Source organism: Manacus vitellinus, unplaced genomic scaffold (genome assembly GCF_001715985.3).
Source record: "Manacus vitellinus isolate BGI_N305 unplaced genomic scaffold, ASM171598v3 scaffold_19_pilon, whole genome shotgun sequence".
Classification (NCBI taxonomy): Eukaryota; Metazoa; Chordata; class Aves; order Passeriformes; family Pipridae; genus Manacus; species Manacus vitellinus.
This window is the reverse complement of record NW_021939395.1, coordinates 5,612,348-5,684,436: the sequence shown is the minus strand read 5'-3', so window position 1 is coordinate 5,684,436 and position 72,089 is coordinate 5,612,348. Positions and strand designations below refer to the sequence as shown.

The window sequence follows — 72,089 nt, the reverse complement described above, 5'->3', positions numbered from 1 at the left end:
CTGCACCATGATGAGGATTGAGTATGGCATGGTCCCATCGTTCTGTTTTGAAGTTGCAGCTGAGCAGGACAACTTCAGATGAATTAAGTGCATGCATCAGTTTATAGGCCCATTTCCAGAGTTAAAGTATTTCCCTAAATACAACACAAAAATAAAGGAGGCTTAAAAATCTCACGAGGCTCACATAAATGCCTCTTCTTATGCATGAAATATTGATAGAACATGAATAATTGAGCTTCTGATTTCTCTTAGAAGTCTAGTCCTACCAAATGTTACAGGACACATAATTTATATTATTTGGATACTAGAGGAATAACAAATGGTTTCACCTCTTAACCCTGTCTCATAGGGAGTCTTAAGAACAGCAAAGTACAGTAATTGCTATAGTGGCAGTTTGCCCAAGTCAAGTCTTAATAATGTTATAATAAAAAGAGTCTTTTTGGCTCTTCTTTTTAAGATTGATTCACCCTGAAAAGTAATCAATAAATGCATTTTTTCACCTCATCACTGCAAATACCTGCTTGGTATTTCTTAGCTTTTCTTGCACTCAGCTTTGCTGGAGTCCTACAACAGTGAGCCACCTGGTCACTGATGCTCTAGCCATCCTCTCAGTTTGGAACTGGCCAAGCACAGTCAGTGAAGTGAGGACAGAAGTGGAAACAAGGAAAGACAGGAGCAGTAATCCTGGTATCTTTCAGTGTTTCCTCCAGACTCATTAGTCCCCATTTCCTATCACTAGACTCCCAAGCATATTTTATGCTGACAAGAAAACACAAACATTGAATGAGGACTGACCAGGGCTTGGCTGGCTACCAAAGCCCCTTCCACAGACTTTCCCAAGCAGTACTGTGCACTGTGAAGGACTCTGGCAGAATTGCACCCCAAAGGCCAAGCCACTAGAGATGGTATTATTGGCACAAGTGACTGCAGAGCTCTGGTCTGACTGAGCACGTAGATCCCACGACCAGGGAATCCCCTCAGAGTAACCACTGTTCATCTTCCTCTTTGCCCACCTTATTGGTGTTCCTTTTCCCTTTTGACTCATACCCTCCACTGTTAACAGAACAGAAGGCCCAAAACAGAACACCTTCATTTAATAGCAGATTTAACCAGCTTATCGGAAGTAAGTCAAAGGAAGAAGTGATTGCACTTCCCTTCACAGAAAGAAATACCATCATGGTAATTATTCTTTACTAGAATAACAATAATATTATGATCTCATCTAGAGCCAAAAGCAGTCCAGAGGGAGCCAGACTGGTGTTCAAAGATCTCCATTGGCCAGCTGAGTCCAGTGCTGAGGTGGTCTCCTAACTCAGGCCCACATTTCTCAGGATTCCTGCCTAACTCCATTGTAGTACATCATTTTAGGACTGTATTTGAGCACTGAAATCACCCAAGCCCCAGTAGCAGGGAAATGGAGAGAAACAGGTATCTAAGGCACATGGCATAGAGCCAGTATGTCACTGCACAAGCTGCTTGCATGAAGTTGGCCCGGGGACAAGCATTTAGGTGGAATTTCACACAGCTGACAACAGTCCTAAAATCAGTTAAATAATTTAGAAAAGGATGTTACAAAAGCCTTAGATATCTTTCTGAATAATGAAACCCAGCAGACAATATAATTGAATATCTAATTTCACAGCAGCTGTGAAATTGTCTGCAAAACATTTACCCCTCACGATTCTTGTCCCATCTAAAAAAAAAATTCATCCCAAGTGAATTAGTAGCAGTAAGGCCTCAATGCAGCTGACAATCTGAAGCAGTGGATGCAATTTTACAGCTAATTGTGACAGTTTCTGTTGGGGCCAGTGCTGTTTATTATCTTTATCAATTATCTGGATGAGGGGATCGAGGGCACCCTCAGTCAGTTTGCATATGGCACCAAGATGGGCAGGAGTGTTGATCTGGGGGGTGTAGGAAGATTCTGCAGCAGGATCTGGATGGGCTGGACTGATGGGGCAAGGCCAAATGTATGAGGTTCAACAAAACAAAAGCTTTGCAGGGCTCCAGGCTGGGGGTAGAGTGGCTGGAAAGCGGCTCAGTGGGAAAGGACCTGGGGGGTGGTTGACAGCAGCTGGCCAAGGAAGGCCAATGGCACCTGGCCTGTACCAGCAGTAGGGTGGTCAGCAGGACCAGGGCAGTGACCATCCCCCTGTGCTGGGCACTGGTGAGGCCACACCTTGAGTCCTGTGTTCAGTTTTGGGCCCCTCATGACAAGGAGCATGTCTAGAGAAGGGCAGTGCAGCTGGGGAAGGGTCTAGAGCACAAGTCTGATGAGTGGCTGAGGGTGTTTATTCTGGGAAAAAGGAGGCTCAGAAGGGACCTTATCACTCTCTACAACTACCTGAAAGGAGGTTGTGGCCAGGTGGGGATCAGTCTCTTCTCCCAGGCAACAAGTGACAGGACAAGGAGAAATGACCTCAAGTTGCTCCAGGGGATGTTCAGAATGGATATTAGGAAAAATTTCTTCTCTGAAAGGGTGATCAAGCACTGGAACAGGCTGTCCAGGGAAGTGGTGGAGTCACCATCCCTGAAGGGATTTAAAAAACACAGACATGGCACTTGGGGACATGGATTAGTGCTGGACTTGGCAGTGCTGGGTTGGACTTTGTGTTCTTAAAGGTCTTTTCCAAGCTAAACGATTCTAATCTAAGTGATAAGATATTCTTGTTGAGAGCACGAGCTATTATGCTTCAGTTTTGACAGGCCTTCACTGTAGCTTAAAATATACATTTTCTACATGAATGTATCTCTCACGAGTTCACACGGCCACCACTACTTTTCCTCAACTTGAGAGACTCTAGCAGTAACAATATTACCTGTGTGTGCTCATATATATGTTAATGCAGTATCTCCAATTTCTCTCTCCAAATACAATCTTCCTTTGGATTTAAGAAAATTCAATTCAGACACGATGTAGCTTTGTAAAGTACAGAAATGATTTTTTAATACCAAAAGGAATCAATATAGTGAGACAGATTGACCCCCAGCCTCACACACAGACAGTAATTCCTGCATTGCCTTCTTAGAAGGGCTGCTGCTTTTGCCTACCAACTCCAGTTAAATCCCTAGCCCCATGTCAGCTGAACATGGTACTTTTCCCCCACAGACAAAAATGCTGCTAATTTTGTCTACACGTGAACTCCTGTAGCAATCTTCAATTTATTTTTTTAATCTATTTATACTTATACCAATAAATCACTTTTCAATTTCATTTTTTGTTGCCACTTAAACCTCCAACAGTCCTAATTTCTAACTGATGAAACCAAATCATACTGGATTGAGCCCAGTTCTCCTCCTACACTAGTTTTACATTAGCATAACCACAGCTTTCAGTGAAATTAGTCTTGTTCATTTTCCTGGGAAACAAAGGAAAAAGGTCAGTCTTACTGTTTACTCCCTACTACATCACAGGAGGAGGAGTTGAGTCCACAAGTACATATGCATGACCCAATACTGGAGGAAGAATTACTCAGTAGGGCCAAAGAGTATTGCAGCAAATCGATGTTTCATTTTCATTAGTCATTTTTCACCACAAAAACTGGCTAATTTAAGTTATCACAACCCCTGCATACAGTAGAATTAGACAGTACACATTAGTATGAACACCAAATAAACCAAAATAAAATCAGTCTTATGTCTGCATTAAAACAACTCAATAAATATCACAAGGGAAATGATGAATTGGCTTGACTGGACTCTAATGTGTTACTGATAATGACACATTTAATCAAATCAAACATGGCCTGCAGATCTGGTTTTTCCTCCACTGCTCTGTTCCCACAACACTTGCTCTGCTACAGAAAAAAAAGATCCCACCCCTTCCAAGGCTGAGCAGATCACAACTCCATTTTGGTACCTGGGAATGTTTCTGGCCACAGTGTTTGACATCCAAGTGTCCTGCTTAGATAACTTCCCCCACTGACAAGTTATTATCCTTACAAGTAAACCCACATCCAACCTGCACAAGAAGCATCAATAGCAAAGTGAACATATTCCTGCCTTTCACACATCACGTTTGGGGTGGTGGGGGGATCATGAGCTAGAAGACCAGATCAAAACTCAGATGGCTGTGCTTCTTTGTTGTCAGTGTTTTTCTGCCACATGGTATTTGGGTTTTGCGGGCTTTTTTCTTCCCTCCCCCCACATCAGCTCCCACACAGCAGCACATCAGTTAAAAAAAAAATAAAGTACCAGGGGACTGCAGCAATGTGATAAACTGTTACCCAGGACCAAGACCCAGGCCAATATAAAACAAAAGGCTATGCAAACCCCCTTGTCACAGCTGACTCATTTAGTCCTCTACACTTTTAAAAAGTATGTTCACCTTAGATTTTCATTTCAGAGGTCCTGCTTCAGCAGAGGTAATGAGAAAGAAAGAAACCACATAGCAAATTAAGGCTTAATCATTATGCAATTCCCTTAGATAACATAATTGTCTCATCCTCAGTGCTTTGCAGTGTAATTAACCATACCTCTGAACCAAAGGTAAACCACGCTTCATTTCAAGGTCACAAAACAAGCAAAAAGAGGCAAGAACAGAAGCAAGATGTCCTGACTTGTCACCTCTACTCAGTCCTCTGCTTCAGCCACTAGGTAGCACCCACTCTTCAAGCTGATGCAAAATCTAGAAAACCAAGTCAATACCAGCTGCTAACCAAAAAGCTATGAGAACAGAGGCTGGGAAAAGGGAGCCTTTCCACATTGATCATATAAAGGAACACAGCTTAAATCAGTGTTTGATACACAGTAAGTCTGACAAATAGACTTGTATACAAAGTTATCGAGCTCTTTTTACACACCCTTTTAATAACTTAGAGCAACTATGGACTCAAAGATTCAAGCACCTCCTCTGAGCTCAGCTGTAACTTACTCTTCCTTGACAAGCCATTTATCATCCTAATGGTCCTGCCAAAACAAAAAATAAATTCTACAAGACATATCATTAAAGTATTTAGTAATCCATACAAGACAGTGACATAATTCACTAGAACCAAAATACCCCAAAATGCTGCTGCTGTCCCTTCACAGTTACTGAAGTGCCTTAATGAAATTCTATTTGCCTGCAATGTGAAGATATGGATGGATTTACACATAACATAGAAATAGTCCATTTAATTAGCAGCTGAGAGGTTTAATGGCTAATATTAATTTCTGTTAAATACTAAGACATAACTCTCATCTGAAAGTTCTGAATTCAGTTAGTTGTTCAGGATTCATTTTACTTCAAAGGCTCAAAAGTGAATTTCAGATGTGACTGCACAGTGAAGAAGTCGGAGTTACCAGCAAATTCAGAATTGAGAAGACCTACAGAAATTGCTACAAGGTGGCCATCCCACATCCATCCCAGGCTGTAATAAGTACTCTCTGCTGCAGCCCCTGGGGACAGTGCAGTTCAGGAGGTGCAATTTGTTACTTACCCAAAGGCCTGATTACCATACTCCACAAAGCACCAAGATGGAGAGATTGTGCAATTACCACCCCAGCTATTATCACCAGCTGGGCTGTTCCAACCCAGCTCAGTGCCCTGCGAAGAGGTCACTTATATGTAACAGCAATTCCTCAAACAACACCACCCAGGAACGCACTCCAAGGCGAGCAACCAGCTACAAGCACTTGCAAGATGCCACCTATTAGGGTGGGAGAAGTAAAAACTATTCATTGTTTTTCAAAATTTCAGCATCAGAGAAGAAAGCAAGGGAAAGGTCTGGCATCCGAAACATCAGTCTGCCAGCCCAAGGACCCCCAGTTACAAACAAACTCTTTATTTTCTTCTTGGAATAAAGCCTGGCCAAATCTCTCCACTCCTCAGATGGGATCAGCAGGGGAGAAGCATCCCCAGTTTTGAGCTCTTACAAAGGCACTGAGCTCTTACAAAGGCACTGCTGCAGAGCAGGACTCATGCAGACCAGCCAGCAGGACTGGCCTTGCTTTTCATCTTCTATAAACTTCACTTTTTAAACATGCTGGGCACAAAACCCCTTCAATGTCTGTATTACCAGTCTCCTAATTCTACTTCTGTGCAGTCCTGAGAACATGGTAAAAATAAACAGAGGCTTCCATCACCTACTGAAAAAGCAAAGGAAAAAGCACATGCATGGCAGCTAAAGCAAAGCTCATTTTACACTTTCCAGTCACTAATACACAAAATGCAAACCCCTGGATTCCCTGATGAGAATACATGGTCTCCAGGGAGACCTTTCAGCACCTTCCAGTACCTGAAGGGGCTACAAGAGAGCTGGAGAGAGATTTTTACAAGGGCATAGAATGACAGGACTAGGAGTAATGGCTTCAATCTGATCGAGGGCTGGTTTAGATTAGATATAAGGAAGAAGTTGTTCCCTGTGAGGGTGGTGAGTCACTGGCAAAGATTTCCCAGAGAAGCTGTGAACGCCCCATCCCCAGAAGGGTTCAAAGCCAGGTTGGATGGGGCTCTGAGCAACATGGTCTAGTGGAATGTGTGTCTGCCCATGGCAGGGAGGTTGGGCCTATATGAGCATTTGTGGTCCCTTCCAACCCAAATCATTCTGTGATTCCATGGTATTTCCTCAGTAAAAATAAAAATACCAACCTTCCTCTACATACACAGAAAAAGATATTTTTTTTACTTGCTTGTAGCTTATTGATTTTCAGTTGTTCAAGTGAATCTGTAAGATTTCACCTCTAACCGCCCTGCATGTGCTTTTATGTTACAGAGCAGTTTCAGGCAATAAAATGTCAAAATAAGATAAACAGGTAACTGTGACAAGTCTTCCTAAGGGTAGAAAAACATTAGCAGCACCTGCTGCATTTTCCATCTGCTCTGAAGTACCCAGGAGAAAAAAAACCAGAACTTTTATGCAGTCAATACTTTGTAAGATATGACTGGTCTTGATTGCTTTAGGAAAACCCAGGATGTGTAAATATAAATACACACACACACATATACATTTCTATACAATGAGGAAAGTAGCATAAGATCTACTCTAGAATCCAAAGGGCTTCAGGTCTAAGTGCAGCTCTTTTCCTTCACCTGTCTATTCCTCTGTTTCAATGCTGGCCTGCAGGCAAGGGGTGAGCCCTGAGCAGGAGGGGAAGGAGAGAAATTTCTGGTATAGGACATATCAGGAGAGAGTCTCATGTGGAAGCAATTGCCCTCAAGGTTTGCAGACAAGGGCTGCTTTCATGCCAGCGTGGTTATGACTAACCCAAAGAGGGTTTAGCCTGTCTCATTGCCTACGTCTTTCTCATTTCTCACATCCCCCAGGCTGGGCTGGGTGCACTGGGGCTCAGTGTCACCAGCTCCATCACAAACACAGCAGCTCTGCAGGGACAGGTACTGTGGGGCAGGGGTGGGCTGTGCAGCAGAACTGCCAGTGTAGGGCAACAACAGGGACAGGTTCTGCATTTCAAAAAAAAACCCCTTGTTGTCACCTTAATTCCTGCATCACCATCAGCAGGTAAAAAAGCTTCCAGGATAGAGCACCTCTGTTTTTTCACAGGAGACATCTGCTTTCCAGAACATCTTTTGACTTCCCCACAAAAAGAGCACTGTGCCAAGGAAGCAAGCCTCAGTCTCTCAGCACCCCCACTCTTGGGGCAAAACAAGCCCCTCCTACCTCAGCGAGGCACCTCTCATGGTTTTAGTCTCACCAGTCCCCCTTGCAACTGGACATGGTCCTGGTTTCACTGGATGCTGGAGCCCTGTAATGCCCCCAGGGCCCCTCTGGCAGCCACAGCACAGCAGCTTCAACCTTTTCTTGCCATACATTGCCCAGGAAAACACGTCCTTTCCCCAGGGGAATTTAATCCCATGGAGGTGGGTGTGACACCTCCTGCACAGGGGTAGCTCATCAGCCCATCAGCCCCATCCCAGGCCTGCCTGGCCCAGCTGTGCTTGAGGCTCTCAAAAGCCACCACCAAACCAAAACAAAATGGTCCTTCATTTTATTTACAACTAAATCGCAGCTGGGGAGGGAAAAGAGAAAGCAGACCAAAAAGGAAAATCTTGCTAAACTTTTATATTAACTACCAGTGCATGCATGCATCTAATATTTTCCGAAGTATGCTCTGGTCTTCTCTAGGTTTCTTTAGTTGTCCTTTCTGTATTTCCTGTTTCTCTGCTCATGTCACAGGGGATCCTGCAGCCAGACATCCGGCTTTGTGCCAGCTGTGTGTCCCTGTGTCATAAAAATCCCATTTTTTATATTAAGGGGTTCATTAACTTCATTGTCCTGGCCAGGTCCCAGTTTGAGCATGTACAATCCCTCCAAATATTCCTCTCTTACTTCAACCAGAAATGTCTATTTAAATTACTTCCTGCAAACTATTTTGGACTTTTTTCCATGCCTATTTTTTTTTTTTGATTGCAAAACAGCTGTCACTTTTCACCCAGGAGATGGTCGTATTTTGATGTCACATTAGTATCTCTATCCTACACAGTTATCAAAACCAGTGGAAACCTACCTCCAGGCAAAGCAACCTGCTTACAGTTGAGGAAAAAAATTTGCATCTTATTTACAGGGAAATTCAAAAATTTTGCACACAGAAGGAGTACAATGTAGAAGGAAAAACATAACAGTTTATTAAACGTGCTGTGATAAAATATCTAGATACAAAATAAATTATGTGCTCCAACTGGACAGACTTATAAAATGGTTTGATGACTCAAGTCTATTTAAAAGGTAATCTAAGCAAGCTGTGACTGCACAGACATTGCAACTAATCTAAAAGACATTAAAGTTTCCCTGACCTCTTAGAAGCAATCAGTTGAGCTAAAAACCTTATCAGGAGACCATGCTTGGCAGAAAACATAGAAACATATTTCAGTTAATGGTTCAGACCCACCTTGGTTGCTCTGGAAACTGACCATGGACTCTAAATTCTATCTCTGCTGTACAGTGCATTACTTATAGTACATGAATAATGGATACTATAAACAAGAATTACAAAGTGAAAATTCAGTTAACAATATTATGGAGCTTCCCTTCACAACTGTAGTTCATGAGAGATACAAATTTTATGGTTCTTATCACCAGCAAAAAAAATTTGCATATCCCATCACAGAGTTCTTGCAAGAACCCATTCTGCATTTCTTATCTCAGGGTTTTTATGCTAAGAAATACTGCATTAGGTCCAGTAATTTACATTTTTCCAATAAAATTCTAAACACATATGCAGTAGCTCTTTATTGAGTGACTTCATGTTATAAATTATAAGCTTGGAAGGAAATACATTAGGACAAATATTGACTTCCAAATAGTCACCATGAGTGAGATTTTATCCTGGTATTGAATTATCACACCTCTTGCCTTTTATAGCTCTATCTTATCTCCCAGTTACTATTACTTTGTGGCAAGTAAGTAAATAAATAACACTGCCTCACTTCTGACAGTTTGATTCATTCGGTTCCATGCGGCAGAAACAGCAGGTACAAGTCTGTGCAAGGGTTTTCTAGCAGCTCTGCTCAGAGAGACATTTTGGCATCTGCAACTATAATTAACAGTGCTTTCAGTGTGTCCCATCACTGAGCATTGCAGGCTTTACTGTGGAAGCAGCAGGTGAAGTCCAGTGCCTGTTGGAAAAGATTAGCAAAAAAAAGTAGCAGTACTGCTCTGGGATGTCACTGAATGAACACTGCCTGTTCATTCAACACGTCTGCTCCATGGTTTTTCAGCAACTCTTTAGGGGATAATCTCAGCCTTTACTACCTTAACACCACAGTTACATGTGACATCTGGTTAGGAAACAGGAGCTCAGGTTGCAGTTACAACGGGATGACTCCATACTCCCATCTCCCCCGCTTCGGAAGCAGCACTGAGACTCCCCAAAAACCAGCTTAAGTCAGCATGGAAATATAATTGGTGCAGCCTATGGACAGAACCTGTTGGCTGAAGAACTGCAGGAATACAGCAAAATCTGCCCAAAAACAGAGGTGGGGAAAGAACACAGATAGAACATCTTGGATACAGCAGTCTTCATGCTCACAAAGCTCCTGAATGGAGAAAGTGCGTGTCAGCCCTCACTGTGCCTCCAGCCCAGGGTGACTCTCTGTCTCCACCCCTTGCCTACAACCCAATGCCACCTTGTGCCCCGACTTGTGACCACCCTGGCTCTCACACCCTCCTGTTCACAGCTTGGCCGTGCTTTCCTTCCCAGGAAAGGGCAAGGAAATGGCTGTGACAAACTCTGCTTCCACAGCACCCAGTGGATACACATGGGCACAAGAAAGGCAAAGGGCCTTGGAGGGACACACAGTGAGGAGACCAACAGCAGCACAGAGAAAGTTTCTTCCCTGATGAGGAAGGCCAGGGTGCAGCAGGCAGCTGGCTCACAGCAGGTGGAAGAAAACACATGAATCCAAGGATGTGTCTCAGATGTTCTGGGTCATTCACTTCCAGGTCTAAGCTGGACAGCTGAGTTATACCTGAACTCATTTGTCAATTCAATCTGCTTTGTGGGAGTCAACAAAACCCAAGCTGTTGTTCCAAATATTTATTAAAAAATAACTGCAAGTGGAAAAGAAATATCAATAAGCAGTCCAATGGCAGATTTATTACAGTTTTAACAAGTAAAGGGAATGAATCTACTTTATGAACAAAAATAGCAATAGGAAAGTATACTGAACGATTCTTAATTAAACAATAAAATGGAAACAGCATATGCAATACACATTTATATATAAATATATTGGTTACATTCTTCTTAAATAGATTAAACAACATTCATTAGCAATATCCAAAAATATTTCTTCATGGCAAGAGAATCATCTTCTTTCACAGCACTACTGACTCTCCACAAGTTTCCACTACAACAACCTTAGAGTTTGGGGCTAGAATAGGTATTCAACACCACCAGGTCAAATCTAGAGCAAGTGATATGAAATCACTTTATGTGAGATCTCAGAGAGAGTTAAGGCCAGGTATGCAGCAGGTGGAATTGTCAGAGCATGATTTAAGCAGTGGGATCCCCTTGAAATCTCAAATTTGGATTAAAGCTAGATTCCCACAGGTAAACTGTGACACTGCTCAGGATTCCCTGTTATAACACACTTCCCTTTTTCTGTAAACAACTGTTAACAAAAATAAATTCTCTGTACCCTGTTAACCATTTCTTAACATAAAAATAAGGAGCTGCTTGGGTAGTTTTTAAATAAGTCAATATAAAACTCTATCCTATCCTAAGTGCTGCCTCTATCAAAGTGCTAGCAAATGGCACAGTGTTCGAGGCCATGTTCCCTGCTTTTCATGGTTCATATTGCAAACCTCAGCTCCAGCAAGACTGAGCTCAGGACTCCAACCATGGTGGCTGCATCAGCCCAGCTCTGGGCACCTTCACTGGGCCACCCAGAGCCCTTCTGAACAGGTCATGCCAGGGCTCTTTGTGCTGTCAGATGGACAGTGCCCATCACAGACTCATCCCCACCCTGCAGTGGTAGCAGGGCCTGCACGTTCAGGGAGCTGCTCAGATCCACCCCAGCACAGCAGGGACTGAGCCTGTGCCCTGTGGAGACCTGGGCAGGAGTTAGGCTCAGACCCAACAGCAGAAGATGAGCAGATTCCACTACCATTTTGCATAGTTTGGTTCAGTGACTCTCTGTGAGTCCTGGAGAGATGACCTACCACCCTCCTGCTGCTCCCCTTCCTACCAGGTGTAGCAGGGACTCTCACAGCTTGCCTGTTTGGGACCTCTTTGGACTTGGTTTGGTTCAAATACTTGCTGGCTGTTACTTCGGAGCCTGAATAAGAAATAGTGCAAATACAAGCTTAAATTAAAAAAAAAAAACAAACCACATTGCCTTCACTGAACATTCAGTTAAAAAGACAAGGATCCATAAAGATGAAACCCCAGTTTTGGGGTATCTGAGATATTTGGCAAACATGCACAAGATTCTTCATGATTGTCTTAAAGGAGTACGTTTCCCTTGGCGCTAGATGCCTCAAATTATTTGCTAATGTGAGTCTAACTAACACTGTCGTGGCTAATTGCAAATGACTTTGAAGACTAGTCATGGAACACAGGACATCTCCCTGGCGAAACAGGACAAACACTCCCTGCAGTTATGGATTCCTCAGTGCTTTTCTTATCCTAGTTTAACTCCAAATGATTTTGCTTGCATGGAATGGTGTGAATTCACCCAGGGTGGTTTTTCTGGAAGGCGAACGGACCATGTTTTTTTCTGAGGGTCAAAATACCTTTATTTGGCCATGCTCAGGCATATTAAGAGGCCAAAACAGAACTCTGTTTGATTCCTATTATGGGAGGCTGGCTGCAGTGCATTTTAAAACAACAATCATCTGAAGTGGCTGAGATGTTCAAGTTTGAAACTTCATAAAGTGCCAGGGCGCTCTACAAATGCAGGGACCCCCCTGGTACTGCAGAGACCCCACATGGCAGCAGGCACACTGTAGAACTCATGCAGAGTTTCTTGGCCCACTTACTGAAGGGGCTTAACTTCTCTCAACTCCTCTTCCCCCCAAAAATCAGCAGAACAAACATTCAGCAGCAAGTTGCTTTAAGCAAGCAACGCACAAATGGCTCGCTATCTTCACTGTGGATTAGGCACACAGCCCGGCCAGGGGTTTGGGAAATCCTACGTGCCTCCATCTCCAGGTGCCTACATGATACTGCAAAGTCTGGTCTCAAGTGTTTCAGGGTTCAGCCCTGGGAACTAGTCCTGCTTTGACTAGAACCAAAGAGAAAAGACCACTGTCTTCAACCAGGGGCAGGGCTGCCTGCTGTCCTCGCCGGGGGCTCAGACCTGCTCCTCTCCCCACTGTGCCACTCGGTGCACCTGCACTAAGTCAGGTGTGCTAGCCTGAAGGCACAGTTACACCAGGGGGAGTTTTACCTGTTGATCTTATGGGACAGTTTCAAAGCAAGATCCACATATTTAAAAGCATAAAGAGATGAATTCACAATGAAACTAAGAAAACAAAGAAGTCATCATATTTACAGAGAGCTGCCATCACACACGCTCCATTAAAGAAATAGCCTTATCTTTGCCCATGTGTTTGTTTCTAACATGATAGTGGACTCCCCAGCACTTCAGGACATTGTTTCCAATCATACAGATAGCACACTTCAGGCTTTAACAGAATTGATGCATAATTATGCTTAAGTAGCTTTTGTCTCCCAGTTCCATGCGTTAATTACAGTTTTATACATGAATAAAATAAAAAAAAAGTCCACTTTTTCTCCCCACAGCAAATTCATGTTCTGTGGTGGGCAAAAGCAAGGATTTTTGGAACATTGCCTTCCCCTTCTCCCTTTTCCTCCAAGTGTAAATGGTACTGGAACCTAAAAGCCAGCATCTGCATTACACAGATGGGACTCTGCTATGTTCTTTTTTTTTTTTTTATGATGTTCATGTAGCAGTGACTTGTAAGAGACATTTGGAATGAATGCTGGCTATGACAGGATACTGCCTAAATTAGAATCAGGCTCCAAGTATCTTCCTGCAATTAGATTATGTCATACGTTGTATTCTTACTCATGGCCTGGGAAGGAGAGTGCAAGGGTACTTAATATTTGTAGATATTCAATTAAAATGAGTGCATCAGACACTCACTGGTCTGGATTCTGCCTGCCTCACATCTAGTCCAGGCTTGCTTCTAAATCTTAAGAGGAAAGAAAAAGGGAAGTGAACGCGCACACACAGTGGAAGTCACCAGGCCCATACGTATGCCTGCTGGCTAATACAGCCTTTACCTAACTAAAAGGTAAAAAGCCATGCAGTTTAAACTTCAGTTTATATAGTATGGGTTAAGCTAATGCTAGAAAAATAGAATTCAGAGGGAGGGGAGAAAGGTTTACGTGTAATAAATGGCAATTTTGCTGTCTCCTGAAGGTTGCATTTCAAGCATAACTGCATTTCTCCATGCACTCTGAACGCTTCCCTTTTGGGGTATTGGCATGCTTGTGGCAAAAGCAACCAAACCTATTAATGAGGCACACAGTGAAAGACGGCACATGAAAAAAAAATCAGTCCTTTCCATTCTGACATTCCTCACTCGAAGCCTTGATGCTGCAGCAGGAAGCTAAGCATGAAAGGTAGCAGACTCCTTCCTTGCACGAGGGGCCAGGCAACACCAGCTGTGCAATGCACACAGCTAGAAAGGCTCTTATATACTATATATACAATTGTAATCCAGAATAAATAGTATGTCCTGACTCATAAGTGTATTTCAGCGTGGTTGTTGTTGGTTGTTATGGCTGGAGAATGCTTGCTTTTCATCCCTTCTGTCCCGCCCTTGGACACGTCGATGAACAGCAACCTGGGAGTCCACAGTGTCAGCAATATCCTTTTGTACTCCTTCCTAAAATTCTGGTTAAGAAGCCCATAGATCACAGCATTGAGGCAGCTGTTGAAATAGGCCATAAAATAGCTCAGGACAAAAAGCCATTCTGGAATGTGTGGCTGCACTTTTGAAGGATTAATGGAAACGGCAAGGCCAATAAAGTTTAATGGTCCCCAGCACACAGCAAAAAGGACAAAAACCACAAACATAGTCAAGAAGTTCCGGATGTCAGCTGCTCTGAGCTTCTGCTTGCAGTCTTGTCTCACCCGGTGTTTGACCTGAATCACTAAAATCCAGATCCGTAGGTAGCAAAACGTCACGACGGACAGCGGGACGATGAAGTGAACGACCACCACTGTGATGGTGTAGGACGTACTCACCGTCTGGGCAAAGGTGCAGGAGTAAATCCGGGGGTCATACTGCAAGGAACCAACAAAGAAGTTTGGCACAATGGCCACCACCGTGAGTATCCAGGTCAGGCAGAGATAGCAGCAGGTGTTCTTCAGGTTGAAGAGCTTGTCGTACCGAAGGCTGTGGCAGATGTAGCAATAGCGGTTGATTGCGATCGCCGTGATGTTGAAAATGGACCCGATGACACTTAAGCCCATCAGGAACCCGCTTATCTGGCAGTGGACATTTCCCATGGTCCATCCATTATGGAAGATGGCACTCAAGATCAGAGGGTATGGATAAACTGCAACCACAAGGTCTGCGACGGACAAACTGACGACAAAGATGTTGCCTACAGAAAAGAAAAAGAGACCACGAGAGGTTAACATACGTCCAGATAGACAACTTGCAACTCAGAACTCCTCTTTAGGCCTAACTCTTCTCATGGGCTTCACTCTAGTCTCCTTTTGGAACTTGAAACCCTAGGGCAGCACACTAGAAAAAGTAGTGGTTTACCAAACTCTGCTACTTTGAGGTGTATCCGCAGTGGTGTAAAGGAAAACATTACTAGATAGTAGATCTATATAAATATATATAGAGAGAGTGTATATATACAGTAGAGGCTATGTGTAACACATTTAAGGTGTTAACACCTCTGCCCTTATGTGATACAGGCAACATCCCAGACAACTGTTCACACCTGCACTTCCTCTTCAAACCCTCCTATCCTGCTGTCTACTAGAATACATATATTTTTTAAAAAATCACTAAAAAGAGGTATTTTTCTGTAGTATCCATGAAAGGACTCTCAAATCTCAGTTCAGCCAGGTCAGTGGCTTTAGGACTTGGAAAACACACCCAAGGGCTGTCGGAAAGCACGGTCCCATTGCCATTGCAGTTGGCTCATTGCTATGTTTGTGCCAACAAAAACCATCAGGACAAGTCAACAGTTCATATCAGGCCACTGCATGCTGACCGGAAAACAGTCCAGACTTGGGAACAGCCCCCGGCACTGTGGAGCTGAGGCAGCTGACACAGTGTCACTTAAAAATAAGTATTAGTGGAGGTCATGTGGAGTGCTGAAATCTTTTCAGAGAGAAATTTTACATAGAGAGGTTTACCAGAGCACACAGCTTCTTTGGTTGCTGGGCCTCAGTGCTGCTTTCTTGCTGATTTAATAACTTACTGAGAGCTCTATAAAATGCGGTCACCAAAGCTGGTCCCTATGTAAATAACTCCATTTGTGCCACTCTCAAGGGCAGAACCACTGGTTCTAAGCTGTGATGGTGCAGGCGCCACAGAGATGGAACGCTCTTCTGAACCAATTTTATTCATTCTATCAAAAATATGCACTTCAACAAAATGCGTCCCCAGCACCAGGATTTCATTTTGGAAAGTTTTTCCAAAACCATTTTCAAGGCAGAGAAACAGAGAGGTATCAGCAACCCAATTTAGGAGACTTCCAGAGGACGCCTGGAGACAGACTCAACTGATAGGACCACAACTCTTCACTGGGATACACGTTTAAATACACACGCAGCTGGAGAGCACGTCTCTGCCTTTGCTGGGGATGAGAGTCACATTCAGCACCCAGTTCTGAATCAGGCAAAACAGAACAAAGCTGAGTATTTCCTAGTTAAGACAGCACATCAGTGGATTTAATCCAAAGCTTAGTAAAATCATAGGGAAAATTATTAGTCTCACATCACTGCCAGCTGCTGGGATAAATAAGCAGTCTCCACCAGTCTTTCTTCACTAACTTGAATAGTTGTGTGGAAGTAAAAAATATAAAGGAAAAAATCTATAAAAATAATATTCACAGGATGCTCTTCACAGTTTGGATTCAATCCAAGAGCACAGTATTATGTGTACTGTTTTGACACGACTTCATTGCATGTTGCTCCAGCGGGGAGAAAATGAGATGGTTTTATCAAGAGAAGAATAATCTCTTCCATGTGGGGAGCAAACTTGCCCTCCTCTGCCCCAGGCTTTCACCTTGCAGCCTCAGCTCCCCTGTCAGCTGGCACATCTATGGCACAGGCAGGGTGCTAGGTGCCTGAAAATATGGTCAGAAAGGTTCACTCAGTACTATTTCACAGAAAGAAAACCATCTTCCATTTTATTTGGGAAGCGCTCAACTTCATAATTTTCTTCTGGTGAGATGAATGGGAAGGTCAGACCCATATAACAGACACTGGAAGGTCAGTCCTGAAAATCAGTGCATTCTTAATGACTGAGTACTGAAAAGAGGTGGCACACTGCATGCCACCAAAGCAGAATATGCAAGAGGAGGCTCCAGCTGAGGGACAGGGTCAGGTTCACTGGCACTGTGACAAGGCTGCCACCTCCATTCCACACCTCCCACAGCTCCTTCTCCTTTTCCCTGCACATGGACCAGCAGCAGCCTCAGGGCAGCCAGGGTCAGGCTTCAGCCCTCCGTGGGGACAGGCCATCGTGGCATTCCTGCACACAGAACTGGAGAAGCACTGGCAGCCATCCCAGCTAGGACAAGGGGGCCCAGGGACAGAGGCCGTGGTGGCACAAGTCCTGTCCTGGTCATGTCCTGCTGCCAGGCAGCACCACAGCCAGTGCAGGCAGCTGAGCTGCTGGGCCTGCCATGGGCTGGAGCCCCAAAAGCAGGAAAAGGAGACAGTGAGAGCCAAGAATGGCAGGGAACAGGAGGATGAGGCTCTCTGTGCACCCCACCTCTGCAGCCCCATCATCTCCCGCATCCTTGTCCCAGCAGGTGTTGGCTGGTGGGAGCCAGGCAGCCTCTACAAATCCCTCTCTCTCCTTTCAGGTTGACAAGAGGAGATCATTTCCTGGCCCACAGCGAGCACATGAGCAGCACCATAGACCCCATAGGCCCCATAAACCTCATGGGCCACAAAGGCCCCTTAATCTTAAGACATTTAATCTTAATTAAAAAATAATGAAATAATAATAATTAAAAATAATTAAAATTCTAATCAAATCTTAACAAAAGATTTCAGTTTTCTAATGGTGCTCGTCTGTGACCGGTCCACTGGGAGAAAGATGGGCCCTGGCCTGCACCCCATGTCCCCAGGGGCTGGCTTTGCCCATAACAAAGGGCTTGGAGTGCCTGGTGGGAAAGCTGTTGCCATGGGCATCCTTCACAGCAACCCTGTCAAATACCCCTGGGGTGTCCCTCCTGCTTGGGGATCAGCCCAGTATGGCCAAGGTGGCACCACCAGCCACCATGCACAGGTTCCCAGGCCATGCACTGATGCTCTGTGCTATTGGCTAATTATTAAAATAGGAGTAACTTGGGTTAAACATTGCTTCAGCCTCACAATCCCTGGTTTGCTGTGAGACCACTGTGTGCCGAGCTCTGTGGCAAATAGCTCATGTCTTTCCCTCCAGAGGATGAGATGAGACCCTCATTCCCAAAGACACTGCAGAATATTAAGCCATCTAATGTGTCTTTTAGGGAAGGTAAAGACCAGTATCCTACTGGATACATGATCTTCATCACTGCTTTTTTTACATTTTTCCATGATAAAACAAAAGAGTCTTGCCCATAAATAATACCATCAGGACTTTATCTCCAACTTAAATTTATCTGCTTCTGTGACACTATTTTCAGATGTATCTTTTTATCTTTATTGGCATGTGACTGTATTTCCTTATTAGCTTTCACATTTTCCGTTCCTTTTTTAACTTCTACTTAGTATAAACTGGTTTGTGTGCCACTGTGCTCCATCCCCCAGTTATGGAGTAACACATAAAGAGGGAGGGATGGTGGAGAAAAGCATGTCTAACACATGGATACTGGTAATACAGACTTGGCTACATTTTCAGAGAAACTATAAATCCTTTTATATTACAGAAGTCCAACTCACAGCTTAGGTTATAGAGGTACAATACACTGTTCACAGTGTAATCCACAATTGTTTGGAAAAAAACCCCCACCCCAAAACAACCTGAAGCCTAGTTGCTTGAGCAGATTATAGACATGTGCAAATAATACAAGTGGGAATTTATCCCAGAACATCTTCTACCCTAGTATTCCTGTCTTTGAGCTCCCCCTCTCCCTCCCATAAATCTATTTCTGTTCATTCTAACTCTGCTCCTGTACTCCAGCAGTTCCCTGGCCCTGCCTCTCATTTTGCCTGGATTATCCAATGACACAGTTTATATGAGGACTTATTGTCAAGCCCTGGTTCTAAGAAATGTGGAAATACCTCAATGAATTCTGCAAATCAATAAACCACATACGTAAAGCTCTTCACTGGCAGGCTGCCCCAACAGCACCTGACTTTCATTCTGTGGTACTGTTCCACAGAGATTAACTGAGCACCGCTGTAGAAACAGCAGGGTCACTGGCCCTGCCTGCCTCAAGAGGTTGTTGGAAATCCCCTGGTGCTCAAATTCCAGTCCTAGAGATCCAGCCTCTCCCTACTGTTCCCACACAGCAGCTGTGGGCTGTCCTTTACAGGCTGTGGTTTAGGTATCCTGAACCTACAGGAGAGGGTAAAAGGCAAGGAGGGAGGAGGAGGGAGGTAAAATATTTTTACGAAAATTGTATCTTTTTCTACATCTCAAAACGTCCAAAGCAAGCACCCAAACCTCTTTTTTCTCTGTTATCCATATAAAGCTCTCTCACATTCACATTCTTTGCTGAAGTATTACACAGCTACAGAACTGCTTCCTTCAGGTGAACAAGACAGAGATGCTCAATGCAACCTGAAGTCAGTACTGTTATTTTGTAAAGCCAACGCTGAAACTGAATTGTCCTGAATGACAGTATTTGCACCAGAAATACAGTTGTGTGGATCAACTTCTGCTAGCTGGCACAGTCCAGCTCCAACTGAGCCTGCTGTCCAGGCTGCCCCTTCCTCCCAGCCACTGTGCAGGGATTTGAGTCCAAATAGACAGTGCCCAGCACGGCATTTTGAGGCAAACAAAACCACATACAACAGCCTCAAAGGTGGCAAGTGAGAAGCTGACCCATGAGCACAATGGACATGAGTGCCAGGGGACTCACTGCATGACCAGTCACCTTGCTGCTCCAACCTCTTCCCAGCAGTGACATCAGACCCTGGCATCTGTCCAGCTGCTGCCAGAATAACTGACAGCTGCAGAAAAGCAAGTCTAAAAACCTACATTGAGGAAAAGGTGCTAAGATACACAATGACATAATGCTAAAAGTTTATTGGTGTGACTGGTATGTTTGCAGTGACTTTTTACTATCATAATGACAAGCCACAGCTTACAATAAATAGAATCTTAAACTTTATGTTTGTTCATTCAGGTTTTATGAAAAAGTCAACAGACGCATGTGTCCCAGATAAACTGGAAGTAAGACACACGTCAACCTCACAGAGATATATATATAATGAGGTTCAGTAAACAATTTAACAGGCAATGACTGTAAAGCAAGCCTCTGATGACCACTTATCATAATCTAATACTCTCCGTTTAACCCTCCAAAGCTTATGCTCACTGCAAAGCAGAAACAAAATGTACTGTTTGCCCCAAGCGAAAAGATAAAAGTCATAAAGAGCTTTATTCAGCATGCAACAAGACTCTTTATTACCTCTGATAGTCTCCTTTTCCTGTTTGTTTTTACCTGCCACTTTGCTGTGTGATTGCTTGTGTGTCACTAACCTCCAGCCTACAGATCTGAAGTGTGTTCTGCAAACTAAGTGGCAGTTCATAGAAAACACTTTCCGATCAATTTTCTTCCTTTTATAACATAAAGATACCATTGACCACGTGCAATCATATTGATCATGTACTGCTGCAGTTTAAATGGGTAACAACGCCCTGGTGTTGGGGGATGCTGATCCTGCAGCCCTTGCTCTGACAAGCATTTCTTAGATCACCAACTCTAAAGGGTCATTTCTGGGGTAGACAATATTTACCCCACCAAAGCACATTAAGAACCATCCTTCTGTTGGGGACCATGACCTATGGCACTGCTCCATGCAAGCTCCCGGATTCCAGGGCACTGTGAACACCACAGACAATGGCACAGGAGGAATCCCAGACTGTTAACTGCCATCTCTTTCCACCGTTCTGATAAGCACTAATACATCTGACATGCCCACATGACAGCCCAGCATGTACTTACTCATTTTGACAACTGAAAATGTTTGACAGGGGAGCACAAGTGAAAACTGGAGAAACTCTCCCTGAGATACAGGCAATAGGGGGGAAAAAAAAATATTTGTTGTTCAATTCATTAATCCATAAATTTTAATTGAGGATTTTATTTGTGTATTTAGGGAGTCCTTTCAAAGAGAGGAATAAACAAAAGAAAGGAAAAGGCATTCAATTAATTATCTGTTATCATTACTCCATTAGGATTCAGAGGGGGATAAAGCGTGGTTTCCTGCAGTTAAACAGACAGTGCAGTTGGGCTGCCAGCTGCTCTCAAATCCTGACAGTGCTGCACAAAATGATACAGAGGGTAATAACACAAAGGACAGGAGGTATCGCCAACCCATAGTACTCTTAGGACATAAGGTTAGAGAACACAGAAATATCCAATTTAAGGACATCATCAAGGTCCTAAAAAATGCGTAAAACTCCAGAATAATTTAACTTTTTCCTGAAAATAGTCCTTTGAGATCTCTTGGCACAACCGTGAAGACAAAGAACAGCAGCATGTGCTGGGCTACCATTACCTTGTTTGTTGGCATCATTCCCCATGGGAAAACTGTGGGCACTTAGAGTTGCTCCCTGCCTTGTGCCAGCCCTGTAGATGCACAGGAGCATGGCCAAGGCAGTGCAGGAGGCAGTCTGCAGAAGGAACTCTCCTCCTCCTCCTCTATCTTCCTTGACCAGGTGCTTTGGCATCATTTTGGAGCCACGACCATCAGTTACATGAGCCTTCTCATCAGTACCTCGCTCCAGCTGTGAAAGCTGCCTTTCCCTCTGGACCTGCGAGAGAGACTTGCTTCCAGGAGGAGGAGAAAAACCTCCCAGTATTTACCAGAGAAGAAAGGACCAGCCCTCCCCCCTGTTTCAATTACATTTATTTTGTTATGCACCACATATTCTTTCGGCTGATGGCTAAAGAATTGCTTACATTGCCAGGTGAAGGACTGGATTACTGAATTTTACACTTACTTTAGGTCATGACCTTTTAATTGTATTGCTGCCAAAACCATATTTGAGCCATGCCTTCAGCTGCTCTGATTGAATGCAGCGAAGGGCATGAGTTGGCAGTGCTCACACCCCAGAGATTCATAACTTTCCTCTGGCTAAGGCCAATGAGATTCACAGTCCTGGCTGAGCTCAGAGGTCTGGGGAAATGGGTTGGAAATTAGAGACCAGCCCTGTTCACATGATTTCATATCTTTCCTTATATCAGTTACCCTTACAGTGAAAACAATGTAAAGGGGAGGATTTTTCTCTGGCTGTGACGCAGATGGTAGCTGGACATTCACTCTTGAATGAATAAAAAGTATTTTAATTACATCTTCTTCTGAACCCTTAAAAAGTGGTCAGCCCTCTTCTGTACCAGTGCAGAGCAACTTCCCCATTTTCAGAGTTCCAGATATTTTATAAACAAAAAGAAGTTCTTAGACCATCCCAGAGAAACACTGTTTGGCAAGTTTCCCCATTATTCCCCATTAATCCTAACATGTCCTGCTCAGCTTAGGCAAACCTTCCTGAAAAGATGATCTGAACACAGTATAAAGAAAGGGGAAACAATGTAAAGTTGACATTTTACCTACCTCCAAAAATTTTCAAATTTCTAAAAATACTGTTTTCTGTTCAGTTAAGTGCCTTTTAATGACTTCTTCCTGTGTTTTCCTGGAAATTCTGACCCTTTTCATGAGGGAAAACCACAATGCTGCAATTCTTCTGGATTTCTAAACTTAGCTCTTGTTAGTGTGATGTTTTTCCTGGATGCAACTATGACCACTGAATCTGCTAGTAATGGAGGAGGAATAAGTGGTGGTCTTGATCCAGCTCTTAATAAATACAAAAAAAGTGCTAAAAAGTGCCCCTTCTGGTTATGGGTTCCAGACTCCTGACATTTCACTGTTTTATCCACCGAACTCATCGCCTGCACTAAAGCTGTGAGATAGAGAGCCAATCCACTTAAAATCTTGGTTCTTCCCTGTATCACTTCCAAATTCTTGGACTAAAGATGGGCCTGGAAACACCTCCTGCCTTCACAGCAAATCGCAGCAAGGCTGATGGAGAGCAAGTGTCGGAGGCAGGAGGCCCTTGGGACAACCCTCCAATTTGCACCGAGCAAGAGGAAGCCTCAGCACCTCTGTCAGCACCAGCTGAGCCTGCATGGCACTGGCTGCAGTGTCTGACTCTGCAAGGACACCATGGCTGATGGACACCTACTCCTTAAGGCAGCTTCTCTTGGGAGACAGTGGTCTCTGGGAAGAGTCTAAACAAAACCCCATGCAGCCAAAGGAGAGTGAGTCCAGGTACCTAAACTCACACTTGACACCTCAGATACCAGTGTCACCCTCTGAATTCCAGCTGTCTCCTTCTGCCTGAAATCCCTGCTGAGTGGCTCTATGTGATTTTAAGAAATCACCTAATTCACATCCAGGCTGTGTAGGGAGTGCAGGCCAATGCCCCTATGTTTACCCTCCCATACTGGCCACATGGGCACAGGGGCAAGCTTTACCAGCCCACATTAATTCCAAGCCCATTATTTCTCACCTGGTTTGTAAAGTGCCCTGAAAGAGGAAAGGCCCTGTATAAACACAAAACATTATTATTGCCAGCATCCATTGAAATGACAAACCAACATCCATCCTCTCCAGGTCCCAGCAGCTGTACTGCCACCATTTGCCATCTGTTACTATTCTAGAAAAAAATCTGTGAACTCAGGCTTAATAGACTTAATAATGCTCTTTTGCAATTGTTGCTGGTCAAAGTGTGTTCCTGGCCTGGAAAGGGGCTGTGTGCAAGCAACCGATTCCTAGGCAGCTGTCAGGCAGAGTGTACAGTCGGATGTGAACACACAGCTGATTTTATTGATAAAAATCCTGTCTGACTGCCCTGGAGAGCCCTGCTGAGCCACCACAGCTGAGCCCAGGAGCTGCTCCTTCTCCTCCCTGTGCCTCACCAGCATGGTTTGTTGACTAAACCTTGGTGACGGGCACCAGCCACTACACCCACGGACATCCACTCAAAAGGAGCAGATGTTACCCTGCCACAATTAACAGCTTGACATCCCAGCCTTGCCATCCCAGGGATCAGTCTCCCTAGTCCCAGCCTTTTCTGCTTAGTTGGTGGGAACAGGAGGTGGGTTTTTTCCTTGTAACTCTTTTTAATTGTATATAGAAATGATGAACCTACTAAAAAAAAAGTTACCAGACAAAAATGTTTCTATCAGTGAAGGCCATTTAGCCTTTAATTCATTCTCGACCAAATCTTGTTCAAGTCTGTTAGAGGCAGGCTGTGGTAAGTCTGTTGATTAAGCCTTAGGATGGACTGAAGGAGTTGTGTGAGGTGAGGACTGTCCAAGGCAAAGAGGGGGAGACTCCAAGCAGCCGGCTTTCCCAGGAGGTGTTAAAGGCCGCTTTATGAGGGTTGTTTGTGTACACACACAGGTTCCATGATACCAAACTCAGATGCCATTTTCAAGGTAGACCTTAATAACCTTTTCAAAAATTCAGACTTGAAACAAAGTAGCGTTGTACAGAACCCAACTTCAGAGGAGAGCAAGTCGAGCCTAGTGCATAAGGAAAAAGCTCAGTCTGGACACAGACCAGCACAACACAGTATGCTGCCCCAAATCCAGCCTCTAACAGACTGATCTAACTGACCTCTAACACGTACTGATCCTGGCATCAGTATCTCCTCTAGCACTCTGTCCAACAAGAGCAAGAGACTAACATACAAAGTCACTTGCTGTACAAAGATAGAGGTAATTTTTAGACCAAAAAGGTAATCAAAATATGAAATAACTAAGCCTAAATCAATAATTAGAGGAATAGTAACAGAAGAGCTTGAGCTAAGAACAGTTACTCTGGGTACAGATACTAAGACAGAGCAGCTGTGCTCTGAGCATCCTCACCTCGGGGAGGCAGAGATGGGCTCACATGCCAGAGAAGGTGATCTGCCTTCCCCACTCTGGGTTGTTCTGGAGGCTGTTTCCCTGCCTAGCTGATCTTGCCTCCTCAGGAACTTAATGAATTTCAGTTCTCCATTGCCAAGACAGATTAGTCCATACCATACAGATTATTTGGCTGAAATTCTTTTCTCATCTGTTCTGAAGAGGGTAAACAAATGCCATTCCTTGAACCAGAATCTGATCTCACATAGGTAGGGCCAGTCTGAAATGAATGCAGCACAAGTGGGCTTGTCAATCTGCTACCCCTGCAAGCTGTCTAGAAAGACATGAAATTTAAGTTGTACCAGTCTGCACTTTTCTTAAGAGTATTACAGGGCAAATATTAGGTTTATTAATGAAGAAAAGCTGTCTTGAAAGCAGGTGTCAAAGAAAGGGGAATGCAGGGATGTAAGGAAGAGAGCCATCATGCAGAGAGCTGTGGGATGCACAGCCTACAGCAGGAAGCTGCCTTGCTCATAGCCAAATGAACACTGCAGTGTGCCCTGACAGAGCTGCCTTTCATGTGCCTTAGCAGTCCTTTTTTGTACAGCTTAGATTTGCCTTAAATCTGTCCTCAATGTAACGGCACAGCATCCTTTTCCTCTTGCTATAAACAATGTGTTGAGTAAACAGGCTGAAAATAGGGTTGGCAGGGAATGGAGGAAAGCAGACCAGCTTCTCTCCATCCTCACTCCTTGGATATTCCCCAGACTTAACCTACTTGGGTCTTCCTGTCTCATGCACCAAGTTTGCACCCTATGATCTGATCAGTCAATGGCTGGATGCCTCCCTAAATCATAGCTGGTCCCTCCTTGATTTGGGCTTGGGGTGAGGAATTCACTGGCCAAGCAAAGACATCCCTGACCATGACTCATGGGCAGGGCCCAACACACTCTGGTGTCAATGGAGACATGCTGAGCATGTACCAGATTGCTCATAAATGGCCTTGGTAACAAACCAGCCCCACTCTGCTCAACTTTTGTTAAGTACTGCTAGTTAAGTACTGAACTGATTAGAGGTTACCTAAATGAAGGCTTGGGTGTTAGAGCAGTAGCAGGGTGATAATCATGGTAAGATATTTATTCTACTTCTGCACAGCAGAGTTTCCTAACTACAGTTAGGAAAAGAAAGGTAATTTGGACCCAAATTATCTCCAAGGTGATAATCTCGTTGTAGGCTACAGCACAGTCCTGGTATGCCTTACAGTGCTGTGCTGCAATTGTGAGGCTTTTCTTCTGATGGCCTTAACGTGCTTTTTTTAAAAAATTGGTGGCCAGTGTTACAAAAGCAGGTTATACAAAAAAACTCCCATGGGGTAGATTTAGATCACAGAATTCCATACAGCCCACATGTGTTTCTCCTGTGTTCTCACACTAAAATTGGTAATGAGGCAGGTACAGCCACAGTATGCACATGCAGCGAGGATGAGGCTGGAAGAGAAACACTGCCATGAGGGACAGGAAATGACTGGGAACTACTTACATTCCTGTCCATAGTTAGTCCTCCAAACCCAGCATCCAGCCCTATAGCAAGGAAAAAGTTTGAGCTACCTGAGGTTGAGCTTCACAATTTGCTAGGAAGAGGAGTAATACTCCTTACATTATGGATGAGCAAAGAAAGAGACCCCAAGGTTTGATGGCTTCGTCAAGACTATGTGAACTGTGAGAGAAGTACTTCATGCAAATAGAAGCATAGAAAGTAAAAGAAAATCTGTTCTGGAACTCCTGGTCAATTCATAACTATTTACTAATCCCATTGGACTACTAATCCCGTGGAGAGTTACTTTCACCTGCAAACACTTTAGGGACACTGATACAATTACATCGGCAAAAGACCAATGCAAACAGTTAAAGTTGATTCAGCAAGAGCAATAATGATACTGGCAGGGGAAAAAAATGCTCTCATGCCCTCCTTTTCCCAGAAAGGAGTCCAAAAATCAGTGTTTCCCAGAACACCGTCAAAAGCTTCACTCCAGATGTTCCACAGGGTTTACAGGACTTGTGTCAAGGTTGGGTGGAGAAAGAGCAACAAGAATGATCAATCACATGAGAAACTTGGACTAGGGAGTCCCAAATGTATTGGCAAATTCATTGGCATCTGCTTCTGTTTTATTCCTAAGGACTTATTAAACTTACTTATCTTTGAGGTGCAATGTGTGGGTCTATTAAAAGAGATAATACGTTTTTGCATTAAAGTACACAGTAAACATGTTCCAACATGAATCTGTGTGAACAAATGGTTCAAGGGGGTGTGCTCTAACACTGAGCTCAGTGGGAGTCTAATGGTGGATAATATCCATCTGGCTTGAAGGTGAATAAGACTCCATGGGACTGTGACACCTCAGTGACTGGAGGAACATCTTGAAGTCAGAAGTCAGACTTGTAGGCAGCAATACATACGTTCAAAGGCAGATCTCACACTTGTGGATAATAATTGATGAGGCTGGCAGACACTTCTGCTATCAACAGCTTCCAATACAAGAGCATCACTGCATCCTGCTCCCACACAATGTTTTGCCCTCAAAAAAAAAAAAAAAAAAAGAAAAAAAAGCACAGAAAGAATAAAAGATGCTGAAAAAAGGCCAGCCACATAAGCCAAAGAAACTCTGACGTACTTAGCTCAATTGCCTAATCCTGAAATACCCGAGTCCTACTTTCTCATCTGCAGTGATAAGGGCAGGCCTACTTTTAGAGTTGTATAATCGCCATCAAGTGATGGTGCTTTCAGTGTCCCCTTAAAACTTTTCTCCCCGTTTCCCTTTTTCCCTCTAATGAACTTTTTGAACTTTTCTCAGCAAGAAATAAATCAAAGAGATTTCTTCTCTCTGAAGCTACTTAACATCCACACCACCATATATGAAAGTGGTAAAATGTAACTTGACTCCCATCAGGAACCAGGGAGGCTTGGAGAGGGCTGCATGCAACCCTTTAAATGTTAACCCTAAGTGGGCCTTTTAAGTCAATTGGTGGTTGTTAAGGGAGACTCTGCTCCCCCCTTCAGTGTTTGTATAACCAAGGGTTTGACTATGAAACCCATCAGCAACAACAGAGTGGAAGGGACCCTGCAAGGTCAGCTGACCATCCCCCTCAGTAAGAGCATCTCCTCCTAAAAATTACTGACAAGAAGGAGCATTTCTTCACTTGGAACAGGCTGCCTAGAGAAGTGGTGGAATCACCATCCCTTGAAGCATTCAAAAAAAGTGTGAATGTGGCAGCTGTGGACATGGTTTAGCCAAGAGCATGGCAGTGCTGGGTTAATGGTTGGACTTGATTCTCTTAGACGTCTTTTCCAACCCTGATGAATCTATGACTCTATGACTTCTACATATATATTGCCCTTATTCAAATCCAAGCTACATTCTACCCTGCCTCCTACAAAAAAGGGGTTTAGGCATGTGCTGGTTGAGTAATCTCAGAAACAAAGGAATAACTGAACAGCACCTTCAGACAGTGTGAGATCTCCCCCCAGGCAGGGAAAAAAATAGAGGAAGAGCTATGGCTTTTCACACTGCCTTTTGCTCCTGAAGTGTTTGAATTTTTATCAGTTTTAGGGGTCACACTTTCATTTGCCTTCCTCTCCAAAGACAAGAGAAATGGTCAAGATTCCTAAATTTCTAAAAGAAAAACCTCTTTTTCTCTATGCAGTTTCTGAAAAGCTCTCTTCTCCAGTCCTATATTGCTTTATCTAACAACAGTATTTTTTAAAGAGCTGTCATTCATTAAGCATAAGATATTAATTCCTGCCTTCAAGTCTCTTCAGAGCCATTTGTGACCCTCCATTTCCTCTCCTTAGCAGGATTCCCTGCTATTTTTCATTTAATTGCTGAAATCCCATGTTGCTATCTGTCATCAATAAAGTAATTTTGTTTATGAACTAACTCCAAATGAAGAGAAGATTTAAGGATGAAACAAAGCATGGGCTGAATATAGAGTCTTCTAGTGAGAAATGCTTGTCACAATCACTGATGTCATAAATCATAGTGAAATCTTAAGGGTAGTTGGAATATCACATATCATTAAAAATACCTTCCTGAGATGGGGCTGATTTGGCAGGGTTAGAAAGGATGAGAGTTCCAAGTCCTTGGCAGTGTAACACAGAAGTATTAAGCTAGGCAATGAAAACTCTCAGCATGTTGTCCACCTTCCCCTTCACAGGGAGCCCCAAAGGCAAGTAACTAGAAGCACACAGAGAGGACAGGGAGATGCAAGACAAGCTTAGCATGAACTACAAAGATGTTTGCAGAGATTCTGTCAAAAAATTTCCTTGGCACATTGCTGGCAATGGATGAGAGCTTTGCACATTAGCAAGTGGAGTCCAGCAAACACTCTCTGCTTCCCAAGCAGAGCTGGCAGCATGGTGTGCTATGGTGTGCTATGGTGTGTATTCCCCCGTCAGGCATGGGAGTACACCATGGGCTGTACATTCATTTAGGCAGCTCTGAGAGCATGGGAGTCACCTTCAGCCTGGCAGGACCACCCTTGCACAACCCCGTGAAGTGTCTAACACTCAAACAGCTCAGTCAAGATCTGCATATACTCCAAGGAATCAGGAGGTTATTTGTAACATCAGAGCTAGCAGGAACCAGGATTTGCAGCTTCAGTAAGAGATTTACACAAAATAACAGAGCCCAGATCTTGCAGCAAACTCTTCAGCCTGAACCACCCAAGAGCCTCCCCAGAGACACACTGTGCACAGGCTATCACATCACCCAGCTCTGACCACCCTATCCCCCACTCCAAGGGGGGAAGGTGAACCCCAAGGAGCACAGGTCCACGTCTGCTGACTCAGCACGTCTCACAGCCTTCATTTGGGAGCACAGTGGAGAAACAAACAGCATTTACTGCACCACAATGAAAAACAAACCCGTAGTGATTGCCAGAAGTCAGTGTCTTGGCACTGGGAGCGCAGGGCGTGGAGTGTAACTGCTAACTAGGACAGGACAGCACCAAAGGGCAGAACAGGGGAAGAAGTCGACTTTGGTTCCCTCAGGAGCTGAAAGTCTTTCCCAAATTCAGCCACACAACACATCCTTTAAAAGGAGAGTAATGGATTCTCCTATGTTGGCAACAAAGCAGAAACTCTCATGCCAGCAATGCCTTCTGATACTAGCTGTCCTTTTATCATTTATTTAGGAATAAAACTCTCACAAGGCAGAGTTTTATCAAATGACAAATAACAGCCGTGGGGAAAAGAAAAAGAAAAGTGTTGCACTTCATTAAAACTCTGTATGACTCCAACAGCCAGAAACACACTGCCAAAGTGGCAAATACAGCCGAAAAGACAAGGCAGACCTCACAGCAGCTGTTAAACCAAATGGGAACTTGTTAAAATTAAGGGCCATTTTCCCTCTTTTCATCCCTCAGTCTGAAAACATCATGTAAAGAAATTCAACCTCTTATAAAGACAGACTGAATCATTATCACAGAAGAGACATCAGACCCTAGCTAAGTTTTCAGATTAAAAGGTAACTCTTAATACCCAAGCAGCTCCTAAAACCCTATGAATATGTTAATCTGGTATCATCTTAAATCCTCCAATAAATCTTACCAGACTGAATTTTACTGTTATTCACTTGGTGTTCCAATATTCCTTCATAATATGCAAGTACTCAGCAGTGACAGCAATGCCATCCTGGACCAGACCACACATTTCCTTCTTCCCAGATAGGTCAAGGCCCCACCCGTCACCAAATATCAGCACTCCCAAATTCTCTACACCACCAGGCACTGGTCTCACCCATGAAAACTGCTGGGATTGCCAGGAGGGAACAGGACTGCACAAGGTTTATACAAGTCACACCTGAAGTTGATTTTGTGGAGGTACCACAGCAACCACAGGGAGTTCTCAGGGCTGAAAAAATATCTCGCAAGCCAAGCTACACATTTTGCCGAAGGATGCTGATTTCCTGAGGGGATTTTGCTTCAACCAGGCCAAAAATAAACACTGACAAACCAAACAAATTAAGTACATAACCAGCCAGCCAGCTCCAGATTATCCCACAGCGGGAGGGTACAGTGCTGACAGGTTTTATTCTCTGTTTCTTTAGAGGACAGGAGGTGATTGCAGTGCGTAATTCTGCATTTAATTAGTCAGAGCTAATCTCGTATTGGAAAACTGAACCTAAGGACAAAAGTCCTTGTTTCAAGTAAGGACTTTTCCAGTTAATTGCCATATAGTATGAGCAAGCCACTGCCTCTGCCAGTAGAAGATCTGACTCCCTTGGATTCACTGATACCTAAAAGAACAAGGATGTCATTCACTGCAAGGCAGAATAGAAATTAAAATATTTCTGACATGCTCACCTTCTGGTTCTGGGGTAGTGCTCCCACCCTGAACACTTCATTCTGAACAGCCCCGTGCAGAGCGGGCTCAGGAGCCTGAGATACGCAAGAATTATCAAAAGAAGTGGCATATAACTGGCAGAGGCTGTGGTGGTCCTGGCATTCCCCTCAACCCCCCACAGCAAAAAGAGTTTTGATGAGAAATGCTGAACTTCACTTCCCACACAATTATATGGAGTCGTTCCCCCACCATGGTACCAGAGGCGCGTTTTGCTGCTTAGAGGTGCAATGACTGGAGCTGCTGGCCCTGGAAAAGGATAGAGCTAGGAGGGTTAACATGGAGTTCACAGTGTTCTGAATCAGAAGAGCCCTTGATTAACTCCTAACTTGGACTACGGCATCCAGCAGTTACTCCGCAGTTTCCACTTGACTTGAAATTCTTTCACGCTCTAAACTGGATGCAACTGAATGCGGTCACAGGAAACGCTTCCATGCCTGCAGCCTGTGTCAGTTTACAAAGCACTTGACAATCTCTTCCAGAGAAACCTCACCAGCTGGTTTTTAGGGGATAATTTCAAAGGTCCATTGTGTGTCTGAAGTGTCCAAATCACACTGCATAAGAACAACCACACCGTTGTCCCTCTGGAACAGGGTAGAAGGTGCCTACGGCCTCACAGGTCAGCATCTGAGAAAGCAGTGGTGCGGCTCAGGGGTAAACTATGAGTGTTCCTTGTCTTATTTATGCCTGTGTTGGAACAGAGGTGGTCACACACAGCCTGCAGACAATCCCCTCTTTGTAACTGGAGCCCAAAGCTAATTCCCTGTACCCAGAGACTATAGATTAAAGAACTGAGGTCCAGCCTTGGCTTCCCCTTCAGGCTCCTCTTGCTTACACATCTCTCACTAGGTCTTATTCAACAAAAAGCAGAACCAGCCTATGCAAAAATTGGTTTCATTTTGATGATCAACACTTTAATCTTCTGTACAAATGATGCTAAAGGCTAAGAAAATCAGAGCTAACATCACAACACCCTTGACCCTTGAAGATGACAACTAAGTCATCTTCAACATCTCAAATTAAAAGATGAAAACTCATTGTGGGCAAGAAGTTATTAGTAGAAGTCTCCTCTAAGTCATTACTTTTTCCATAAATCCTGATTGTTTCAGCAACACTGGCAAAGGCGGGGAAAATTGTCAGCATACACATTTCTTGGTAGAACTTGAAAAATCCAAGATCAGGAAATTAGCAAAGAATCCAGAAAAGACAGACACATCAGAAATATTCCAAAGGTAAAAAAAGTCTCCAGGAAAACAAAGACCTCCAAGAAAACTGCAAGCAAATGCACCATGGAGACCAGGAACAGGTTTCCAGAAAGGAAACTCAAAGCTGGCACTGAATAATAATGGACACATATACATGCACAATTCATAGAGGCAACTTCAATGTTGCAGGCATGTTCTGCAGCAGCCTACAATGACTAGGAATGAATAGTCCCAGAAATGAGTTTTCAAAGAAATGGTACATTTGCAGAAGAAGAAAAAGCCTCCAAGGAAAAAAATAAAACTAAATTAAATCTGCTTAAAAAAAATTTAAGAGGGCAGTAAACCTGGTTTTAGCAGAGCAGCCACCATGTAATGCAGCAATACAGCAGTGAGATGGTGGGTTACCCAAATTGCAACGTAAGGAAAACAAAAAAAGTCAGACAAAGAGGCTGAGATGGTGTTAGCTAACATAGAAAAATCAGTTCCCTAATGGATTTGATGCTGACTTAATCTTCTACTTGGCAGTGCCCTGAAAAGTGTGCTTTTTTTTGCCTTTCCTTACCTAAATGAAATTTAGGTATTCCAGAAAATTAAGAACGATTTATCAGGTCACTGAAGACAAACTGTTTGTTGGATCTGGATCTGTGTTATTCCATCCAAAACATAAAATAAACTTGGTAATTTAAAAAAACTGAAAATGGGAGGATTGGCAAAGTGTGGCATCTGGAGTGTCACTGCTCTTTCCTTGCATACTTCCTGGCACACTCCAGTATACAGGTTGTACAAACAGCCTTTGGTTTGGAACAAGAGTGTTTGGCTTCTGCTACAACACAATTTTTGCATTATTACTTCAGAAAATGGAATTTCCAGTGCATCAACCAAGAAGAAATTTCTTAATGAACAAAATAGGAGCAGAATATTTCACTGTGGCTTCAAGCTCTTTTACTTTCTTTATAAAACTGAAGTGTTGTATTGGGTTTTATCCCCAGGGAAGTTTTACATTAAAACCTTAATTTCTGAAGATGACAAACCCACTATTTTATTCTTCCTCACCATGCAAAAAAAAAAAATCCCCAACATGAGGTTGCAGTCAATGAATAGAGAAAAATCAGGAGCAAGAGCAGAATGTGCAGGACGATGCTTGGAACTTCTGCTAGTTCACCTGAAGTTCATAAGCCATGCTTGAATTCGTTCTGTGATGGATGTGACAGCAGAAGGAAAATGATACCCACTCCCATTTCTCTCTGTTGTTTGCATATGGGATTGGGCTGAAGGAAGACCAAAACCTGGAGACTGGTTGTGAGGGAGGAAGGGGACAAGGATGGAGGGATGCTGCGGAAGTCAGGGGGTGGGGGCATGGCACACTCCCTCTAGCGACCCAAAAAGTGCAGCTTGCCTTCCACTTCTGGCACTTTCAGGGAACAATGCAAGACCCATGTCAGCAGCAACACAGGGTTCAGCCCTGTTCCTGTAGACAGCAGGGCAAGGCAGACTGACACATCTGCATTTCACATTATCCATTTAAAACGGGATTCACTTATTTCTTCCCCTCAGATTGCTGTGTCATGGGAAGCCAGATCCAGTTCTCACTGAACTAGTGTGACCTCTGCAAGGAGAAGTAGTAGGTCCTAAAACACATGCTCCTTCATTTCCCTATAGGCAGAGCTGGAAATTGAAATGCTCTGCTCACAACACGCAGCCTGAGCCAGGGCAGCATGCTGGAGACTGCGTGGGAACAAGCCCTCTGGAAACAAACCCAACCCTCCTGATTCTTGGAAGTATTGGGTCCAGCCTCTTTTGGCACATGATGAGAAAGATGCTTTGTGCCCCACCTCACCACAGTGCAGTCTAGTACACATTTGGGGGTGATGTGTCCATGTCACACACCCTTTAGCTAGGCTATGAGAGTACCTTCTCTAAATATTTACCCTCTTTCACTTACACATTCTCCTGCAATGTGCAAATGCTATATAAAGATGGTATCAGGAATAATTTGGATTGTTATCCATGTGCAGGGCTCTGTTGTAAAGGAAGGCAAAGTTTGCTCTTCTTTGTATTATGAAGAAAAGGGAAAATGTGTTGGGAAGGTAACAGCACTGCTGATACTATTTAAATTCCATGAAAGGAAAGCCCTACTTCAGTATCCATCACAGTCTCCTGATCATTTACAGATTTCTTTCCATGGATGTGGTCTTGTGTTTACAACAATATTTGCAGCTGGTGCAACAGTCACATAAACACTGAGAGGACACAAATTCAAAAGTTCAAAGAATGACATGCCTGTAATTATGATTAATGTTCATTACTAACCATCCAAAAGCCAATACTCTGGAGATGTATTTTGCAAACTTGAATGACACAATGTGAATTACCCACATAATATCCAACACAAAACCAGATATTAGATAAATTCCAGCTTGGAAGCCACAAATTTCTTCAACTCTGCAGCCTACGAGGTGCGCAGTCATTTAGATAATTACCCAGATTTTGACTCTGGCTCACAGTATTATGAGAATGATTACCTATCTACCCACCTTTCCCAGAGATACAGTCACAGAAGCCTTAATGGAGGACACCACACAACCACATAAGGCAAAAAAAATAACAAGAACCAACATACACACTTGATCATAGAATTATAGGATACCAGGTTGGAAGGTGGCCCCAAGGATCATTTGGTCCAACCTTTCCTGGCAAAAAGAAATCTTCACACAACATGGTGGAGGTACTGAAAGGATGTGGAAAATTGGGAATAGCACTCATGCTGAGAGCATAAATTATCCTTCTCTTCAAGAGAACAGAACTGGATGACTACTTCTCACTAGGAAAAGCAGAAAACCATGAGCCCTTTTATGAGGCCCATAAATCCACATCCCACAGACTATGGAATCCTTCAGATCCTTACCATTCCTCTCTTTCTGATTTCTATCCCACTCCCTTGGTGCTTTCTTCTATTTTTCAGCAAAGCAGCTGCGGCGGGAAACCTGATACTATAGGAAATCTAACCCACCTGGTATCTGCCTTCTCAGGACTGGCAAGTCTCAAGGGTAAATTCCCTCTTTCCCCTTTTTTGCCACTCAGGACACTCCCAACAGGGCTGATCCTGGTGTACTGAAGCGAGCAGGAACACTCACACTGCTCCTGTGGCAACAACATCAGGACCACCACTTTAAAAATGCTTTTGAAGGATGTATTTAGCAGGGAGTTGTAGGCAACATTATAAGTTAAGAAGTTGTTTCTGGTGCTTTTCTATTCTTCAAACTCCACCTCATCCCATCCCATGGCATGAACTGTCCTGTTTTCGAGTTTTAGGAGGATGAAAAGCATCAAGCACCATAAAAAGTAAAAACTGCAGAAAGTATTTGCTCATAAAGTAACTTTAAATTCTCCCTCTTGATTGGGAATATACTTGTATATATCTAAAGTGTATGAAGTCAAATAGTTATTTCCCATATAATAAATAACAGGCTTCCCCAGAAATCACAGTACTAAGGTAAGGAGTTGTAATACATGGTGTCTTTGACAAGCTCTTAGAAAGGTCATTTTTTGATTGCTTTCCTTCTGGTTTAGTACCCTGTGTTTTCAGCTCTCTATATAAATAATGCCTTGGACTTCACTACTACTTCACTAGAAGCAAAAAGTTTCCAGAAAGCCAAACAAATAACATCAATATTTACCACACTGAATTAATCCACAGAGGTCTGCTAAGGTAGTATTTTCCCATACCTCATGGAGACCAAAGGGTTGATGAACACTCTCAGCATGAGAACAGCCACATCAAAGCAGACCCGAGGGTCATCTGGTCCTGTGCCCCGTGCCAACTGCCAGAAGGAGCTGCCTTGAAAAGTTCAATTTTACCTTATATGCTTATATTTACATTTTTCAGCAGTAATAAAGTATTTTGACAAGCTGGAATCAACCTTCTCCAGTCTGCAGTGAATTCTGTCTGTTTGTTCCAATTCTAAATACTAAAACTCAAATCTGGACATAGCAATTCCCCATAGTAGAGAAATTAAGAGTCAAAGTCATTCTCTTGCTAAAACAATATACAGGGCCAAATTTGTAATCTTTCTTTGCCTTTCCCCATTCAGCAGAGGGGAATAATCCCATACAATGGCATTTGTCCAATATGATTGTCATGGGGAAATTAAAGGCTTATATCTAGAGAAGTATAAATCCTGCATTACTAAGGTTTCCTCAGCCATAAGGGAAAGAAACATTGCCTCCTGGTGATTAAGAATGTAATTATTATTATTATTTCTAAAACACTTTGAATTACGTGGTACATTTTCTTTAAATGGGCACTATCGTTACTGCAAGTTGATTTGAACCAATGATTTATTCACGGCATAATAACCCTGTTTGCTTCACATGCTCAGCACATTTTGCTCAGTATATTATATTATTGGCTGGTTGCTATAAACAGTCCATTTAAATTTAGACAAAAGCTTTTGGAAAAGTTCTATTTCAAACTTTTCAAAAAGACTGAATTGATCAGGAACTACTGGCTTCTTCTAAACTCTTAACATTCACGTGTGTGTCTCAGGATCTCAAGAAAGTTCATAGGTAATCTCTAGTTGAAGTTCCCATTCAAACAAAACTTTCTACTCAGATCAACCCTAATATTCAGTCACTTGAAAATCAAGAGGAAGTCTGCCAGACAGCACTGCCAAATGGTGAAATTTCTGCAAATAAATCAGAATTAGGCTTCCCCCATGGTGCTGTTAATAAAATACATCCAGCCAATAAATCTGCATTATCTTCCGCCACATTCTAAAGTAAAAAAGCTTTGGTTTTACTGCCATTGTTGCAAAGCAGGTCTTAAACAGAAGTAGACATGGAAGAAGAGGAAAATAAAGTCTTTAAAATTTGGCCAGATACACTTCTGTCAAGAAACGATATCTTTTTAACCACTGTGTAATTACAATGTACTTTTTGTACTGAAACTCTTCCAAAGTTTTGGCTTGAAGGCGTTGGAGCAAAACCAGAGCACACCACCAGTGATGCACACAGCTGCACAATCAGCTCCTCTCGGGTTACTTCACGTTTGAATTTTTAAAGGTATCGCCAGGAACCAAATCCAGTTGTTTGTTCTCCACAGTTGCTACAGCCCTTTATAAGGGTCACATGCTGTTCCCTCTCCTAAAATTTCCATGTTGCAGTTTCTTAATCAGTCATCATTTTCAGGATGACAGTTCTTATTTGGCTCTTTGGAGAAGGAAACATTCCTAAAAGAAGCATCATGTGTAAAGTTGGCATGAGCAATACCTGCTCTCTTTCATACTCCTTTTTATCTACTCAGAGAAGGAGAGGAAGCCACATGGAATCTTAAGAGGCACTGCCTGATTTACAACCTGCTCTGCACAACCCTGCAAGACACTGGGTTGTCTTGATTAGTTTATACAAAATGCTGCCCTCTAGTTATCACGCTTTGCTAGTTAGATGAGGAATAAGACTGTAGAAGGCTGAGCCACAAGAGCCAACACATGCTCAGCTTTCCATAGTCCTTCCTGCTCCTTGTTCAGGGAAGTTTTCTGAATGGGGTGAAAAATTAGAATCTAAATCAAACATTGAATTAGATAAAGCCACGAGCTAGGATGACAGGCAGTGATTGTCCCCCTGTACTTGGCACTGGTGAGGCCACACCTCAAATGTTGTGTTCAGTTTTGGTCCCCTCATGATAAGAAAGTCACTGAGGAGCTGGAACGTGTCCAGAGAAGGGCAACAGAGCCAGTGAAGGATCTGGAGCACAAGTCTGATGATCAGCAGCTGAGGGAGATGGAGGTGTTTAGGCTGGAGAAAAGGAGACTCGGGGAGGACCTTTTCCCTCCCTACAACTCCCTGAAAGGAGGCTGTGGCCAGGTGGGGATCAGTCTCTCCTCCCAGGTAACAAGCAACATGACAAGAGGAAATGGCCTCAATTTGTCCCAGAGAAGTTTAGATTGGATATGAAGAAAAAATTCTTCACTGAAAGAGTTATCAAGCTTCGGAACAGGCTAACCAGGGACATAGTTGAGTCACCATCCCTGGAGGGATTTAAAAGACTTGTACATGTGGCATTGAGGGACATGGATTAGTGGTGAATATGGCAGTATTGGCTTAACAGGCAGATTCAGTGATCTTGGACATCTTTTCCAATCTAAACAATTCTATGATGTATTGGTATCCGAGTGATGCAATCATTACTTTTCTTTAACCAGCACATTTCAAGAAAACTTCTGTCTACCAATTATCAAATTCAAAATTCCACTGCTCAGTTCAAACAACTTGGTTGGCTGTGTTTGCCAGCACAATCCAGCTTTGAAGGCTCATCTCTGTTTTCTCAGAACAACATGAACCATGCATCCCTGTTTGGTCCCTCTAGCCTTTAAGTCAGCTGCTCACAGAAATCCCTGCCTGAGTTGCCAGAATCACTGATAAAACAATATCTTCTTTTGCAGAAGTTGTAACTTTTGGTAAGATGACAGGGCACACGAGTCACTCGTGTCGGTGTGTGAGTGCCTGGGCCAAGCAGCACAGGAGCTCAGCACAGGAGCTCCAGTCTGGCAGCCCAAGCATGGTCCCTGCTCACAGCAAAGGGACAGGGCAGGTTGCAAGGCTAACTCACTCCTGTTATACCTTTAGAGCCCCTTAAACCTCCCCAGGTGCTGCTTTGAAAAAACAGACATCCCAGAGCCAGACAACAAACTGGACACATACCCCAGATCTTTCCTTTCCACAACCACCTTAAAGGGTTATGTAGTTAAAACTCAACAAGTTTAACTTCTTAAAGACAATTACTACTTTTGCTTAAATACTTGGGAAGGCTAGAACACGGGTTGTGGTTGGGATTTTTTTCCCCTCAAACAGAAAAAGGGTTGGTTTTGTCTGTGTTTTTTTAAATACGCGCTACATTCTTGACTTTGAACGATGGCAAATAAAAATCTGTTTTTTAACATAGGTGAAAAAGAATTAAATTTATGTGAACAAATAAATATTAATTAAGTGATTAATAGATACCATGCTCTTGGTTTCAATGCAGCTATAATTATAGATGAGATTATGCATGGAGATGTTCAGAGATTAAGGAAAAGGAAGGAGAAGACTGGCAGAAGAGAGCAAATATTTTCCATGCTGTGAAACCCTGCTCATTGCCTTTACATCACTTCCCAGCATGAAACTGCCTTGGCCCATTTCCATGGGAGCATCACAGGAAAGGGGGGACTGAGATGACAGCAGAGGTGACCCCAAAACAGTGTGCTTATTGAAAGCAAACCCAAACACCAAACTTCATCTCACACTATTGAAATCCATTTACATGGACTAAGGGTTATGTTTCTGCACAATGATTCAGAACACAGATCTTAAGTTAAAAGGCACCATGCTGCTTCCCAAAATCATTTTGGATTCCTCTTGCTCTATTTCTGTCTTTTTGCTGCTTACATCTACCTGTGTTTTGTTGTTCAGCTAAACTGTTTTAATGCAAGTCATTTACTACTCAGAGGGAAGGGAAAGGGCAGAAGCAGAGGTGCTTGATCTCTTTTATGTATAATTTTGCAGCAATTTCAAATTCCATATCAAGATTGCCTTGTCCTGCTCTGAATTTCAGCTGGCTTTTTACTTCTGCCACCACAGTTATAGGCAGACACTGTCAGTCCCTGAAGAAATTAATACAGCATGATTGTGAGGAAGACAGAGAAATACAAGAGGTATAAGGACTAGATTTGATGCATTAGCAGACATGTGCCTTCTGAATTAATGGAGTTAATGTATTTAAAAAACAACCCCTAAGCATTTGAAAACTTAGGTATTAGCAGAATAATGAATTATAATACACTTTCTGACAGAGAATGCAGAAGAACTGTGCTCTTGGTGATGAAGGTTGAGAGTTTCTGAATGTCAGTAGCTTTCCACAGCTTGGAAATGCACCTAAAAGCAAAAGTAACTTTAAACGAAGGGAGAAGAAATGAGACAGAGAAACTAATACAATGTGAGGTGAAACTGTAGCCCCACAGGAGGCTGATCTATACATCTCACATCCTACCACCAGCATTATTCAAGAGGAAGAAGCGTTATCCCTGCTGAAGCTGTTAAAATGCAAACTAGGCACTTCTGACAGAAGTAAAGTAAACCAGAACACGAGGTGGTGTCACGGTTTAACCCAGCAAGTAACTAAACATCACACAGCCTTTCACTAAGTTTCCTCTCCTTCCAGTGGGATGGAGGAGCAAATTGGGAAAAAAAAAAAAGGCAAAATTTGTGTGTTGAGATAAAGACAGTTTAATAGGACATAATTGGAAAGGAAGTAATAACAATAATAATAGAATCAGAACACACAAAACAAGTGAAACACAGTGCAATTGCTCAGGACCTGCCAACTGATGCTCAGTCAGTCCCTGAGCAGCAACCCCTGGCCAGTTTTCCCCAAAATTTATATGCTGAGTGTGATGACTTTTAGTCTGGAATATCCCTTTGATCAGCTGGGGTCGGCTGTCCAGGCTATGTCCCATTCCAGCTTCTTGTGCACCACAGTCCCCTCGCTGGCAGGGCAGCATGAGAAGCTGAAAAGTCTTGAGTTAGTGTAAACACTAAATCAAGCTTAGCAACAACTAAAACATCAGTGTGTTATCAACATTCCCCTAGTCCTAAATCAAAAACACAGCACTGTACCAGCTACTAGGAAGCAAATTAACTCTATCCCAGCTGAAAGCAGGATAGATGGACACAAATACATCTTAGCTTCTTCCAGGTATCACAGCTCTAAATCTCCTTGTCTAGGAGAAAGAAAGCAGCACATAGTGGGTCTGAAGTGTGTTGGTCCAGCAGCAGTTCCCTGGAAAGGATGTTCTCGTTACAGCCCCACAGCTCGTCATCATGCTAAATAAATCACATCTTCTGTCTTACTTTCCCAAGGGTGAAGGATAAGAATAAATGTTGCCAGGCCCAGTTTTGTGGTGGTGATATCAACAGCACTGAGGTTTGTTCACAGCTGCCCAGAAAGCCAGCACAAGAGCTTTCTAACCACTCACACCCTCCACAACAGGAAACTGAAAACCATTTTTGACAAGTACACAGCCACAGAGATCACAGGCAGGGGTGTAAGAAAGGGGTTGTATTCAAAACTACCTTGATCTCTTTTGCCACTGAAGGACACTTCAACTTCAGACTGTCCTTTCGCCAACACTGCAGGGAACTTCCACAACAGCTTTCCCTGTTCTATTCCTGTGCCACTTCAAGGCCACTCTAGTAGAGACCTCATCTCCTTTAAAGTCAGCACCAATCAGAAGGACAAAAGGTCCCAAATCAGAAGACTTTTATACAGTATCTTTTTAGCATGATTGCAAAGGATCTATCTTCCCATTAGATGTTCAAGTAATATTCAAGTGATTTGTGTCCAAAGAAGAGCAATGAAACTGATGGAAGTGTTAAAAAAACCACATAGATGTGGCACGTAGGGAAATGGGTTAGTGATGGACCTGGCAGTGTTAGATTAACAGTTGGATTCAATGATCTTGGAGGTCTTTTACAACCTTAATGATCTTGTGATTCTGTTTTGAGTTCTAGGATGCCTGGGAGGGCAAGGGTCATTCTCTCTCCTGAATCCACCCTGTTTTCCCCCACTCTCCTGCCCCCAGGAATGCACAGCACAGCAGGACAACAGGACAGGCACTCACTGTCCTACACATGGACACAACATATGTCACATCCATTGCCTTTGTTCCCAGCAGCGACTTGCCAAGCTCTGCAGTCTCCATCAGCATGGCAGCTCTTAGGTCAGTGCTCCAGCCTTCAGCAGGGCCACAGCAGGGCCAGCCCTACACACAGCACTGGCATGGCAGGCTCCCAGGCAGCCTCCTGCAGCACACAGCACCATCTCCTCTCTGCAAAACCAGTGCAAGTGACCCAGCAGGGACAGCCGTGTCCTGGGACAAGCACCCACTCTACCTGCATTACTGGTAGAATTAAAACACCAACGCTCACGACACAGTGCCAACCATCTGTCCCTCTTATGCAAAGGGGAACACACTATGCTCTGCTTGTGGCACTGCAGCCAGAATGCCACAACAAATGCAGCTTTGCCACCAGCTACTTACAGTATTTAGTGGGCTGCCAATTTGAATTCAATCCAAATACTTTAGAAAGGATTCAGCACACACTGAGAACCCTGCTTTGAGGAAAGTCCAAGAGTTAAAACAGACCCAACAGAACAAAAAAGGTCACTGGTTTCCAAAGACAGAAGTGCAACACACTGCCAGGAGCCTGTCTGTGCTGGCATCCTCATCCTGCAGTCAGCAACCGAGCGCGTTTAGATGCCCCAAACGCAGCATCTTTCCCCAGCCTTCCTCGTTTCCTCGGTGAAAGATCAGTCTCAGCAGAATTAGAGAAGCAAGGGTTTGTGGAAGGACAAACACAAAACTAATGCTTTGCAGGAACCGGCTTCTCTTCTTCTTTAAAAAAAGAAGTGCTTTTCTTGCATGACGCGGTGTAGAATAACTGGTCAGCTTTCTATTTCAAAATGAATTAGATGTCCAAGGCAGAAAGCTAAATCTCAGCAAAGGGCTGCTCAGCCCTCCCTCTTCATTGACATGCTGTATCCTCCCATTCCAGTTTAGGGAGAATTTTACCCCAGCTAAGGACAGCTTGCGGCCAAGGGCTTGGTACAGCAACACCCCAGGTTTGCAGTAAGGACCCTTACAACACAGGTGTATCACCCTAGTCCTAGAGCTGTATGGCAACAACCTCAGGACCACAGTACACAACTTTACAGCACAACCACCCTCCCCTTTACACCAGAAGTGCCTTCATGCCAGCCACCTCTGTCAAATTTTATCTTCTGTGGTAGAAAGGTTGATTACAAACCAGGATCACATTCCAGGAAAAAGGTGTCAGAGTTTGGTCATTTGTCTTCATTCCACGTGGGAGGAAAATGGGGTATCTTTACACATTTGTTACAAATGGGCAAAAGAATCACTTTCAAAGATAAAACTGTAAAAGCCTGGTCTGTCAAAGCAATGGGAACAGCCCAGCAGCAGCAACTGGTTTTGTAAGGCTAACAATCAATCAGAAGAAATCCAGCCTCTCCTGGGAGAAATTTGTCTCAAAAAGGAAATAACAAATGAGAGAACTGGAGTCAAAATACCAGTAAGGAAGAACAGATGCTGCCACAGCAAGACTGAAACAGTCTAGCTCCTTGTAAGCCCTGTTTGTTGCTTCCCCTCTGTTCTGTTTCCATATCTGTATAATTTATTCCAAAGCAAATTTATTATTTTAAAAACTCTGCAGAGAAGGCGGAGAAGGCTGTGTATGTGCTAAGGGACACAATGCTGGTTATTTCTTGCTCTTGCACACTATTATCAAAGGCTTTGCCTAACCTGGGATTTAGTAAGACTTTTAATTAATGGCTTCCAATGGTACATTCACACTGGAAAGGCTTCTCTCATTACTTAATTAGTCTATTGTCCTAATTAGGCAGGGCAAGTCAGTTTTACATCCTCACTGTCTTGCATGAGAAACCTTGGTTTTCCCACTTAGGTTTTCTCTCAGTTTCCAGCTCCTCTGTCCTGACTTGCCTTTTGGAAGGACTTTGAGCTAGGTGGTGGCAGACAGCATCACCTCACCTTTCCATAGGAATCTAGAGCAGGCAGGGAATGTTTTGTCCTCCTGAAAGCAGAGCCCTCTGAACTCTCCAGCAAAGTCTTGGGTTGTTAAGAACTGGCTCATCAGCACCTGTCAGGAACAACATGAGTGCACTGCCTAACAAACTGCCTATGAGGATAACACTGGTGCCAGTGGGCATGGAATGAGATGATCTTTAAGGTCCCTTCCAAACAAAACCACTCTCTCATTCTACCCCTTAAGGACCAGAAGAGCACTACCTATGCCTAGATGTTCAGTCCACTCCTAACCTGGGCGAGAAGTGATCTGAGAAGGGCACCTTCCAACAGGCTGGGTTTGTTGAACCCTTAAAACACAGGGTGCTGTGCAAGGGCACAGCTGGCACAGGTCACACCTGTGTTTTTCGTCTCACAGTTCTGCCTCCCCTACAGATGAGCATGAGAGCGGCAGAGCTTGCAATCCATACTGCAATATCTGATCATTTCAGTGCCTATCAGCTACACTGACTCTAAAGACTTTTGTCAGCAAGCTTTCAACTTAGTCCAAATAATTTTGCCTAATCAGTTTTGATTAATAAAAAGATTGTTTAAGACATTAGACATAAAGGCAGAGCTCACCATTGACTTAATGCTCACATCTTAGGTACGGTAGAAGAGGTTTTTACCATTTCTAGTCTTCCCTTGGAAAAGCCAAGATATAATCTCTGCCTTGACAACATCTACTTACACAAAAGGGACCAGTATACCTCATTCAAGCCTAATTTCTCCCTGCAGAGCACAGCACTGAAAACCCCAGAGATGGTGCCAATATTTTTGGAAAGGCTGGAAAGAAAATAGAAAGAACTAGTGATGGAAAGCAGAGGACAGCTAACTCTTTAAATCATCTTCATCTTGGAACACCCCTCCTATGGAGGAAAGATTAAGAGAGTTGGGGTTGTTCTGCCTGGAGAAGGGAAGGCTCCAGGGAGACCTTAGATCACCTTCCAGTACCTAAAGGGGTCTACAAGAAAGATGGGGACAGACTTTTTGGCAGGTGTTGTTGCACCAGGACAAGGGGTAATGGTTTTAAACTAAAAGAGGGTAAATTTAGATTAAATACTAGGAAAAAGTATTTTACAATGAGGATGGTAAAACACCAAAAGTGGTTGCCCAGAGAGCTGGTAAATGCCCCATCCCTGGAAACATTCAAGGTCAGGTTGGACAGGTCTCTGAATAACTATCTAGTTGAGGACATCCCTGCTCAGAGCAGAGGGGTTAGACCAGATGACCTTTAAAGGTCCATTTCAACCTAAACTATTCTATGATTCCATGATCTTTGCCCCTGCTGTTTATCGAGCTGCTGAGATCATACTGGCCATTTGTAAATAAGCTAACAGTGCAAACCTCAAAAGAGACAGATACTTTCAGTCAGATATTAACAGATACTGATCGTGAGAGCATGATCTGCCCTCCACCAAGAGTCAGAAGAGTGGAGATGAGAGGGAAGCTTGAGAGGAAAGCACAAATATTAACTTTGCCAGCTCCAGACTCTTCCAAATGCTACTGGAAGATTACTCCAGGGTTATTTTTGTTTCCATGCCTTGCTTTTAATCTTTGTACCAGGAACTGGAAAGAGTGTTTACTACACTTGAGGTGAAGTTAATGCTCCTTATGCCACATCCTCGTGGCACCACTAGCCAAACTCTTCCTGAATTTCAGCTCTGATCTCCTCCTCCCTGACAACGCAGAGAAGCCACAGGCCTGTCCTAGGGGTGCTGTAAGGCTGGGCTACCTCATTCAGCTGAGGAATCAATCCCAGGGACTGGGGTTTGCTTTTATTTGGGCTGGCTCACTCAGCTCTGCAGAGAAGACATCAGGACAGGGTTGAGAGACCTTCACCACCTTCCCAGCTACTCCTCAACTGAGGCAGTGTCCAGAAACTTCCAGAGCATCTCCAAAGAAAGGATGAGGAGGAAGGCCCTTGACATGCAGAGACTGAAGAACAGTCTCTATAGGTGCAGAGGCTGAAAAACAAACTAAGTTGGCAAAGGTGTAGTGGTGGAAGGAGGCTTCCCAGCCACTCAGCCCTGGCTCTGCTCCCCAGGGCGCCTCTCTGGCGATGCCAACACAAAGATATGACCCAGACAACTTCAGTGAAAAGCTGCAGGTAGGGAATGATACAACACACAGCCACTGTCCTCAGACAGCACGGGGCCAAGCTAATGACACAGGCTATTGTTCTTGTATTCTGTTTAAAAGAGTGATGACTTGCATGAACACTGGCTTCGGAGTACATGCTTGGCAACGCCGGCAGATAAACAGAACGCATTTCCATGGAATACCATAAGGTTCTGAAAGAAATACATTTTTGTATGTAAGTTATTTTTGCAATATTATTAAATCCAGTAGTGAATATTTTGAATGTGGTATAATCCATTTTCCTAGGAACCGGCCAAGAAAAACCGACAGCAGCACAAGGGAAGTGCCATCACGCTGCCATCCCTGTCCCACTGTTCCCTCAGGAACAGGAGTGGGAACCTCACATGCCTTCCCTGACACCCCCAAACCTTCCCTCCTCTATCAGCATGCCTAAAAACACAGCTCTCATCAGTTCTTCCCTCACCAGCAGAGAGGGAAGCCTGGATCCCTCCTGCCAAGGCTGCTGTGACCCTGCTCTCCTCTGAGCCAGGGACTCTCTGCTGGCCCACAGAGGCCCCAAAACCAAGTGCTGACAAATGCATTGTGAGGGCAAATGTAAACCCCTAAAAAGGCTGGGCAGGGGTATTTCAGCAGAGAGGGAAAAGCAAACAAAATGCAAACAACAAAATGCAAACAAAATAAAAAAAAAAAAGCACACAAACCTCATCCCTAAATTAATTTCCATTTTCTTTATAGGCTATTAGATGATACTTCTGAGCCTTTTAATTAATCACAGGGAACAGTTACTTTGGGCCGGTATGCCCACCTTCTCCCTTCCCAAAACGCGTTCCAGCTCATGTTGAAGGACTGTCTGCAACGTAATTAATTATTTACCATTAACTACTTGGCTCTCCAAAAATTCCAGGAACATCAAGTCCTAGGGCAGCAATGTCCTTTGGGGCTGAAAAGAGAAAAAGAAGAACCTTTGCTAGAGACAGGGAAGGGCAAAGGGCTTGGAAGGGTTGAGAAAGGGAGAACAGGAGCTCAGCACTGGGCTGAACCTGGCTTGCTCTCTTGTTCAAAGGTCCATAGGGTGGCCTTCCTGGGTAGGCTGGGTATTATTTTACATGATACAAGATGAAAATCTGACTAATTATAGGATTTTTGTTTCAACTAATTTGTGAGTAACTTTATAGAGACCTATGTGTGTAACAGAATTTTTGTTAAACATTGCAAAGACAAATATTCCTCAGTTCAGAAATGCCAGAATTACTGTTTCTAGTGGAAACCTGATTCATTCCTCTCAAACCATGTATTTATCATATAATCACTCACTTGACCACATACCATCTGGCTCTTAAACCACTGGTACACCTGAAGTGCATGCTGAGTACTGCTGACTTACTGAGTGACTAACAGTGCTTCAACTCCACTCCCCAGCCACACACCCACAAGTTACAATGCTGTGTCCAAGTCCTGCTCCAAACTGGGGTTGTCCTGAAAACCAACACCTGGGAGTAGGGAGAGCAGAGATATCTGCTGGAAGTTACACAAACTTTCATAAAGGGGCTCCTGAGATCCAACACTCCTAAAATACTTGCAATTACATGAAGGGGTTTTTTTCCTCGAAAAACAAAAATAGAAAAAAAAAAAAAAAAGAAGCAAACCCAAATATCGATGGCTTTGACCTCACAGAGTTGAGGGGATGGAATCCCCTTGGGAACCCCTATGGAGCTGCATGAAGGACCAATTTAGAAATACTTCTGAAGCTACTGCACTCCAAAGCAACTCAGGAGCTGCTCATGCCTGAGGGAGCTGCTGCTTCCTCCAGAGCTCCCGGAGCACAGCATGGGAGCAGCAGAGAACAGGGTCACAAATGCCACTCTGAGCAGGATGGTGGCTCTGAGCCTCCTCCTCAGCACTCTGGGCACCACGCTGCTCCCACAGCCCAGGAGAAACCCAGTGCAGCATTGCTGGAAGGAGGGATGTGCCAGGCCCTGGGTGGGAACCCAACCTGAACCCTCACCAAAGCTGGAACAGCTGAAGGTGATGCTGTTGGAGACCTCTCCACATCAGCTTGGACATGGACCTCTTGGACAGCTCTGACATGGACCAAGCTGTGGACATGCCTGTGTCTCACTATGCAAGTTACCTTCTAGAAAAAGACAGATCAAGACTGTTCCCCACTTTGCACTGCTATTATGCTTGAAGTTCACTCTTCACCTTAATCCAAATTGATTTTGTCAAAGGTTTCATCCTACTGCCACTCCTGCTTCTCCCACCTCCTGCAGCCAATGGCACCACTCCAGCACCTGCCTGCCATGGGGGCAGGGGGCTGCAGCAGAGGGATGCAGGGAGGGATCGACACATCCCCAACTGCACTCCTGCTCTGCCACTCCCAGAGCCCACTCAGGTACACCCCCCACAACAGACCACTTCCAGCAACCTCTCTGCACCAACCCCACAGCCCAGCCCCAGCCAGGCTTCTCCAGAGCAGCCCTAATGCTGCAGGTACCATTCCCATGGTTGGTGGCACAGGGAGCAGCACTGACAGTCAGCTTGATACGGCAAATTCATCACCGACCAGCTGGGTGAGTCAACAACGAAGCTAAAAGAGAACATTGACATGGATTATCCCCCACCAACAGCAGAGAAGAACCAGTGGGACCATTTGTCAGCAGCTCATCCGTTGGATGTCACAGGTACCCATCCCAGTTGGGGGCATGCCGGGTGTCCCCCTCCCACACTAGAGGACACAGCGAGTGGGGAAGGGAAGACCCCAGAGTCCCTGCAACCTTCAAACTGTTTAATCAATAAACAGCACATTTCCCTCAGCAGAGCCCCCCCGAAAACCCAGCCACCTGGGCAGGGTCCCCCACACTTCAGAGGGCCAGAGGCTGGGTACATCAGCAGCACTGGTGGGAGTCTGCTGTAGACAAATGAATCAGCAGAACAGATGAGCAGCTCCTGAAGCATCTACCCACAATCTACAGCAAGAAGAGATGTAATTTCAGGCTTGTGGCAGATGCTGGAGGGTTTGTGGTGCTAAAAAAAAAAAATAAATCTCAACACACCTACATATAGATAGCTTTCTAGGACAAGGAAATCCTGCAGTAGCTGAAAGAAAACCAATCAGAGCTCTCAACTGCATTTGAGGTAAGGAAACAGAACATGGTCCAACACAACATCTCTAAAAGGTCAGTTTCCCAAAACTAGAAACAATCAAACAAAAATAACTGAGAGAAAACACCTAAATATAAGTAACTGTGACAATCCTTATTGGGAAATGTTTAAAGATGCCTTAGTAGAGCCCTCCTTCGCACCAAAACCAGCAATACTATGTTTAAAAAAAATGTTTATGTGGTTTAAAATAAGAATTTTTTAAGACAAGACACAAATTTAAAAATAAATATGTAACAAATTGAGAACTCACTATAAAATTAGAGCTAGAAATCAACACATTTAATAAAGAAAGCTAAAAGATATCAAAATAACTACTGGCAATAGGTACATCAGGAAAAAAAGCAACCATTTATCAATACAATAGGCTTGATGCTAAAAAAGTGAAAGTATCCTGATATACAAGATGGTGGAAATATAAGCAATACTTTTTATCTTTGTAAATAAGGATGACTTAAATCTCAGCTATAGAAGCAAAATTCTCTGAAAAGTCAGTTGGGAAGATACCCAACACCATCTGCTAACCATCCTTCACATCTGTAGCTAGAAAACTTGCACTCAGAGCATATGAAGGAGCTCACCAAATTCCCAACACTGACTTAAAAGAAAAAAAAAAAAAAAACCAAAACAAAACACCAGAAACATGTCCCAGGCCAGCCAGGAAGTTCCAGAGGTCTTGGAATAATAAATAAAAAACCCCGCTCAAGCAAACAAAAACTTAGCACTGCGCCAGTATTTCCAGAGGGCAAACGGCTGACCCGGGAAGTGCAGGCTGGTCACCCTGCCCATGCTCCCGGCAGGGCAGGGAGCAGCCAGCAATCAGGGGGTGGAAACACAACTCCTGTTAGTCAACACAGTTTTCTGGCTGGAGGGCTTGTCAAACGGATCTAGTGTTTCTTCTGAGAGTTTGCATTTGGCTGACAAAGGTAACTGTGTTGACATAATACACGCAGACTTCTGTGTGACGCTTGACTTTGGCTGGTGTGACAGCCCAAGAACAAAATCCCCCACACTGTGCAAACAGCAGTGTATAGTGTATATCCAGAGGATTTAAGAGCCAGTTGAGCCCAGTGACCTCGTTAGAGTTATACCTGCACTGCCTGCCCCCACAGAGGTTTTGGATCCCCCAAGAGATGACGTTCCCAAGAGGGAAAAGGGCCCATGAGGCAGCAGAAATTGCTCTCTGCACACAAAGCTCCAGGCAGCAGCACTGCTGGGAGACGTGGGTTTCCAGGGAATGCATGTTTGGGCTGTGTGCCTAAGTTTGCAGTGAGTTCAGAAGAGCTAGAGAAGGGTATTGCAGAGCCTCTGCCCAGGGAGCAGGCTAACTCATTGAAAAACATTGGCTGGTTTTAGTGCTGATTTTCACACTTGTAAAGCTAGCCAGAGGCAGAAATGGAAAGCTGTCAACTCAGCCATGCCAGCAGCCTTTGGCTGGTCCTGATCCTGCACGTGCCACATAATACATGGCTCACTCATATTATTTCCCACTTGGGTCCTAATCTGTGCTCAGCACTCTGAGCACCTTCCAGTAACAACACTGGACACATCAACATACCTTACACCTTCCCACATGGAAAGTGGAGTAATGTGATTTCTCTTGGTAAGTTTTACAGGGGAGTTCTTTTGCTTCCCAACTCCCCCAGAGCAGGGATATCAGGGTGGCCAGGTTTGTCAGAGTTTTCAATTGCCATAGAAGTTCACCTCTCCCATAAAGACAGACAGACATCTCTCCTGCCAGAGGAGCAGAGTTATTTCCCACGCCCTTCACCCTCAATCACATAATTGTCCTGCACTGTGAACATACAGACCAAAGCCTGCAGCTTTGATTGAACCTCTCTGACCACACAAACAACTACAAGTGTCCGGGTAGCTGAATGTAGGAAAGTTTAACGCCAGCAGTTCTCCAGCAAGACTGACTGAACGCGAACTGTCCATCACAGAGGAAGCCTGTGGCTTTCAGTGAATCCCGATTTCCTCTGCCCACAAGCACCGCCCACCTCCTTCTCCTCATTCAGCTCCAGGCAACTGCTGATATGAGACCCTGCCCTACAGACACACTCGTACTCTGCCCGTTGCAGCTGCGTGCAGAGCAGAGATGCCGAAATGTGACATGTACTGCAGGGAAGTCCAGGGGAAAGGACCAAAAACCCCATCCTCACAAGAGTGATCACCCACCACGGCTACTGAAGCAGTGCCAGTTACACATCCCAGCCTGAACACAGCTTATCCTGCCAATGCAGTTTTAGGTCCAGCTGGACAACCTTGCATGGGCTTGCTCCAGAAATGGAGGGAACGAAGCTTGGCGCTTCCAGGATTTGACAAGAGCTGACACAGCCATCACAGGTGCCCTTTTCATTTATTGAACTGGCTTAGGGTATGTTTGCACATGAGCAGATAAACTCTTTGTCCAAAGGACTTCAAACTGGCTGCCGGGCTCCAACTGAGCCCCTCTCATTCACGTGGCTGTTCACATGTCAGGAGGAGCATGAACTGAGCTGAGATCCCTGACTTTTTGTCCTGGGTCCAAGAAGGCTGACAGACTGCTTTTTTCCCAACATGGAGAGAAGCAGTATTGTCTGAACATCCTAAACACACATGATCTTCTCAGCAAAAAGACAACAGTTAGACGCTGGTTAGACATTTAATCTTACTGAACTTCAGACCATCACCATCAACCTGACCATGTCACCCTTCTGCTGTTGAACCCTTAGTGATTGGGCACAGGCATTCCCAGTTTAGGCTGTGACTGAAGGAGAAGCAGAAGTGAACTCAGGTGAATAAAGCAGGATGGGTCTCCTGACACCACTGCTTCAAAGCCTGTCACACTGAATTCCCCACTAGTGACACTCAAGTTTTGTGTGCAACAAGAGCCTCAGATCAGGAAGGTGAGCAACTTGTGTTAGCTTTACTCATACACCCTGATAGCTTGTATGGAGAGCAGACAACAAGCTACTGACAAGGATTAAGATTTGGAAAATATCTCCATGATCACTTCAAGAGAAAGTTGCTCTTTTCACTTCCACAAGAACTTTAACTCAACTCACAGCAGAGGCAGTCTTAAAACAAGAAACACATTCAAGCGATTAACAGTTTGAAGGTAATAAAAGCAGTTAATAGACTCAAATCTGCTTGCTTCCCAACCAGCCAGATAACATTAACCACTAGTTATCTTGGGAGAAGGGAAGGGTGTCTCTTTTTCTTTCCCAGAACCACTGATCACAAGCTTGCAACACCCACATTTTAAAGCAAAGCTGAAGGGAACAGCAAATACCTTTTCCAACCATACTAAATTTCTCATAAACCCAGTACAGCATGTCTGTGTACTGTGGGTACTAGGGGCAGCGTTTTGTGTACCAGTTAAAGAGCAACTCACCTGCTCAAGCCAATGGCCATTTCTGTACTACCTATCATTAATGAATCAATCAAATATTAAAGGCACTGGGACAAACTGTCCCGTCAGCCTTACCCATCAGGTACTTTTACAGAACTCTGTTGAGTTACTCCACAGTCAGGGAGGACCGAGAGAGACAGAGATCAGCGTCTCAAAATGCTTACAACACATCATGAACACTGGAGATATTTCATTAAAACCACTTTACAAGCTATGAAACTGAAGGTCATTTTATGTCTTTCTCTATAAAAGCAGACAGCGGTGTACTCCTCAGCAAAACATATGCTACAGTACAGTTTAAGCAACACACTACTTGAAACTCCTTACAGAGCAACTTACATCCAATATTACTTTGCTAAAATTGATATCCAGTACTATTTGTTAAAATAACAAGACTTTGAAGGAAAAAAAATTTACACCCTCAAACCATAAAGCCTTCTTAAAGACGTTTAATAGTATCCACTGCACAATTTTCCTGGATTAATTCATTAGGGAGGTTAATACATAAGGCTTCAAAGCAGACTTCTAAATTACCCATGGAAAAAATCATGTAAAATCTTACTCTGCTTTCAGCGTCGCAGCTTTACGATGAAAATACTAAAACATTTGCAAGGCTGGAACACAAAAGCAAGTGTTCAGCGTTGTAATGGACTCGTCTCAAAAACCCGAGCGCTCTTCCTCCGCACCTGACACGGCACTCGGAGTTCTCACCTGCGCCTCTGCCCCGCTCCTCCCAGCGCGGGTCGGGTGGAGGGACGTGGGTTTTACCTGAGTTCGGGCTCCTCCACGTGCAGCTGCCTCTGGGGGACAGAAGTTTCGAAAAGTCGGAGGACAGCAGCAGCGGGACGGGACGGACAGAGAGCGAGCCGGGAACCCGACGGCAGCCCGCTCACCGGAGAGAACAGCACGGGCGGGTGCTGCTCCGCTCCCCGGCAAGCTCGGGACGCCGTCGCCGGGGGCAGCTCGGACCCGGGGGTCCCCAGCCGGAGATGCCTCTCCACGGCTCCGCTGCGGGGCTGCCGGTCCTGCACCCGCCGCCCGCACCGCGGGCTCCTGCCCCGCCACCACGGCCGCGGGCCGTGCGGGGCCGGAGCAGCGGGAGCCCGCGGGCGCGTGCGGGGCCGCTCCGCTCCGCTCCGCCCGCCGCCGCCCCCGCGCCCGCCCCGCGCTCACCGGCGGTTGCGGAGCTTCTGTTCCGCAGCACGACAGGATGACCAGCGCGTTGCCCAGCACGTCTCACCACGAATGGTGAAGATAAGCACGGCGCCCGCCAGGCCCGGGCGGCCCCCGCCGCCGGCCCCCTCCAGCCGGCAGCCCGGGCAGCTCCCGTTGCTCCCGGCCGGCTCATGCGCGCCTCTGCCCGCGCCGCCCCAGCCGCCCCGGGCCCCTTCCCTCCTCCTCCCGCCCCGAACGGCAGCTGCTCCCCGCCGGGCCGGCGCGGGGAGGAGCGCACCCCAGGCCCCGCGCGGGCGCCGTCCCGGGGCGCTACCCCGCCGCCCCCCTCTCCCGCGGCGCCGCCGCCCTGCCCGGGGCGGGGGCTCGCGGTGCGCGGGGGCTCGCGCCGCTCCCGGGCCGATGGCGCCACCCCGCGCGGCCGCGCCGGCAAGCGCGGGGCGGGGGGACCCCCCGCAACCCCCGGGGGGGACTCGCCGACGGCCGCTCGGGCCGACCGGCCCCGCCAACCCCCTGCCCGCCCGCCCGCCCGCCCATATCACCCTCCCGGCCGGCCGGGAGCGCCTCCAGCCTGCGCTGCTGCCGGGACGCTCCCGCCCTCGGACGTTTTCCGAGTAGCTGAAGGATTCCCTCTGCCCGTCTTTCCCTCTGCCCGTATTTCCCTCTGCCTGTGTTTCCCGCTGCCCCGCGGCTCCGCTCCCAGCCAGCCACCCCCGAGGCAAACCCATCCCCACAGGGACTTTTTTCAACCACGGAATAATATACCATTCGCTTTCGGTGTAATACCTTTTACCGGTTGCAATGTGTGCGATGCGGAAGCCTCAGCAACAATTTAAACTCGAGCCAGCGCCCTGGCACGCTTCTCAGCCGCAGGAAAACAGCACGCAGCTGGGATTCCCGCAGCCCAGACCCGCGGCTGGGGCTTCCCGGCACATTCTGTGTTTCATTCCACACCAGCATGAGCGAGAAGAGACCAAGCCTCTGTGGTCAGACTGTGGCCGCAATACTGCAACCACATGAACTCTCAGCTTTGTTTAGAAAACAAAATCAGAACATAAGTTTTACGGATAATATGGAACTGTAGAATGGTTTGGATTGGGACAGACCTTCAAGATCACACAGTTCCAATCCCCTGGCTGTGGGCAGGGACACCTTCCACTAAGACCAGGTTGCTCAGAGCCCCATCCAACCTGGCCTTGAACACTCCCAGGGATGGAGCATCTACAGTTTCTCTTCCAGCTCTTTTGTAGCCCTTTAGGTACTGGAAGATGCTGTAAGGTGTCCCTGGAACCTTTTATTTTCCAGGCTGAACAACTCCAACTCTCTCAGACTGACTCCATAGCAGGGCAGCTCAGCATCAGCTAGGACGCTGTGCTGGAGCCCGGGTGGGGGCAGGACAGAGGGCAGGGGCGCTGGGGCTGCCCATCGCCACCTCCTCTGGCTTCGGCCCAAAGCCACCCCTCTGCGTGCAGGTCAAAGTGCCCAAGCAAACATAGAGCCTGTGTCACAACCCGTCATGGGGGTTTTACAACTGCCCGGTCGAGTGAATCAATAACAAAGCTGAAAGCGAACGCTTTGATGGCTCATTCCCCGCCGGCAGAGTACAAGCAGCAGCACAGCACAGCCGAAAACAGCAGCAAACAGGGTCTGTCCCAGCCTGGTGGTGCGGGTTCAGAGCCAGCCCCGCATCTGCACTCAGACCTTTGATGAGACAACCTGCCTTAAATGTCTCTTTCCCTTTTCCCCGTGGCTGGAGACCACTCAGTTTTGAAACAAAAACGGAGTTTTTAAAGGTAATGATCAAAGTCCTGAATTCTCAAATTGTAAAAGAGCATTTTGGCTTGAAGTTGAGCTTCTTTGGGCTTCCTTTTGACTCTGCACTGAATTCTGCATAGTTTTGCAGGTTTTGCGTAAACTAAATAATTTTATTCACAGACTTTCAGCTGCTCTGTGTTCAGGACCTACCTGTGGTGCAGAAGCAGGGTCAGCTCATATGGACAGATCCTTTCAGCACCTTTCACCTTCACTCTGCTCTTCCCTGACAGCTTTTGCACCACTTTTAAGATGCTCTCGGGTGGTTTTCAGCTGTGGAGAGCTGGGACGTGACTTCAGAGGACCTGAACTTTATATACAGGTGTGTCGGCAAAAGCACCAAAGCTGCCCAACTTATTTTGGTGCATAATTTATACCTGCAAAAAGCAGCCTTCTTCCACACCTTGGTGTGGGTGCCCTGGATGGGAAGGCCTGCAGAGCTCTACCAGGCACGTGTACATCTGCACAGTTGCAGCAACTAATCTCTCATAAGACACTTAGAAGAAATTTTGATAGATGTAGTGAGCAACTAGAGTGATTTAGATGAATGATATTGAGGCTGTTTCCTCCCACCTTCCTGCTAAATGGTCTCCTCACTGCTTCAATTAAGACAAGACTCTAGGAGGCAGTGGCAAGGGAAAAAATGAAGGCAGAGGTATCAATAAGACCTTTTTAATTACACTTTACTGGAAACCGCTGACATAAATCATACTGAAATAAGAGTATCCCCAGTGTGTTAGAAGAATTTAGGCTCATTTGCTTGTGCAAGGATCATGAACACGATCGCAGGAGAAGGCAACTGAATTAGAGTCAGAAACCAGAGCTCTTCAGTACCCAAACTACACTGGGGAGGGTGTGTACCTGTATGCAAACAGGAAGATCAAGTAGAATGTAATCACTGTAAAATGTTGAAGCACCATAAATGCACACTCCTTGTGCAAAAATGTCACAGCTTTGGTAATGGTGAGGCTGAGAGGGGCACTCCTGCCGTGCCACTCACACCCATCACAGCAGCTATGTGCAGAGAATTGTTCATCCCTCTCTCTGTGCCCCTGCCTCGTGTCCAGGGGCACAAAACACCCCCCCTTCCCAAACCTACCTACCAGGGCACACAGCTTAGTAAGAGTTAATCCAGGTATACTGTAATAAATGAAAGCTTACATAATTGAAAAATAGCTGAGGCATTAATCTTCCTTCTCACTACCATGAGTCCTCTTTAAAAAGATTATTTTGTCTTCAGAGACAGCTTTAATGCTACTTAATGAATCGCTTATAAATGAAGGATTTTTTTTCTCCTCCTATACAGGGAGAGGCTGACTACTACACTGATTTTGTCACAGAGACAATTAACTTTTGTCAAATATACAAAGACAATGGCTGTTCTCCACAAATACTACTCTACAGAATTTGGCATATTTAAGGCCAATTTGTCTTGCTATTTTGACTGAGCCTGATAAGTGACAGTGACATACCCATTCCCTTTAGCTGGACCTGGGGAACTCCTCATGCTTACCAAAATAATTAGTGGCCCCCTGGGCATTCCCTAGAACAGGTAGGTTAGCACTGGATAAGGAATACCAGGATGGAAAATCCAGAATTCCAACATGAGCTCATTCAAAGGTGCCTTGGTGTCCCACTTCAAAGCAAGGAAGAGACATGAGAATAAAGCAGAAAGACAGAAAATCAGGGCACCAGGAAACCTCCCCCTGAACTTCTATGCTGACTTAGTTGCAGGCAGGGTGCAGGCAAGGTGTCTTTGATCTGTAACTCCCTCCCTGCAAAAGCAGGCACCAGGAGCACAGGGACCACCAGGATCATGGGGCAGGTTAGTGGTTTCCCCAGAGCAAATAACTCAATTCTGTCCTTAAATCCAGCATGTGTCTGGGAAGCAGAGTTGTTTCCAAACCATTATCAGAGAGGGAATCACCATTATCCACCTGCAGCTCTCTAGCCAAACACATACAGCGGTAGTTCCTCTCTCCCAAACTTTTTCTTGTCCATTTGGACTGTGCAGCTGTTTACTGCAGAGGCAGCACAGCCGTCCTGCACATGGCGTAGGAGAATCCCAGTCTTGGGAAAAACAGCACTGGCTGCTTCAGCAATAAACAGATGAGTACAGTAGCTTGCCCCGAGCTGCCTTCGCAGAACAGATCAACAAACAAGCGGCTCTATTTGTGCCGTCGTGCTTGCCTGGAAACTCCAGACAAACTAATAACCTCGTGTTCAGCCACTTCCCCTCTTTGTCCCTGGAGCAGCAGCCTCATGCAGAGCTCACAGCTCACTCACCCAGAATAGGCCTTTTTGTTAATCGCCCAAAAAGCTGCGGACACAGGCCTGTTCATTCAGCTCAACTGCTTAACACTGCAATCTAAATAAAAAGGGAAAGAAGAAAAACTTTGTATTCCTTTTCTACCCTGAATATTAAACGACACCATCAATGTTGCCTTGGGACGCAACATCAAACCACTTCCTTTGCTCCAAGATGGGATTTAGGAAGAATGACTTTGAGGCTGACTTGCCTTTTCAAATCTCCCATTTTTCCCCCCTCATCTCAAACTCAAGGATGCAACATGAATGAAATCAGAATTAGCCTCATTACAAACAAGCAAGGGAGGGTGACCTAGATTCACTCTGCCTCTCAGAAGGAAGTGACGGCAAAAGTTTAAAACCTGTCATACGGGGCTGTCGGCTGCAGCACATTTGGGTCAAAGTTTGTTGCAATCAAATCGTGCTTTCTGAAAAGGCTTTTACTGGTGGGATGATTTGTATGGCAGAGCTGAATTATGCATGGGATTTGTACAGTCTCTGCTAGCAAATAACTCCAGCTCTTCCCTGCAGCACCATCAGTGGCTTGAACCCAGCTCCGTGTCCCTGGGCACACACGTGCTGGGCATTGGGGTAGCTCTCACCACCAGCTGTGTCAGGCAGCATCCTGTGCTGGGCCAGGTTGGAACAGGTCTTGCTACAGGTCTCAAGGTGCTAGGACAAAACATGGGGTTTTTCAATGATTTTACTAAATCCTGCCCCAAAAAAATCTCAAATCAGAGGGCCTGCTCCCAGCAAAGGCAGTCTGATTGCTGTGCAGGCTACCAAGGGAGGATGTTCAGCCCAGTGGTAGCAGAGGACTCTGCCCAGGTGACAGTCCTGCAGAAGGAAAGACATGGGAATGATCCAGCTGGTGGGGTTTGGGCCTCTAGGAGATAAGACTGGCTACCTTCCTGAGAGCCTGGAGGGAAAGCTCTCCTCTACATGGATAGTGTCCAAGCAGAGGTGGTTGCTCTTATCTTCAACACCCCCAAAAGTTTGTGCAGCACCTCAGACATTCAGCATGGCTCAGGCACCTTGCCTTGTCGGGCGGGAACAGTGTGAGACAGAAACTGTGTGAGACAGAAACTGCCGAGGTGCTCTGGGGACTCTCCCCTCCACATTCCCGCCCTTCCCATCCCCTATTTGCAGTGCAGTTCACCCAGATGCACACCCACTTGCAAACATTCTGCCAACACCAAGTCCAAGCTGCTTTTCCAGCTGGGGACAGTGCAAGCCATTGCCATTGGCAGCTGCTTTCCAGTGCTAAGGCTGAAATTTGCCACGGTCACCCTCTGCAAGGAGAGAAACAACTGTCTTAAGAAAGAAAAGAGCTTTCCCTTTTCCCCAAGCTGCCCCTCCTGCAGCCTGGACTGTGGGAGCTGAGACTCGAGCAAACTTGAGGAGCACTTGGCTCTAACTGCCTTGCTATGAGGCAGCAGCATGGGAAGGACAGTGCGACACACTGCACTCCAAATATCAAGCTCTTAATTATGTCCCAAACAGCACCTCTGCGCCTGCAGTAATGAGGGCTCAGCTACATCCGCGGCTGTTAGTGAGATCCTGTTTTACTTCATCCTCATTATGGGAAATAGCCTGCTCAGATCCAGCAGCCGGTGGAGATGTTTCCTCTTGTGAAGCAGATTGCTTTCCCCTGTCAATTATGAGTAGAGAGCTCGACAGCTCTGCGCAAATTGCTGGGTGAGAGCATAAATAGGAGGACATGGGAACCGATTATGGTCTTGGTGGCAGGCTTGCTTAAAACTGGCTGATGGGAACACGGGGGTCAAGAGAAATAAAAGTGGAGAGGGGATGGGGATGATGGCTGGCACAGCAGTGCCGTGAAGCCAAGGAGGACGTGTGGTACCCACCTGCCCCTACGGAAGTGCAGCCACCCACAGCGTCAGCGTGGCAGAGTTAACAGAGGGGCTGCAGCCAGTTGACTCCAAAGCCAAAGTTTTTTCCCCAGTGAAGAGATTCCCTTTCCTCAGGCTGCCACTTTGGTACGTATCAGCAATGTGCAGCCCCCAGATGGGAAACTCTGCACCCCTTGGGGAAAGGGAAATTATTCCCTTCTCTTGGCGTACTCACACCAAAAGCCCTGATTTCACTGGACACTCCAGCACACCTGCAAAGCTCCACAGCATTTCCAAGGGGTGAACAACCAGGTCTCTGGGCTGAGGTTGCACACCAAACCTTTACCCAGTGCACTGGTGCTCACACTGCCCACAGCAGCTGCCCTTACCCATAGAAGCCCAGAACTAACTTTCATCATAAACAGTCTCTTGTCTTGGTGGGTTCCCTTTCCAGAGAAAAGGATGAGAAAATGTGTGTGCATTTTAAACAACGATCTTGGAGATGGCTTCTTAAGCCCTACAGACCTTGCTGGCTCCTCCCAGGCCAGGTTGCCAGTCCTGCTGCCCTGTCAGACCCCTGGCGCCTGCCTTTAGTCCTTCCTTTGGGGAAGGAGGTAGCAATGTCTCTTCTGCCTATGGATTAGCCCAGAGTCAGGGCTGATTCAGCAAAGGGACAACTTTCCTGCAGCAAACAGCTGAGTGCCCATCTTACAACGATCACTTTGCTCTGCCCTATAACACATGATTGCTCATGAATTTCCACTGGTCTTCAACCCACTCCCCATTGCCTGATCCGATCTTCAGCTGCCCCTGTGCCTTCTGCTGCCACTGTAAGATCCACACCAGCACCCAGCATTTGTGTGAAGCGTCACTCACGCCTGCTCTGTCCTGCCCATCTCTTCAATAGCTCCATCCAGAAACCTCCTACTCGGCATCAGCTCTGCACACTTACACCCGTCAGCATTTTTGCAGGCTCTGCAGAAGGGTATTGATTCCTGCTCATAGAGCAGTTCTGTCTGAAGAAAAGCCATTGTGTTTGCCTACGTGGGCCTTGAAAGCTGGCCCCTCTGTGCCATGCAGATCCCTTCTTCACTCTTCTGCTTCTGCCATGCCCACAGACATGCTGGGAAGTGGGGTTGCTCACCTGCCTCACCCCAGCCACTTTGCTTTCCTTCTAGACCCTGCAGGCAGTGCTGCCTGTGATTTATTTCCTTGTATTTAATTCTGCTAAGTCAGAGACACCAGAAATCTGCAGCTGGCAACTCCAGGCTGCTTTCCAGCTTCTCCATCCAGACCTGCCAGCAGACGTTTTCAGTTTTGGTTCTCAGATCTCCACTACAGTCTGGTCTCAAAACAGCAAATCCACCAGCCCTCCAACTGTGCACGTTCGACTGCACAGCTCCTCAAAGCTGCTACAAACGAGCTGCAAGTTCCTCCTGCTCCTCAGGAGAAGTGGGTATCCCTCCGATGTGTCTTTCTTTGGCAGAAAGCAGTACCCTTTGGATCTCTTGAGCACAGTTTGGTGCCTGGTTTTCCCCTCCTCCCTGATTGTAGACTCGTAAGCAAAGACAGCTCCTCAGATCTGGAGGTGTTAAAATTCTCCTTTATCAGTAACTCCACTTACCTCTGCAACAAGGTGAAAACTGTGCTTGCATTTCTGCTGCTTTCCTGGAGAATTTAAGGGACACTAAGCTGTAGAGCATCTGTCCTCCTGCTGCCTTTCCTTCAGCTCCTGGGTGTGCTCTGCCCTCCCCGCAGGCATTTCTGGGCCCAGGTTTTATTCAGTCATGGAGAAGAAATGAGAGCTGCAGTTCATAACTCATAGGAAATTTCATTTAAAGTTGAACTAGTAACTTGAAAGAAGAGAGATGGGAAGAAAAATTTGGGATTTGCATGTCTCAGGTTCACCCTACTCTCCTAAAACCTTACTGAAGAAAGCAAATTTGGAGTTTTAACATTAAGTCAGTTATAAGGTTTAACAGAGTTGTACCCACTTAAAATGAAACCCCCAGTAGATGGGATGACCCCCGCTCCAGTCAGGGCTTGTCCCTGCTCCCAACCAGGGGCCAAGAGCTCTCCCCAGGCAGAGGGGACTTGAGCCTGGCATGCAGTGTGCACAAAGTAGCCTGAAGGAAAAGGCAAGGCTGCTGAAGGAAAGCTGGATGCAAACTTATCTCTCTGAGATACAGAGAGCTTGAAATTAAATATAAATTCAACTATAAGGAAAGTTGCCAGAGATATTTAGGATTTGTATATGTACGTTACATATATATACACATACACACACGCATATATATATATAAAGACCAACAAATCCTATCTGTGTGCAACGTGGGCAAGATGTTGCTATAGTAATCTTAATTTTACATTCCTTACATTTAAAAGAAGATTGTGAGTTGTTTGGCACCCAAACTGTCTTTTTGTTACAGCATGTGCTGCATTTAACTTAGTGGGACTCTGTTCTCCGCCTCTTGGAGCTATGGAAATAGAAATAATGACTAACAATAATGTCATCATCATCACTACATGGCAGCCTTGGATTCAGTTTCCTTTAAAAAAAAAAGGAAAAAAGAAAAAAAGAGGCAGACAGATAAAGAAACAGGCTGTGCACGTTAGCATTGAGTTTAGGCTTGGACGTGGACATGTCCTGGAGAACAGGCATTGGGAGCTGCAGGGGGAACAGGGGAGTCCTGGGTGGGAACAGGAGAGCAGGGGCAGAGGAGCCAGAAGCCATGTCTACCACTGGAATGGGAGCATCCTTTTCTCATCTCCCTCAAAGAGCAAAAGCAGACAGTGCCTCAAGGCCACCCCCCAACACCTCTGCCCCTCAGCAGCTACCCCCTACTTTGGTCCCCCTTCCTGAGAGGGGTGTGGGGTCTACATAGTGGGCAACAGCCTCCGAAAGCTGGAGACCCAAGCCCTCCCAGGGAAGAGGACTGGCAGCACTCTGCCTTCCTGGATCTGCTGGAGCTTCAGGTGGCAACAGACCTGGGGAGGTGTGAGGCTGGGGATCCGTGTGGCCCATGGGCACATCCCATGCTCTGCAGAGACAAGCACTGACTTCGTACATCCCCATCTGACATTGGCTCCCGGGAGTGTTTCTTCTCTCCAGATTGATGGCATTTACAACTGCAGGCATCTTCTCAGTCATCTGTGATCTCTGGCCATGAGCAGGTCTCTTTGGGACATTGAGTGACAAGTGTTGTTACGGTGCCAAGGAGATCGGACTCTCAACTGCCTGTGGCAGGCAGATTGCTGTGAAATCGTGATCTATCTGGAGTTAGATTAAGTTATGTCTCTCTTTCCTGCCTGCCCTGGCAGTGGCTGCATACAGGTGTGCTGTTTTTCTTCCTCTAAACAGGAGAATGCAGGGCCATTTACCAACAGCTAGAGATCAGAAGGTGCCCAAATGTAAACTCCAGGACAAAGCTCATCTGAACATATTTGAAGGAGGGAGCTGACAAGTGACAAACAGCCAGAGCTGAGTTTGCTCTATTTTGGCTTATGCCATTGCTTGGGGGAACACAGGAAGGGAAAACAGGTGAATTATTGTCACCTCCAGACTTAAACAAATGGAGGCTTCAAACAAAATTGCATTGCTTAGACGTTCAGAGAGGGAAATATTTACCTCGTGTGCAGAAATAAATGTTAGAGTTTATGAGTCACATAAAGCCTTTTATGCTGAAAATCCCTTCTGGATGAGGATGGGGATATTTCTCATTGTGGTCTTGATCCATCCAATTTATTTGTGGAGCAAAAGGATCAGTGAGGGCCTTATTCTCCAGAAGACCTGGCAATGGGAAAAGTTCTTCCAGTAGGGGCTGGATGCCCACCTGTCCCTCTCCATTCTGGCCCATGCAGGTACCTTTGCCCACCCAGGCAGCTCCCATCGCCCCTGGCAGGACAAGCTCATGCTCCCTCTGCACCAAGGGTTTTGGCTGCAATAACAGGGTTTCTGTGCCACATGACTGCTCCCCAGAGCCAGGGGGATGGAATGAGACTGCTTCAAAATGCCCTGTTCAGAGGGAAACCCAGGCTTTGGGGGTGCATGAGAAGCTGAGCAAGGTGGAGCACAGGGACAGGCAGGGTGGGCAGGAGGAGGGTGCTTGCTCTCTCTTCCTGCAGCCCTGAACAAAACCACTGCACCAGGACACAGGATTCCAAACACTGGCATCCATTCCTCTCAGTATATTAGAGAGAGGTATGTGTGTACCAATGCATGGATTAATGGATGAGCCAAAGAGTGGCAACACAAGCCTTTGGGGGTGCTACATCCCAGCTGCTGGTACCACATTCCAGGGAGACACACACCAGCAGATCCTGGGGGAGGTAAAGGCAGGAAAAACTCATTCATATACAAAGGGTTTGGGTCCTTGGGTGACTGGCAGTGAGCTCAGGCAGCACAGAAGGAGCCTGCCCAGATTTCTCTGACTTTTGGAAAAGACATTGCTACCACAGGAACCTCAGGCCTTAAGGAAAACCACCATTTCCTTCATCGCTGATGATTTATTTGGGAAGAAGCCTCATTTTTCACTGATCGTATTAGAAGCACAGAATGGATTACAGCATGGAGTAACCTTGATAGCTGAGAAATTCAGTGTATGCAAATGTGAGCCTTAAATGGCTCTTTCTGTGAAAGATTGCCTGTAGCTGGGATGCGTTTGAGATGTGGCACCAATGAACGGGTTTGTATTTAAAAGCAGAGGCTCTGCCACAAGGTACAACACAAGGTCTACTGACATCTACAAACTGCAGCTATTCCCTGTGAGCACAACTTGCTGTTGTGCTCAGCAGCAAACCTGCTCCTTTTGCTGCAGAGCCCCATGCCCTTCGGGATGCCTGGTACACCAGCACACATGCACCAAAAGACTGTTAAAAACAAACCACTAAGTCACCTGCAGAATCCACAAGCTCTCAGGGCCACCCATACTGTTTCCTTGTACCCAAACTGCAGCCCAAGAATGGCCAAAAAGCAGCACCAAAGGCCCAGGACTGTTTCATCCTCTCCCACCTTCTCCAGCCCCTCAGAACTCAGGCATCAGAAGGGAGCAGGTACAGTTGTGAAGAGGAATGAGGTGAAACTTTTGTTTTTCCTGGACTGATGCTGCCCACTGCCTAGATCACTTGGTGCATTCTTGTTTAGGCATCCCTTGTGGACCCAGGCTGGACCCACCACTTCCAACTAGCACAGGGATGGACAAGGATGCACAGAGATGCTGTGCAGTGTGTGGCAGCTGCCTGAAGATGGCAAGCCAGTACTGCAGTTTATAGTACATGCAAATAACCCTGCTGGAAGAAGAAGGGGGCTCCCTACAAATAAGAGGGCTATATTTTCTTGGTAGCCCATGTAATGCAGGAGAAGAATTTAAATTGTGGTGTTTATCAAACAAGTCTGAGCCTTTTTTTCTTTCCTTTTCTTTGTTAAACGCTGCCCATCTTACAGAATGTTGAGCAGTGCTCCTGATACTGCACCAGTTCTCAAGCCCAAATGCAAAGTCTAAGGAAGAAATTGCAATGCATCCTTTGGCACCAGGGAGCCGTAGAGCTAGTGTGTGCATGCAATAATTTATCCTAAGCCTTCTAGTGGCATTTTATGTCTTTTTGCTGTAGTGCTATTACAGCTTTGATTACTCCATTTTTATGTTTGTCAGCACAGCATATGGGCAAGATAATTTGTATTCAAAGTATTAAACTGGTAATGTAAATTATTAAAGACCCAATTCATAAATGCATTACACACCATATGCAGATTCCTTCCCCTTAACTCTCCCCTCCTCCTCCTCCTCCTCCCCATTTTGCAGACCTGGCTTCACACAGTTGGAGCAGGAGCAAGATCACTGCCAGCTCCCACCGCATGGGCACCAGGTTCATCCCAGTGGATTTCAGGTGATCCAGACTCTTCCTTTTCTTGCTGCCCCCTGCACAACTCATTCATGCTCAGGTGCCTGTTGCCCATCACGTCATCTCACTTTGGCATCTCCAAAGACACGACAAGAGAAGAAACTGTTTCCCATTTTTACCCCAACCATTTGCAGCAGAGCACCCTCCAAAGTTATGTACATCTCTCAGTGCAGCCATTGCAAGGAGGTGTTGGAATGGGCACAGGAGAAGAAGACAACCACTGTGAAGGTCCCACCTCCAGCTCCACACATCACAAGGGCAATGGCAACTTGCCTCTGGTCTCACGGCAGGGGCTGCTGTGCCTGCGGGCAAATACCCAGCCTTGTGGGCAACAGGTCACCTCTCCCCATGCTCAGCCCCAACAGGATTCCAGCAGCCACTCCAAAGGGCTGGGGGCAGTGAAACCCCCCGATCCTACAGGGAAATTGGGCTGTTCAGCTGCAACCCTTCTGATAACGGGCAACTCCTTTCAATAGCTGTTTACCAGACCATACACAGCACCATTGTGTTGAGCAGATGCCGTCTTCTGTTTTTCTCATTACCAAGATTTACTGTCTTATAAGCTTATTATTGACCGAGGCTTTAGGCTTCCTTTGGGGCTGAGGCCGAGGGGGATGCAAACTCCCAGCAGCTCCTGTTTGCAGGAGCATCCCCCGCCGAAGCTGGGGAACTGACCTGGGGCTCAGGGCTGCCTCCTCCAAACCTGGACCCTCCACTCACAGCAAAGGCTTTGCCAGCCCAGAAGAGTATCAGGGAGCTGCAGGGTGCCCTGTCCCTGCCATGGGGCTCCTAAAACCCCTGGGCAGCCCCTCAGGCTCTGCCTCTGGCATGGAGCAATTCCAATGCATTGAGCTGCTGGCAGAAGAATTGGGACCGTGATGCTTAACTGCACTTAGTCTGTGTAAAATCTGGAGTCCCCCCACAGCACAGACACACCTTTCTGGCCCTGCTTTTCAGGTAAAACATACTCTTCCTCTCATCCTGGGATGAAAAGGAGGATTTTGAATCCAGCTTTCCAGAGGTTTGGCTTCCAGGGTGCCCACAGGTGATGGCAGCAGTGTTGTACCACTCCTCCAGACCTCCATCTCTCCAGACAAAAGGTGCAGCCAGCACAGACCGAGAGGCAGGATCCTCAGTGTTCTGATCCCAACAAAGGAGTTGGTTTACCTGTGTACCCACACACCACCCAGCACCTGCAGGTCGCCCTCAGCAGCAGCTCCCTAAGCTCACATGGAGAAAATATAAGACATCGCATTTCAGCCCCAGTAGGTCATAGAGGCGCCAAGTAAAAATGCTGCCAGTGCCTGCCAGGACCCAGCTCTGCTCCCCAGTAAGGTCTTCACAAATAAAAACAAGGCAGTTTTGCCAAAAACAGGTGATAAAAAAGGGCAGCTCAGCAGGAACCGCCACCCATCGGTGCTGTACCCAGAGCACCACGGGCCAGATGAGTTTGTGTGTAGTTGACAGGCAAAACAAGAACATCCCCCACAAACTACAAAAAAAATGGAAACGGTGCTTTCCTTCTCTCCCTGAATTTTGCACAGCTTTGACATGACACGGGCACGTATCGCTGAGTCAGCACTTTCAGTGGATGCTGCCACACAGAAGAGTCTGCTTCGGGCTCACTCCTCAGTCCTGCTTTAATTCCCTGGGGCATCATGTCCAACATGTCCTTCAACCAGGCCTTCCCAGGTCCCTACTGCCCTGGTACTTGCCTCTCTTCTGCAGTATTGATTATTCTTTTTAATTAAAAATTCCCCTGCTTTTATCACCCCAAGCATGACCCAAAGCAGCACAACCTCGTGCATCTGCCTCAGGGTGACGCATTCATGCCTGGAGGTCCCCTCTTTACCTTCCCCTCAAGCCACTTTGCTTTGGCTTTGCCAGAAACGGGGTAGGGTGAGAATTACACTGCTCCCCTGAACAAGGAACCTCACAAGGCCAGCTTGCTCAGTGTGATGTTTCTGCTTCCCACCTGTTGGCAGGTGAGACACTATTCCAGCAGCAGTGGGTATTTGCTGGGAGCACTGCAAGGCTCCAGCTGTGTACAGCCACATTTAGTGACGTTGCAGCTGTGGCCAAAATTGAAGCTGCCAGGGCAGGTTGTCCAGAAAGGGGATGGAAACATGAGCAAAGTGCTGGAGATGGAGGAGCAGAAAGGGAGAACACGCCGAGAAGCTGAGAAAGAAATTACTTTTTGGGGGAAAAACAAACCAAACCACTAGTCCGCTATTTCTGTTCACAACATATTTGTAATTCCTTCTCCAACACTGTGTTTTCAAAAAGGCAGAAGGATTTTTCAACTCCTATTTCATCATCAAATGAAGAAAACTCTGTTCCACCCACGCTCTGAGGACCGAGTCACATCCTCGTGCCCGCAGGGATCAGGACAAGGGGCTGCAGGGGAGAGCGGGATGGGGCGGGGGAAGCTGACCCCAGGCAGACAATGCTCCACAGCAGATGCTGGTGGGGGCAGAAGCAGCCCCGTGCTGTAACAGCAAGCTCAACTTCGGGAGAACTGGGCTCTGCACACGGGAAGGGCTCAGAAGCCCCGAGTTGGATTTCTCTCCTCCTCCCCCAAGCAGTTGCTTTTCTGTTGGGGCTCTGTTTGGGCGCCTGTCCAAAATCACAGGGAGCACTGTGCAACCCAGGGCCTGAGCATCCACTGTAACACCAGCCACGGGGGTGTGCGAGGCTTCTCCCCAAAACCTCAGAGCAGCCGGCAGAGGTGGTGCTTACAAACAGTGCCATCGGAGCATGTCCCTCCAGCGTCAGAGGGGGAGCTTGAACGCACGCAGCTCTGCTGGGGAGGGTGGGGTCCTCCGTAAATAACAACAGAAATTGTTATTTTGGAATATATCCACAGAGATCCCAGCTTGCTGTTCATTTTCGGTGCCTATAACCCATATACTGAAGACACAACCCACCCCAGCAGACGAGCTAAACAGCAGGCTTCCAGATGTCCACCCGCTCGCCCATCTCAGACTCCTAATCCTCTACTTTGTCTGAGCTCTAGCTCATTTCTGATGCATTCAGATTATCCAGCGAGCATAACTGCTAGTGAACATCTGAATATTTCCCCCTCCATCTCACATTTCACCTTGGAGGAGAAGCGCCTCACAGAGCCCAGGCCCTTCTTTATCAAGCCAATTAGTGCAATACAAAAGCAGTGAATAGGACCAGGCAAAGCTCAATGGCCTGTAAAATCCCCAATATTTCGAGATGGGCTGAGGCCAAATATGACTGTTTTTTAAAAAAAAGGGAAAGCCAAGGGTGAGTAACCAGAGTGCTGGCCTTTCCAACCACATTAAAGAGAAATCCGTCCAACATGCAAGGCAGTTCATGGATCATAAAGGAAAGTTTACAAACAGAGAGGCTATAATTCCTTCTATAACATTGGAGGACCCAAGTTTGCAAGGAACAAAAGGAAATGATTAACAGGGGAAATATGCATGGTACAAAAAAGACTTTTTAGTCCAAAAAGGGATGTCCATATTTAGAAACACTTGATTCCTGTTGTTAGGGCCTTGCTTTTCCTGAATGTGTTTCTCTCCCATGAAAGAAGTCACAAAAGGAGTTTGTGCACAGCCATGTCACATGCATGCAGGGCACTGCTGATTTTCCTCTAGGATTAAGGGAAAAATGCAAAGATTCCAGAGCAAGCAAAGAAATAAATAAAAATAATCATGTCCATATTTAGGAGGTTTCTAGCAAACCGGCAGCTCCTCTGGCAGGATCCCATCTCCCACCATGGGCATCCTGAGCCCTTGTCAGGACCCTCCCCATGGGGTTGCCCAAGCACTCCTAGCAAGAGGGAGGCTCTCACTCCCCTGGGGCTCTGGGGCTGGAGGCAATCCCACTTCCAAATCACAAAGATCTGCAGCTCTGTGCTAGGAGAGGCTCTCATCGTGTGGCTCTGCCACCTGCTCTGGCACAGCCCCACTAACCAAGCACGGCCTGGAAAGAGGTAAATGGGGAAGAGACCCTACCAAAGTGCCTCTGATGGGCAGGAACCTCAGGTTTGGCAGGATGAGGATATATATGAAGGTGCTTCCCACTGACACATTAACTAACACCTTATCTCACCCCACAGCAGCCCATTCCTGTCCCTGCCATGAGAAGGTGTGTCCAGCCCAGCTGTGGCATAACCTAACCTATTTCATTGGCAGTCACCATCTCCACGAGAGACCCAAGCACAAGCAGCAGCAAACATTTCTGGGACCACCCCTTCCCTTTCATCTATACTCGCTGCTGAACCTTATCACACAGGGCCGGCTGTGAAATACTGCACCATATGGTCCCCGACACAGAGAGAGACCCTGTGGGCTGGATGCCGTCTGCTCAAGACCTGGAGACCTGCACCCCTCAGCTGCCTCCTGCTCCCATTTCCCACCTCCATCACAACCGTTCAGCCCCACACGTGCCGGCTGGTCCAGCACACTCCTGGAGCAGCAGCTCCTGCACCCCTGTAACCTCCACCCTCACCCCGATGCTGCTGTGAGCACAAAAATCTCAGGGGAATAGCACCAGTGGGTGTCTGAGCTGGCACAGAGCAACAGCCCACGATAGCTGAAGATCTTCCCTAAGTGATCCAGCTACTGGGAAAACACCAGCCAGTCTGCTCCCAAAACCTGGGTGTAAATTACACCACCTCAAATAAGCCACTGGGTTGGATGTGCTGAGCACGGCTGCTGCACTGGACTGAGGGAGAGCTGGGCAGGGAATGGGAGGTGAGAAGGAAATTAAACAGGTGAAGAATAGGATCTTTAAAAGCCAGGAGGTCTATGAAACCAGGTTTAGTGGAAGGTGTCCCTGCCCATGGTGGGGGGTTGGAATGAGATGATCTTTAAAGTCCCTTCCAACCCAAACCATTCAATGATTCTATTTGGTCACGTTTTAGTCTACTTTCAGACAAACCCTTCAAAGAAAGGGTTCTCTTCTAAGACTTTTAACACAACACCTTGATCTTTGAGCTTGCTTTGAAAAACTTCCCAGCAGTTTACAAAAACTAAGTTACTATATGAAGCAATGAAATAAAGCCACAGAAAACCCAGCAAGTTTCCTTCTGCTCTCCCTGCTACTGGGGAGGAACCTTGGCTAGCAGCTGCAGGTAGCAGCTACCTTAAATAACTGCAGAAGGCAAGTCCAGGGAAGAACCCCAGTCTGAGCTACAAAGCTAAAGCAAACAAAACTCCACCAACACATTTTGTAAGAAAACTGGAGACCAAATTGTCCCCGCTTACACTTTTCTCAAGTCTCTTTTGCAGGACCATTAATTACTGCTGGTACATCCCAGGTAACATACAGTAAAAGAGCAATCACACAGTCATTAGCAGCAGACAAGAGGCATTTGTCTCAAGCAATCCCTCAAACCACTTCATCCTGCTACGGGTATTAATTTTCTAAACTAAATAAGGCAAATTTTAAGCTTCACAAAGCAGCAGTTAAAAACACTTACAAGCAATAAGCTCTTACAACAACAAAGCCAGGCCACGTTTGATTAATATTTTAAAAAAGAGCATTTTTCTGACTTGAAATACCTGAAGGGGCTTTGCAAAGGGGACGGGCTGGGAAGAAAAAGCAACTCATGGGCTCAAAAGTCAACCACAAATACCATCAGAACGCCCAGCCCCACAGCAAGGCTTGGTTCCCAGCTGTGGTTTTCCTGGCTGCTGGATTCAGCCAGGGACAAAATGTCAACCGTGTCAGGGCACACAGGACAGACATCCCTTTACCACAGTTAATGCATTTTCATCTCAACAAGACAAAGATTTGCTTTTATCCATCCCAGCCTCCAAAGGTCTTAGCTCCACCACAGCACCAGCTTGCTGCTCAACATTCAGGCTCTCCACTTCTGGAAGGGTCACCTACCATCCCTGCTCCATAAAAGACTAGCCCTGGTTTAGCCACTTCACAATGTTTCTGTGAGGACATGCCACATCCAGGAACAAGAGAAGGAGGTACTCACCACTCAGAATACATTGCTGTCAGCTCCACCAGGGCTGTGCTGCTTCCTCCTGCCTAATTTAGGGATCCAGGTGCAGGAGGGTGCTCAGGGAAGAGCTCTTAGCAGCAGACAACTCCAATCAAGACTGTTAGCACAGCCAAGGAACACTCCCCCTCATCCACATACTGCTTTACCACGTACAGATCAGACCTATTGGAAGGATGAGATGTTTGCAAAGTGCTTTGCCAAATGCTGCCCAAGCACGGCAAGCACACATCACACTCCCACTGGAGCCCAGCCTGCCAGAAAGGGACAAAGATACCTCATAGGGGATGAACCCTCCCCTCAGGCATGCTGGTTATTTGCTCCCTTCCCCACTGCAAGCTGACACACATTTAAAGAGCAACAGCTTCCTAACAGGGTCTCCAGCACACTGTGTTTGCAGTGCTGCTGTGATTTGCAATTCAGTTTATTGCATTAAAATGTGGTGCAGCCCTAGTAGAAAGAAATAAATATGCCACTTGTCACAGTTCC

General features: G+C 45.7%; 1 protein-coding gene across 1 annotated transcript; it reads right to left on the bottom strand.

Annotated features, from left to right (window-relative positions):
* Window positions 1-11,617: 11,617 nt before the first annotated feature.
* On the bottom strand, window positions 11,618-54,463 carry LOC103766630 (melatonin receptor type 1C). Its single transcript, XM_029959185.1, has 3 exons — window positions 53,803-54,463; window positions 53,331-53,450; window positions 11,618-15,021 (listed from the first exon to the last, which is right to left on the bottom strand). The coding sequence occupies exons 1-3, from the start codon at window positions 54,461-54,463 to the stop codon at window positions 14,153-14,155; spliced, it is 1,650 nt and encodes a 549-aa protein (XP_029815045.1). The 3' UTR covers window positions 11,618-14,152.
* Between the last annotated feature and the right edge of the window lie 17,626 nt (window positions 54,464-72,089).

Excerpts from the sequence above, each read along its gene's own strand:
- LOC103766630 (XM_029959185.1), bottom strand. The coding sequence starts at position 54,463 with ATGGGTTTGCCTCGGGGGTGGCTGGCTGGGAGCGGAGCCGCGGGGCAG. Across the intron at positions 53,451-53,802 it reads GCTTATCTTCACCATTCGTG|CGGGCTGCCGTCGGGTTCCC; the intron begins GTGAGACGTGCT and ends CTCTCCGGTGAG. Across the intron at positions 15,022-53,330 it reads GTGGAGGAGCCCGAACTCAG|GCAACATCTTTGTCGTCAGT; the intron begins GTAAAACCCACG and ends TCTTTTCTGTAG.